General features: G+C 34.5%; 4 protein-coding genes across 4 annotated transcripts; 1 reads left to right on the top strand and 3 right to left on the bottom strand.

Annotated features, from left to right (window-relative positions):
* Positions 1-20,483: 20,483 nt before the first annotated feature.
* LOC133285633 (uncharacterized) lies at positions 20,484-26,774 on the bottom strand. The gene is made up of 3 exons (XM_061482883.1): positions 26,604-26,774; positions 26,076-26,286; positions 20,484-25,619 (listed from the first exon to the last, which is right to left on the bottom strand). Exons 1-3 carry the CDS (start codon positions 26,772-26,774, stop codon positions 20,878-20,880), a joined length of 5,124 nt encoding a protein of 1,707 aa, XP_061338867.1. The 3' UTR covers positions 20,484-20,877.
* A 7,910-nt stretch (positions 26,775-34,684) lies between these two features.
* On the bottom strand, positions 34,685-39,504 carry LOC133285632 (protein BASIC PENTACYSTEINE4-like). Its single transcript, XM_061482882.1, has 3 exons — positions 39,461-39,504; positions 35,953-36,100; positions 34,685-35,865 (listed from the first exon to the last, which is right to left on the bottom strand). Exons 2-3 carry the CDS (start codon positions 36,019-36,021, stop codon positions 35,002-35,004), a joined length of 933 nt encoding a protein of 310 aa, XP_061338866.1. The 5' UTR covers positions 36,022-36,100; positions 39,461-39,504; the 3' UTR covers positions 34,685-35,001.
* An 11,327-nt stretch (positions 39,505-50,831) lies between these two features.
* LOC133285634 (uncharacterized) lies at positions 50,832-52,730 on the bottom strand. The gene has a single exon (XM_061482884.1). The coding sequence runs from the start codon at positions 52,670-52,672 to the stop codon at positions 51,053-51,055; it is 1,620 nt and encodes a 539-aa protein (XP_061338868.1). The 5' UTR covers positions 52,673-52,730; the 3' UTR covers positions 50,832-51,052.
* A 6,348-nt stretch (positions 52,731-59,078) lies between these two features.
* LOC133285631 (uncharacterized) lies at positions 59,079-60,937 on the top strand (the record flags this gene model as incomplete). Its single annotated transcript, XM_061482880.1, has 3 exons — positions 59,079-59,094; positions 60,380-60,501; positions 60,601-60,937. Coding segments are annotated over exons 1-3 (475 nt in total), but the record flags the coding sequence as incomplete, so codon positions are not given.
* Between the last annotated feature and the right edge of the window lie 6,075 nt (positions 60,938-67,012).

Raw genomic sequence — 67,012 nt, 5'->3', positions numbered from 1 at the left:
ACAATCAAACAAAATTTATTTTCTTTTCCCATCCTTGAGTCACCTTCAACCAATGGGTTCAATGAGCACTCATTGTTATTAATGAACTTCAAACCCACCACCTAGCGCTGGCTTTTTGACCCTTATAACTCTTAATTAATAATTAATTATCAAATTGACCTTCATTATAAATTATTTCAAAAATTTAACCTCCTAAAAAACATAACACCAATCTGCTCCTATTTGACCGTTGACCACCAAGCCTACCCGGGTACACCCCTCCTTACCCGGGTATTTTTTGAAATTTTATGCCTACCCGGGTAGGAATGGGTGTACCCGGGTATATTTCTTGAGAACAGAAAAATTGCTTGAACTATTTACCCGGGTAGGGAGGGGTGTACCCGGGTAAATCTCCCACTGAATCGTTTTTTTTTCAAATTTGGCAACAGACAAAGTTGATCGCCCTGTATCCACCTCCATATATTTTCTTCTTCCGTCTGGGAACGTATCTCGTCTCCATCGCGTACCCTGTGTTGAAACCTGGCATCATTATATTGGTGAACCTATAACAGTATGCACCTGCTCTTTAATCTATCACCTTTTTTTATTTATTAAATTTTCAACAAAAATTGAATGAGGAAATAATTGGTATTTGTCATTACTTTTTGTGGATAGTGGAATTGAATGAGAAGGATGGAAGTGTCAAGTTTACATGCCTTGGATCGGATCTGAGTGATAATCATATACCGCAATACACAGTGGCTTCCAACGTCAACGTATGGTTTGGTTCATTTCCCACTAAGGATTTTAGCGTTGTATCTTCAGATGGGGCATTGGTGAGAGCTGCAGGTAGAGATGGTGAGAGTCACTACTCTCTTGTGGGATGCACTTGTGCACCTGCTTTTCAGTTCCAGGACTTTGAGCTCGCAAAACGTTCTCAACTCATTGCTCGCTTTCCCCAAATGGAGCCTCTCATCACTGTTCAACCAAATCAAGCAATTTACCCGGGTACATCCCTCCCTATCCGGGTAAATAGTTCAAGCACTTTTTTAGATCTCAAGAAATATACCCGGGTACATCCCTTCCTACCCGGATAAGCATAAAATTTCAAAAAATACTCGGGTAGGGAGGGGTGTACCCGGGTAGGCTTGGTGGTCAACGGTCAAACAGGGGCAGATCGGTGTTATGTTTTTTTGGGAGGTTAAATTTTCGAAATAGTTTATAATGAAGGTCAATTTGGTAATTAATTATTAATAAAGGATTATAAGGGTCTAAAAGTCCCTAGCGCTAACACATTTCCATCGAAAAGTTTCGACGTAAAACAATTACGTCAAAATTTTTTACGGAAAACATTTTCATCAAAAAATTTTGCAAAAATTTTCGACGAAAAATATTTCCATAAAAAATTTGTGACAAAAAACATTTCTCTAAAAATTTTGACGGCAAATTATTTTTGTCAAAATTCTTTATGGAATCTAAATTTTTTCAAAATATCTCACAAAAAAACATATTTATCGAAATTTTTGACGAAAAATATTTCCATCAACATTTTCAACAAAGCACATTTCCATCAAAAATATTTGACGAAAAAAAAAAATTCATCAAAATTCTTTAGAGAATTTAAATTTCGTCAAAAGTTTTCGACGGAAACATTTTCGTTAAACTTTTTGACAAAAAACATCTCCGTCAAAATTTTTAGCGAAACACATTTCTATTGAAAATTTTTGACGAAAAATATTTCTGTCAAAATGTTTGATAAAAAAACATTTCCACCAAAATTTTCAAAGGAACACATTTCTGTCAAAAAATTTCGACAGAAAATATTTGCGTAAAAATTTTTGACAAAAAATATTTCTATAAAAACTTTTGACCAAAAAATATTATGTCAAAACTCTTTACAAAATCTAAATTTTGTCGAAAGTTTCGAATGAACCATTTCCCTCAAAAAAATTTACAACAATTTTCCTTCGAAATTTTTATCAAAATATATTTCCATCGAAATTTTGAACGAAAAATATTTCGTCAAATTTTTGACGAAATTCTTTTTTCGTTTAAAACATTTGATGAAGGAAATCATTTTTGAGGGAAACTAAATTTCGGTATAAAATTTATTTTTCTTAAAATTTTCATCGGAGAAAAAATTACGTCGTATTTCGACGAAAAATATTCCGACGAAAAAATAATTTTGTGACTAAATTTCCGTCGTTTCTAACGTAGAAATTTCGTCCAAAAATATAGTCTTTTTTAGTATTGTGAAAAGTATATAAATAATTTGGGTTTGATGTTTGTCATTTTAAATGACATATGTTATGTCATTTTAAGAGAGAGATAGACACAAGAAATGGAAATCGTGAGAGAGAAAGTGAGTGGTTTTTTTTTTAATTTAAATTTTGAATAAAAAAATATTTTCTTGTGCCTATCTCTCTATTAAAATGACATAACTTTATGTCATTTAAAATGACAAACGTTTTTCCCAAATAATTTTGTTAGAGATTTTATATTTAATTTATTTTATAAAATGTAATAATTATGTTAATTTTTAAAAAAGGTTAAAATGGTAAAAATATGTCATTAACCCTTCACTTTTCTCCCTTACCATTTTTTTAACTCCCTAACAAGGGAAGACAATATCCTCCAATTTCCTTCCCTTCCTTCCCTTCTCTCCCTTTTGGATTATCTTCCCCTCCAAACTCCCAAACAAAGCCAGGAAGGGAAGTTGGAAGGGAAGAAAAGGAAGGGGATTCAAGGGTAAGGAAGGGAAGGTAATTGAAGGGTATTCTCTTCCCTTGTTTGAAATTTAAAAAATTGGTAAGGAAGAAATTAGAGAGTCAATGAAATATTTTTACAATTTTACCCTTTTTTAAAAATGAATATAATTATTATATTTTACAAATAAAATTAAATGTAAAATTTTTAAACAAAATTATTTATATATTTTTCACACTACTAAAAAAGATCATATTTTCGAAGAAAATTTTACGTTGCAAACGATCAAAATTCCTTCAAAATAATTTTTTTTCGACAGAATACTTTTCATCGAGAGGCAACGAAAGTTTTATCCAATGAAATTTTTTACAAAAATAAATTTTCTGTGAAAATTTACGACGAAATTTAGTTTCCATCAAAAGTTTTGACGAAAATGATTTGTTAAATATTCTCAACGATAAAAATTCCATCAAAAGTTTTGACGGAAAAAAGAATTCCGTCAAAAAATTTAATGGAATATTTTTCGTCAAATTTTTTTGATGAAAATGTGTCCCAACAAAAATTTCGATGATATTAGATTCCGTAAAAAAATTTAACAGAATATTTTTTTGTCCAAATTTTTTACAAAAATATTTTTCGTCGAATTTTTTATGAAAATATTTTCCATCGAAATTTTTTTACAGAAATGTGTTTAATTGAAAATTTTGATAGAAATATTTTTTGTTGAAAATTTTGCCAGAAATATTTTCAATGGAAATGTGTTTCGTCGAAAATTTCAGAAGAAATTTTTTCCGTAAAAAAGTATGATGAAAATATTTTCTTCGAAAAGTTTTGACAAAATTTAGAAAGAATTGTGACGATTTTTTTTCTGCCAAAAATTTGTACACAAATTTTTTTTGTGAAAACTTTTTACGAAAATTTTCAATGGAAATGTGTTTCGTTAAAAATTTTCTTCATCGAAAATTTCGACGAATATGTTTTTTTGTGAAATATTTTGATTGAAATATTTTAACGGAATTTAGATTCTGTAAAGAATTTTGACACAAAAAATTTTCTATCAGAATTTTTTACAAAAATATTTTTTGTTGAGAATTTTCACTTGAAATGTATTCCATTGAAAATTTTGATGGAAATGTTTTCTGACTAAATTTTTTATGGAATTAATTTCTGTCAAAAAATTTGGATGAAAATATTTTTGCTTGAAAAGTTTGACAGAAATATTTTCGTTGAAAGTTTCAACAGAATTTAAATTCTATCAAGAATTTTGACTGAATTGTTTCCGAAAAAAATTTGTGTCAGTGATTATGGCCAATTCTTGTTTCGTCTCTATTTTCGACGTAATGTGATTTTTGTCAAAAATTTCGTCGTCACTATGTTTGACGAAATATTTTTCGTTTGATAAATTTTGTCGGTATTTGAAACTTTTCTAATAATGTCACATTTAAAAATATTCATATTTATGTAGTTTTCACATTTTAATGCTAAGGTTAGATAAATAATTTTTAATATTTCCTCCCTTACATCTCTCAAATTGGGAGAACTTTAATTTTAAGGGTGAGAAGGGTTTTGGAGAATTTTGCAAAAATTCCCAATTTCTTTCTCCTATTTTTTTAAACTCACAAACAAAGGAAGAGCTTAATAAAATTTTCAATTTTCCTTCTTTTCCCCCCAAAAATCAACTCCCAAATAAAGCCTTTTTAAGGGTGAGAATAGAGAACAGCGGATGCAGCAAGGCTATACCATCCTGTCCCCGCTGCTCCCACAAATTAACACCTCCATTGGAGCCTCCAAAAATCATGTTATTTAAAAAGTAAGTTCAAAGTGTTCTTTAATGAAAAATTTCAATCAAATGATTAAAATAAAGAATTTAATTTTAATATATTGTCATTGTAAAATTTTGTAGGGAAATTTTTTAAAAAATCCGTTGTGATTTTTCTTATATTCATTTATCCCCTATGTTTTCTTTAATCACTTACTTTTTTTATTTAAGTCCAACCCCTAACATATTTTTTCTTTTAATAATACTTTTTTACTATTAAACTAATTTTTTTAGAAAAAAAAAAAAACAATATGCAATATATAAGATACTCGAGGTTCTCAACAAACAAGAAGCTACAGTTCAAGCTGGACTAGGAAGTAAGGACAACCATTTTTCCGGACAAAATTTTCCTTCCAATTTTCAAACGCCCTATAGCAGATCAATTTTTATTTTATTTTTTCAACTGTATACAATTTTTTTTAACTTCTAAATAAACCTGATGCCAATAATTTTTACATAACAATTGGTCTTTATTTTTTCTAAAAAATAAAAAACTTTTGAATATGATATATTATTATATCTTTTCAATTTCTATTCCATCTCAGATTCCCAATTATCTGAAATTTGAATTAAACTTTTGATACCTCACTTTTACATATTCTTTGACCTTTGTATATAAAAAAAAGAGAAAAAAAATATATTAATCTCTTTTTTAGATAAAAAAGCATAAAAATAAAAATAAAGTGTCAAGAATAATACTATTTTTTTAAAAAAAAAAATTCATAATCAATCGATTGAGAAGATGGATGGGATAAAATTCAAACAGCGCCCAAAATGTCAGGGTCTTCATGGGCGATGGTGGTGGACCTCTTTCATAGGGGATCCTCATGCGACTTTTCCTTTTATGGGGTTGTGTCAAATGTCATTACCATAATTGGCTGCCATGTCATTCATTACTATGCATGCGGAGCATTCCAAACTCCTGGGAAAAAAACAAAAAACAAAAACAAAAACAGACGGGAAATTGACCCTGAAAAAACAACATTGTATAAATATAATCTATCTTAATCCATCTGGAGTTGACCAAAACTAACAAACAGAATTTGTCCTTTCAAACACACGCACAACACACAAAATACACAAGACACGCTATTTTGATGCTAAGGAGTGAGAATCCAAAGCCGTATTTTGAGAAGATGGGTAGCTGGCACAACGCAGTTTGAGGCTCTGGATTTTCGTCACACGTCACCAAGACAACCATGAATATTCCAACATGGCAAGTTATTCCTCATCCTTAAGTTGACGGTTTCCAAGTTCCAACAACGAAAGACAGTTACAACACGACCAGATAGCCATGTTAGTTAAGTGGGTTCCTGAAATTGTGAAATACAATACAAAGCATGTTAGTTAAGTGGGGGTACCTAAAATTGTAAAATTCAATGCAAAAAAGCATGTTAGTTAAGTGGGGTAATTTTGAAGTTAAATAACCTATTATTGATATTGACAGCCAATAATAAAGGTAAACAAGGACTAGACAGGTTCCATTTGGTTGGTTATATTAAGTGCCACACAAAACCCCTTAAAAGTCTTCCATCCTCCACCTTTCTATCTTCTTCAGCTGAGCCACATCATTTTCCCACCTTCCCTCTGCATTGCACACAAATCATTGTTTGGTTGTCTGCAATGGGAAGCGGCAATTCAAGGTTAAATGCACCTGAAGGTGAGGTGGTGCCTCCCAAAATCCGTCCTATGCTTCTTCGCCGATTCGAGCAGCTCAGAAAACGGAGGAATGGAGTTGGCACCCTCTCCAAGAAGCAGCTGTTGAAGGATACTGAGGAAGAGGATGGAAATTCTCAATCTTCTCATGAAACTGAAACATATGACAAGGTTTCGCCAAAGGATATTGAACCACCCCAAGAGGAAACGGTGGTGCGAGTAATAACCACAGAAAAGCTGTCGAAAGTGGTTCCATTGCCCAACTCCGAATGTGGAACTAAGGAGGACAAAGACCACAACAAGGTTAACATAGAGGAGGTTAACAAACACATAGATCCAAACCAAGAAAAAGGAATTCATGCTGATGAGAAAGCTGAGGCAGAGGCCAAAACAGAGGAGGGAAAGACTGCAAAACCAGCCCAAGAACCAAAGCAAAAAAATGAGCAAGAAGTAGGTGCAAAAGGTGATGAAGAGGAGGATGACAACGACAATGGTGAGGATGATGATGATGATGATGAAAGTGTAGAATTTGGCAGATTTCTATGGCCTGGATCACCAAGTTTCAGAATTTATTGCGTTGAGGCCGATAAAAGAGAAGAGGATGAAGGTGAGTACTGAAAGAATTAATCTTATATGTCATTAAAGCACGCCACCACCCCACCACAAAAATAAAAATTATCTGCAAAATTTAAACAGTTTTTGATAAATGCAGGTAAGAACCCAACCATTGCCATGCACCAGAAGTCGTGCAGCGTTGACAGTGGTGAAAGAGCTGCATCCGTTAGAGGGAACACAGCAAACTTAAAGATGAACCAGGTGAGCTGCTCTCAGTATTTTTTAATTCATTTTCCCTTTCACCCTTCCTATTTGTGAGTAAATTTCTCAGCTTTAACCACTCATAGAAGAACAAGGAACAATTTATCTTAAGGTTGTAGTTCAAGGAAACGGGGGTTAAATACTAGATATCCAAAACTTTCACACAAAAATTAGAGAGTTTTTGTGACTTTGTTATCTCTTTTTGTTAGGTACTCCAATCAACAACGAAGGGGAAAGGAAATAGGATAAGGAAATTTGGGGCAATGAAGACTCTAATGAAGGTTAAATCGTGCTATCACCCAATGTGTACCTGTACTGGCGATGACAGAAGGCATCTTATTGCTGCAAAAGCAGCCAATTGATTACGACACTAGGTGTTAGAAAGAAGCGAAGACACCTTATACTCCTTTTCCTTTTTTCTTTTTGGTATTGGTCTTGGTCTTTTTTTGGCCTACATGATTTTTTTTATTCCTTCTGAATTCCCATCGGATTCCATCAATCATATATAGACCACAAACCAGCTTGTCTTTGTTCATTATGTAAAACGCCTTGTGAATTACTGCTTCTAGCTTGATGTAATTATTTTTCTCTGCTCATATATATATATATATATACATATAGGTCATTACTATGTCCACCTGATGGAGTCAAAAACAAAACTTAAGCACTTGAGTTTAAAAAACAGAAATACACTTGAGCTATATACATGCATCGCCTACATGTATCCGAATCATTGTTTGAGCCAGGATGACGTGCTAACGCCAAATAAATTGAGTTAAACAAAGGCTGACAAAATTCTACACCGGTTCATTGCAACGTATTTTTACCTCTCACAGTTAGTCTGCATGAAAATCAAACCACCTACTCAAATTCCGTGAGGTTAAGCCCAATATCATAGCATTATTAGAAACCACGAGTCAGACAGGTAGACAAATTTTAATTCTGCATTGACCATCAAATGGACTTCAAGGACCACTTCCGAGTGATATATGCTAATACCTCACTATTTATTATACTTTCTGAGCAGCTACATCCACACCAGAACAAATACAAGAAATCACACTAATCTAGCAAGGACGCAAAATAGAAGGATGTTACGGTCTAACAAATAATCAGCAAATAACAAGAAATTCAAAGGGAAACTAGATCTGAATATTTCATTGATTCAACGTTCATATCAGATATTACAGCTCAGAATGAAAATAATTCCAACTGAAAGGAAAATTACACCACTTAACAAAGAAAATGCTAAACAGAATGAAAAGATAATTTCTGAGACAATTTTAGAGGTCCCACGCTCTCCCAAAGACGTCACACTTTCTGCCTCCTTTTACCCCTTTCTTCCCACTAGATATAACCAACTTCATGCCACCTCATGCTCCATTCTGTTACGGGTCACTGTGAGAATTTCCTTTTGTCAATTTGGGCCTGGTTGTGGCTGGATCCATACTTGTCTTTTCTGATCTCTTTTATACGTCTTGGGCTGGATTGCATTAAACTCCCCCCCATTTGAAGAACCTTGTCCTCAAGGTTGTATTGAGGAAACTGCTTGTTGATGACTTCAAACTCCTCCCACGAATTTTCAAAAGCAGGCAGGTCACACCACTTGATAAGTACCTGTATTGTGTCCTGAAGAGAACGTCTCACATCAATCAACGCTTCAGGCACAACTACCAGTTCCCAATTCTCACTTAATACAGGCGGTAATGGCTGAACCGTTGTTGCTACTTTGATTGCCTTCTTAAGGAGGCTAACATGAAATACATGGTGTACACATGGTGTACTTTGCAGCCCGATGGCAAGCGCAAGCGGTAAGCCGTTTCCCCAATACGTTCCAGCACTTGATATAGGCCATAGAAGCGTGGGCTGAGCTTTTCATTCATGCGTCTGGCAATGGTTTTGAGGCGATATGGTTGTATTTTAAGGTAAACCCAATCTCCCAATGTAAATTGGACATCCCTACGGTGTTGGTCTGCAAAGTGTTCTATCCGGTCTTGGGCTTTGAGTAAATGGTGTTGTAAGTCTTGTAAAATAACATCCCTTTCTGTTAGGGACTGGGATACAACATCAACAGTAGCCACAAATGTGCCACACTTGAATAAAGTAGGAGGATCTCTACCATACAAAGCACGAAATGGGGTCGTACCTGTAACATCCTTGAATGTAGTGTTGTACCAAAATTCAGCCCATGGAACCCATTTAAGCCAGCCTTTTGGTTTAGTGCAGCAGGAACAACACAAATAAGCCTCCAGGCAGCAGTTAACCACTTCCGTTTTCCCGTTGGTTTGCGGATGATACGCAGTGCTATAATGTAATTTTGTGTCTGCACTCTTGAAGATTTCTGTCCAAAAATTGCTCAGGAATACTCTATCTCTGTCAGAAACAATGGTGGCTGGGGACCCATGTAATCTAACCTCTTCCTTTATGAATACCTCAGCAACATCTTTCGCGGTATAGGGGTGTTTGAGTGGGATGAAGTGAGAGTATTTGGTAAAGCGGTCAACTATTACCAGTATAGTATCAAACCCCATAAATTTAGGAAGACCACCAATAAAGTCTAGAGAGATGTCCTCCTAAACCTGAGTAGGAATAGGGAGTAGCTGTAGCAGCCCAGCTGGGGTCAGATTTTGAGCCTTACATTGTTGACAAATAGCACACCCAGCCACATAATTTTTTATGTCTCTCCTCATGCCCTCCCAGTATACCACACCAGCCAGTCTCTTGTAGGTTCTAAAATAACCCGAGTGACCACCCACTCCCGAATCGTGGTACTCATGTAAAAGAGAAGGGATGAAGTGAGAATTTTTGGGTAAAACTAACTTGTTATTGTAGAATAGCCTCCCCTCCTTCACTGTGAACCCCGTGTGAGCATCAGGAGCTATCAACAAGTCTTGCACAATTCCCTTAAGCTTCTCATCGTGTTGTATTTCAGATTCTAACTCGTCCAAGGCTGTCCAGTGCACATTAAATAATGCCCCAAAAATTATTTGTCATGACAGTGCATCAGCAACCTGGTTGTCTTTCCCTGGCTGGAACTGAATCTCAAAATTAAAACCCAGTAATTTAACTACCCATTTCTGCTGTTCTTTGTAACATCCCCGTCTCGAGCCAGTTCAATTTACATACATATGATACAAACAGAAATAGCGGAAGACTTAAACTTACGAAAATACAAGCTAACTTTTTTTTCCTTTTTCATTAATCTTAATTCATATGATATGTCACATTGCATACTTCTCCAAAAATGACATCTATAATAAATAGTAGCGTCCGGCCGCCCAGAACTCTATATCCTCATACTAGTACCTTTAGCCACGGGTAGTGTCCTTGTCCCGTGAGGGCTCTTCAATTAACTGTGTTCTTGAAATCATATCCCCAAACGAGGTTAGAGACGAATCTCTAGTAAGCTCCGGGTTTATGGAAAACTCTTCATACCCTGGGCTCACTTCCTGCATGACAGTCAGATACATAATATACAAAACATCATATAAGTAAATATCATAGTTGAACAAACATATACACATATCTTATCAAAGATGCACGCAGTATTTTCCAAGGGAGGACCCCAAGCGGAAATCAACGCACGTAATAAATATCATAACTAAACTGAGCATATATACATATCTTATCAGAGATGCACGCAGTATTTCCCAAAGGAGGACCACAAGTGGAAATCAACGCACAAAAATTCATTTACGAAAATCAACACAATAATCACATCAGAACAAAACATATCTTATCAGAGACGTACGCAGTCATTCCCAAGGGATGACCCCAAGCGAAAATCAATGTACGTGTTCCCAAGGGAGGACCCCAAGCGGAACCAAAACATAGCAGATGTGTACACCATCAGTCCCGAGGGATGACCCCAAGCAGACATCAGTGCACATAGGATCAATGGCCAGAGATCATCACATAACAGAGGTGTACACAGTCAATTCCAAGGGAGGACCCCAAGCGAAAATCAGTGCACATGTTCCCAAGGGAGGACCCCAAGTGGAACTCAACATATAACAGATATATACACAGTCTGTCCCAAGGGAGGACCCCAAGCGGACATCAGTGCATATAGAATCAATTGCCAGAGATCATTACAGAAATCACATCAAAACATATCAAAGTAAACACATCAAAACATATCAAATTAAACACATCAAAACATATCAAAGTAAACACATCAAATTAAACACATTAAAACATATCACATCACATCATCATATAGTTCTATATGAATGCATCTATATCATATATCTCATACATATCATACAACCCGACCACAGTCCGTACACTATGGCGGAACACAAAGTAGGAGCGAATCCCATAAACATAGAGCTTACCTCTTGGAGCTTTACAATTTGCTTACTTGAAGAACAAGCTACTTATCTTGCTCCACGAGAATCCAAACGTCCACAATCCCTAGGCACACCTAGAGAAGGAATTCGTACAAATATCAATAAAATGGTTCAAAGCCAACTAGTTAACTAGACACACCATTTATTGATTTTATCTTTTACTTATCAAATATTTCTTAACTATTCATACATACAGTATTGTTTATCTCTACAGTACTATTCATGTATACGTCACTATTCACGTATATGGTACTACTCATATACGTCACTATTCAAAAATACGGTATCTCAAATTTTCCAAATACATTTTCACCGTTAAAATCTTCATCTGAACACTTTTCTCAACATGAGCTAAGCCTCAATCAAGCTCTAACATGCTCAATCAAGCCAAACTTTAAAAATGAAAAACCTAAATCAATCTTTCTCAAAACTCAAAGAAAACTAGGATTTCTTAACATAGATTTACCTAGAATCACCTAATGAGTAGATTTCCAACCTCAAATGAGATCAAAACTCCTTCTTGGACCTTCAATCAACAAAGGGGCGCCACTTTCCCTTCCATTTTTCTCTCAATACAAGGCTTCTGGATAGATTATGGATTAGGGGTTGTGTTTGTCTCTCAATTCTAAGCAACTTTGCTTTTTATCTCACTTGATTTCATCAAGAAACGAGGAAGTTACAATTCAAGCTCTCCTTCCAATGGCCGCGGGTTTGTCGCACAGAGAAGAAGAAAGAAAGAACGCATGCGTGAGAAGAAAAGAAATGAGGATACTGTACGTTTCTAACTTAAGTATTTAAGTTGGTTTAATTGGGTAAAATCTTATCTATTTACGCACCTCCATTCACTACCAAACTTTGCACACTAGTCCAAAATATTTTTATGGTAATATTTATAATTTTACTTTTTACTTTCGGGTAACTTTATTTACTCGCATTTTTACTCCTTAACTGTCATTTTAACTCCTTTTTCACCAAAGGTGACTTTGTTTCTTTTTTTCTTTTTACTTCCTTATAATTATTCTTCAATATTAAATCCATAATAAATGTGAGGGTCATTATATTCTTCACTCAATACCAATTGGTCAGTGAGGAACTTGAGGCTTCGTTGGTCTGTTTTTGATAATGAAGTGTCGGCCCATGAGGTAGTGTCTCCATTTTCTCACTGCAAAGACTATTGCCATAAACTCTTTTTCGTACACAGACTTAGCTAAAGCCCGATTAGAAAATCCCTGACTCATGAAAGCAATAGGTTTATTATCTTGGGTCAGGACCGCACCAATTCCCTTCCGGAAGCGTCAATGACTACCGTAAACGGCTTGCTGAAATTTGGTAAGGCTAACACTGGAACAGAACTCATCATTATCTTCAAATTATGAAAACTATCTTCAGCCTCCTGGTTCCACTTGAACTCATCTTTTTTCAGTAGTTCAGTAAGGGGTTTTGCTATCTTCCCATAATCTCTCACGAACTTTCTATAATAGCCAGTCAACTCGAGGAATCCCCTGAGTCCTTTGACGTTCATGGGCGTGGGCCACGAAACCATAGCCTTAATTTTTTCTGGATCAGCCTTAACTCCCTCAGCAGATACACAATGTCCCAAATACTCAATATGAGTCTTGCCAAAGCTGCATTTCTTTTGATTGGCCACTAAGTGGTGCTGCCTCAATACTTCAAACACAGCCCTTAGATGTCCGAGGTGCTCCCCTTTGCTGTTGTTGTATACTAATATGTCATAAAAAAAAATAGTGCAAATTTCCTTAGGAAGGGTCTAAGAATTTCGTTCATAAGTGCCTGGAAAGTTGATGGGGCGTTGGTCAACCCAAAAGGCATCACTACATACTCGTAGTGCCCTTCATGCATTCGGAACGCTGTTTTGGGGATATCTTCTTCCCTCATCCTAATTTGGTGATAACCCTCTTTCAAATCCAGTTTTGAGTAAATATGAGATCCCCCTAATTCATCCAGGAGTTCATCTACCAAAGGCATTGGGAATTTATCAGGAATGGTAATTTTATTAAGCGCCCTGTAATCAACACAGATACGCCAGCTCCCATCCTTTTTCTTAACTAAAATGACTGGACTTGAGTACGGGCTGGTGCTGTGACGGATCATGCCATTGCTAAAAAGCTCAGCTACTAACATTTCAATCTCAGTTTTCTGGTAATGAGGGTACCTGAATGGGCAAATGTTTGGCACTTGGCTTCCTGGCTTGAGGTGGATGGCATGATCAATAGCACGGGCTGGTGGTAGCTCCCTGGGTTCTTTAAAAATATCACCAAAATCTGACAAGAGTTGGTTCAACTCAGCCCACTTCTCCTCATCCTCCTGGGTCTCCCCTTCTGCTGAGTCCACATAGAACCCTTGTCCCTGGTCTCTCAGAGCCTTAGAAATAGACTTGTATGAAGCTTCGGATCTGGACAAGGAGGGGTCACCCTTAATTACTATTTCTTTCCCCCTCTCCCCGTACCTGAGAGTCATTTCCTTATAGTTTTCTTTGATCTCCCTCAGATGAATGAGCCATTCCAAGCCCAAAACAACATTAGCAGTGCCTAATTCAAATAGGTAGAGGTCTTGCTTGATCTGTGTTCCCTGAATGCTTATGTCCCTCCTCTACATACCCCTTTGCATTCAATTTTGTACCCGTTACCAATTTCCACCTGGTACGACGGGGTGTCTGCGATCTGTAACCCTAGTTCCTCCACCATCTCTTTCTTTACGAAATTACTTGACGCCTCACAGTCAACCATAACCACCACATTCTGATCTTTGATTTCCCCCCATACCTTTAGGGTTTGGCTTGAAGAGAGCCCTAGCAAGCTTTGTAGAGACAGTTGTAATTGTTTGTCCGTCTCCTCCGCGTCCACCACCGGTCTTTCCCTTTCTTCTTCTCTATTCCCTTCGCCGTCCTCCACGTCGTCGTCTTCCGCCAGCAACAAGTACAGTTGACGAACCTGACATTTGTGAGTTGTGTGCCAGCATTCGTCGCACTTAAAGCACAGCCCCTTTTGCCGATGATCTCTCCATTCCGCCTATGATAATCGACGCATCTGCCCACCGTCGTTTTCTTCGGCACGAATTCCAGTGGTGTGTGTTGTGGTTTTCGCTACCCCTCCATCATTAGGGTTCTCCATACTTCTAGTTCGTGAATTTGATTGTCCCACGTTTGGGTGGCTAGAGCCTGTAGCCTGGGCCTGAATTGGAGTTAGCCCATGCTCTAATTTCATTTGGGCCTGATCCTCTCTGTTGGCCCACATGGGCACGGTTCAGCCCTGAGGTCCAGTTTCTTCCAAGCGGACCCAATCCTTCTTCCTTCCATGCTGTATTCCTTCGTTCCACCTTAATTGACAATTTCATCATTTCCGTCAAACCGAGCACCGGCGACATGAGCAGCTCCTCCCTGATGCTGTTGTGCACACCATTCAACCATGCTCCTTTGAGTAGCTCCTCGTCTTCGAAACGAAAAGCACCCACCATCTTTTCGATTTGAGCCCGATACTCCATCACGCTACCATTCTGTTTAAGCGTATATAACGCTCGATAAGGATTTTCAAGGGCTTACGATTGGAAGCGGCTGAGCAAATCTCGCCGGAAAACTCCCCAAGTGACGTTAGGGTGGCTCGCCTCCCACCAGTAGAACCAGTGAAGGGCCTCCCCTTCCAGGACGACCAACACGGTGGCCACCTTCTTCGCCTCTGTTACTCCATTCACGGCTTAGTATCGTTCCACCTTGCTCATCCATCCAAAGGCATCTTCACCGGAGAAAATTGGAACCTCCAAGCGTCGGTTGGCTGGAAAATTAAGGTTCGCCCTCCTTCCACTCCTTCTTTCTTGTGAACCGGCGTCTTCTTCCTCGTTTTCTCTGTCACGAGAAGGGGTTCACCATCTCTCTGCCATTTCTTCAAGCCTCCTAAGCATCTCGTACATTCCCCGTTCGTTCGCTCCCAACCGATTAATAATTTCTGCATTTCGAGCTTCATTCTCGTCTAACCTCAGTAACATCTCTTCATGCCTTGCGCACCCTCTACGCATTCTGTAAGAACCCACACCGTTAATTAAGGAAATTAATTATAAATTATGAGAAGGCTTAAATAAATATAGAAAGTGATTAAGAATGCTGAAAGTCGCTTTTCGGACGAAAAGTGTAGATACCGATTCTGCTACCCGGTATAAATGCGTGCCAGTGAAGTATCCCGAAAAATTATAATAAGTGCATGAATATTCTTGGAATAATATGTAGGACTAGTAAAACAAGTTTCAGGTCAAAATAATAAGAACTGATGCCAGAACTGATAATGGCTATGGAAAAGCGCCTACTGGAAAGGTGCTGCGAAAAATAAAATAAAGATATGACAAATCTTAGAAAACTGAGAAGGTTCAGAATCCTAAGTTTGGGATTAAAATGCTAAGCGTAAAAATTAACGATAATACTGTATGTTTAATTCCTAAGTGGCTATATATATGCATTTTAGCACAAAACCCTAGGCATGTATGCATTCTACGTGAGACTCCTTGGTGGATGATCAGTTGTGCACTATTCCATTGCCTCCCTTCCTCCCTCTTGTGAGCCAAAGCAATCACCTTTGGTGCAAGTTCCTTCATCTAAACACTTGAGCATTGTATGAGTGATCCTTGTGAGGGTGGGAGAGTGTTTCTTTTCTGTCTATGGCCTTTGTGTGTATGGGTTAAGGACTGAGTTTGAAGTTTGGGTTGAGGAATGTAAGAACCCGCACCGTTAATTAAGGTATTTAATTAATTAATTATGCAAAAATAGGAAATGATTCCATAATTGACCCTAATAATTATTTATGAGGCTTAATAATCATAATAAGTGATTAAGAATGCTGAAAGTCGCTTTTCGGAAGAAAACTGCAGATACCGGTTCTGCTAGTCGGTATAAATGCGTACCAAAAAAGTATCCCGGAAAATTATAGTAAGTGCATGATAATTACTAGAATAATATGTAGGACTTGTAAAACGAGTTTCAAGTCCAAATAATGAGAACTGGTGCTAGAAACCGGTACTGGCTTTGAAAAGCGCGTACCGGAAAGGTGCTCAGAAAAATATAAGAAAAATATGATAAATCTTAAAAAATTATGTAGTTTCATAATTCAAAGTTTGGGATTAAAATGCTAAGCGTAGCAATTAAATTTAATACTGCGTGTTTAAGTGACTTGTGGCTATAAATACCCATTTCTAAGGGCACAATGCCCTAGAAAACAGATTTTGAGCGTGAGAGTTGAGGGTGGCTGATCAGCTTGGCTGACTTGTGGGGTTTCTTCTCCATTTTGGGTCCAAGGCACTTCCTTTCTTGTTTTTCCTTCATTCTTCCTTTGTAAACACTTGAGAGTGAGCTTGGTGAGGGAGAAGGGTGCTTCTCTCTGAGTGCTCAGCCACTGTTGGTGAGAGTTTTGGGGATGACTTGGTTGGCTTGGTTGTGGAAGCTTGAGTTGGGCATTTTGTTGCTTAAAGAAGCAACCTTTGGGTAGAAAGGTCAAGTCTTAGTGTAGCATTTTCGTACACCATATTCCCAGTAGCTGTTGAAGCTGTTTTGGGAGCTTCATGAGCAGTTGACCCTCTGTTTTGGCCTTTGGTATGTATACCAACCTTTGATCTTGAGTTTTAAGGCTTAAAAATGGTACCTTGATGCATCTAATGACTAAAAGATGATAACTTGTTGTTGGGTAATGTTGAACACGCCTAGAATGCATGATTAGGTGTTTAAAATCGGTAAAAAGGGAACCTTTAAGGGATATCTTCACGAAAATGCAGAAACTGCATTCTGTCGTGAAATATCCGGATATTTGTCGAACAGATATCCGGATATTGGATATCCGGATATGTGGTTTTGGGATATCCGGATATTGGATATCCGGATATGTGAATCTGTATATCCGGATATTGCATATCCGGATATGGACAGTGAGATATCCGGATATTGCATATCCGGATATGGTCCCGAGGAATATCCGGATATTCTGGGATTTCACAGAACAGTAGCTGTGCTGTGTGTACAGTAGGCTATTGGGGGTTTGTGGACCCTAGTTTGATGAAGTTGAACTTTTGTATTTAATGGACTAAGCCAGAATCATGGGATTAAGGGCTTGTGGCTTTGTTAGAAGCTTTAAGACTTGAAAACGTAATGAAAAGGCGTTGTCTTTAATTTGTATGCATGTGGTACACGTTATTGATTTATATTTGGTCCATATCAGATTGTGATCTGCTGTAATTGGACTTTGAGCTTGTGGCATTGGATAGCTAGCTTAGAGGTAAGCTTTCGTGTCATCGGTTTAGCCATGTTGTGGTTCCACCATGTCCCATGGGGAGATGGTATATGTATGCTGTGTTACATGCTTTTGATGTTTTGGAAATGTTGTTGAGCTATTGTATGTTAGTGCCTTGTTGATATGCATGGAGGTGTTCCACCTATACGGTAAGCCTGAGTATGTAGAACATACAAGAGGGTGAGGCTGTGGGTGAGGTGCAAGCGGTGTTCCTTGTACTACATGTAGGGAATAGACGTATTCCTACATTTCTCTGGCCAGTAGATAGTGATTACACACATGCCATAGATATCTGTTGCACTACATAGTTTTGGAACTGATAATGATATAAATGCTTTTTGAACTTATATTGCACATGTAAGTGAGCTTGGGGTGGAAGATCCTTGAGGACCCCTTGCCTTACTGAGATTTCTAGTTTAGAGATCTCACCCCACGTTTGGGGAATGCTTATTTCAGGGTCAGGTAATGTTGAGACCTCAGGCGGCAGGAGGCCGGAGCTGAGTTAGATTGCTGTTATATTATGCTGCCATGATTGGATGCTGGATTTGCATGCTGCTTTTATGCTTATAGCTTCAGTTTATGCTTTGGAGTTTTATGTTGAGACTTGTTGTTTACTATGTTTATTTGATGAGCATGGGGATTGTCCATGACACATAGTATTATTATGTCTTGTTTATGTCTTGAGTCTTTTGGAGTTGTAATAATGTATCAGGATATTGTCCGGATTACTTGATGTAATGCCGTGATTTAGATACACACTTTATCTATATATTGAGATATTTCAGTAGATGTCTTATTGCAATTTCACATACAGGCGATATTTTATGAAATTGATTAAGTAATCAAGTTGGTAATTGATAATGACGTCATAATTGAAAAGAAAAAGAATATTCCGCATTTTTAATTAAGCACGGCTTAATACGATGTAATGTTAATATTCCGAGTATACACGGGGTGTTACAAGGGCTATCTTGTTTTTGGTGTTTTGAGCTTCAAGAAGCTATATTTGGTGAGATAGAACCAACCTTAGTCACCATCTTCGTGGATATTGGAGGCCTGAGTTTTGGAGCTGTTGTGAGAGCTCCAAGAGCATCATCCACCACTGTTTTGAGCTTGTGGTATGATCACCACCTTTGTTCTTGAGTTTTCTTTGTTAAAAATGGAACATTGATGCATGTAATGAGCTAAAGTTGATAACTTAAGGTTGGGTAATGTTAAACACACCTTAAATCGCATGTTTGAGCCTCTGTATGCATGAAAAGAACTATCTTTGATAAGGATATATCGCGAAATGCCGAAATGCATTCTGTCGCGAAATATCCGGATATGGGGTCTTGTGATATCCGAATATGGATATCCATATCCGGATATGGGGTCTTGTGATATCCGGATATGATATCCGGATATGTGATATCCGGATATGCCCCCGACATATATCCGGATATTCTGGGTTTTCGAAGAACAGTAGTTGCACTGTTCATTCAGAAGGTTATTAAGGGTTTGTGGACCCTAGTTTGAGAAAGTTGAACTTCTGTAAAAATTAACTAAGTCAGAATCTAAGTGATTAAGGGCTTGTGACTTTGTGAGAAGCCTAAAGACATGAAACGCAAAAGGAAAGGCGTTGTCTTTGTGTCTTATGCTTGTTAAGCATGATTATTGATATATTGTTGATCTGAAACAGATTGTGATTCTGCTATGTTTGGGCTTTGAGCTTGTGTGGACTCTTGGTTTGGATAGCTAGCTTACAAGGTAAGCTTTCGAGTCCTCGGCTTAGCCATTGTTGGTTCCACCATATCCCATGGGGGAATGGTTTATATGCATGCTGTGTTTTCATGCTTGATGATTTGAAATGTTGTTGAATTGTTAAGTGTAAGGGCCTTATAATATGCATGTGTTGTTCCACTTTGACAGTAAGCCTGAGTATGTAGCGTCATACAAAATGGTGAGACTGGGGTGGATGCAAGTAGCGCCTTGCACATTGTGTGGGTAATAAACGTATTCCTGCATTTTCTCTAGCCAGTAGATTATATTGACACACATGACATGGTTATCTGTGCATTACACTGACTTAGGAACTTATGTATATTGTGTAAACTGCTTTAGAACTTATATTGCACATGTAAGTGAGCTTGGGGTAAGATCCTTGAGGACCCCTTGTCTTACTGAGATTTCTTGTTTAGAGATCTCACCCCACGTTTGGGGACGCTTATTTCAGGTTCAGGTAACTCGGGGGTTGAGACCTCGGGCGGTAGGAGGCCGGAGTTGAGTTAGATTGTGTTGTTATCATGTTATTATGTTGTATGCTGACATGTTGTGGACTTGGTTGCTGTTTATGTTTTCTGTCATTTATGATTATTGAGTTGAGACTGCTGTTGGGCTTGTGCCTTATTTGGCGAGCATGGGGTTTGTCCATGCCACTTTGATTTCCGTCTTGTTTAAGCTTATCTGTGTTGTATAAACTATCAGGTTGTCCGGTCTACGTGTTGTAGTTCCGTGACTAGAGACATATTTATGATATTAATTAATGAGGTATTTCAGTTAGTTGTCTTTTGCAATATTCATACAGACGATGTTTTGGAAATGAATTAAGTAATTCAACTTGGTAAAGATAATGACGTCATAATTGAAAATAAAAAGAATATTCCGCATTTTTAATTAAGCGTGGCTTAATACGATGACATGTTAACAAACCGGGTTAACACGAGGTGTTACACATTCTCTCTTCGATCAAATCCATCTGATGCTCCATTGATCTCGTCACTACCATTCCCCAGACGGAGCTCTGATACCAATTTGTTATGGTCTAACAAATAATTAGCAAATAACAAGAAATTTAAAGGGAAACTAGATCTGAATATTCCATTGATTCAACGTTCATATAAGATATTACAGCTCAGAATGAAAATAATTCCAACGGAAAGAAAAATTACACCACTTAACAAAGAAAATGCTAAACAGAATGAAAAGATAATTTGTGAGACAATTTTAGAGGTCCCACGCTCTCCCAAAGACGTCACACTTTCTGCCTCCTTTTTCCCCCTTTCTTCCCACTAGATATAACCAACTTCATGCCACCTCATGCTCCATTCTGTTACGGGTCACTGTGGGAATTTCCTTTTGTCAATTTGGGCCTGGTTGTGGCTGGATCCATACTTGTCTGTTCTGATCTCTTTTATACATCTTGGGCTGGATTGCATCAAAGGAACATGCAGACCAGTAAAAGAGTTTAGGAAAAAGCAAAATAAAAATTGAGTTCAGCGATGCAGACCTAGTTAACTGGGAAGGCAGAACTGAGGAACTCCTCATCCTCCCAGAAAATCTGCAAATCCTTGGACTCCATCAAGAAATTAACTGCTTCCTCATCAAACTTCAGCAAGAAAGCCAATTTGATCAGCTGAGAGAGTGCAAGAACATGATCAACATTCTCACCCAATACACCAACAGAGATTGCCTCTGAGAAATATGTAGCATATTTTATCATACTAGTATTTCCATTACCCCAGTCCATCTTCTGGGTGAAAAGCTTTGAACTTTCCCTTTCCCAACGTATCATTCTGTTTGCTTTCTTAGCAATGGTGTCCCCTGATGATAGTGATAAACTATAGCTAACAGTAACTGGTTCAATCGTCTCGTGGACAGTAAGGTCAAGAAGACCTCGGACAGCTTCATGCCTCTTCTCTGCTTGCATTTTGAGGCTAGAACAAGCAAGAAAGCCAAGAATAAGTTTAACCAACCCCTTGCCAATGAAAATATTCCTTGGATCCACTTGCTTGAGTTCAACACCATCTAGTAAGGATGATTCTTCCTTAATCACAGACTCAGATATAGTGCGAACACCAATTTTCTTGTATAAGTCTAATAATTCAGATATCTGCAATGATGCCAAGCTTGGCTTAGGATACCAGATAAATAGTTTCTCTTGCTCAAAAAGATTCTTCAAATGAAGGTTATCAGCAACAAAAACATCGCGCTTCTCTAACAGTGATATTAAATGGGACCCTGATGTAGTGGGTAGTTTCATGAAGCTCTCAGCAAGGTTTTTCTCTTTCTTCTGGCTTTTATGTTGCAAAACAAAAGTCCAGAACTTACAGCATTTATCATGTGACAGCTGTTCCCCAGAACTCTCCCATTCCTTCCATAGCTCAATATAATCATCAAGTGAGGGCTTGCTTCTAACATCCATAGCTAAGGCGAAAAAAGAAAGCAACTCTCTGTCATAGTAGTTTTTCAGAACATGTAACCTTGAACCAAAAAGATCATCCTTGTCGTGATTGACACATTCTTCAGGATTGACCCACTCTCCATTATCAACTCCCTTGGGAATCCAAACCCTTTTGGTAGCTTCATTCTCTGGTTTCCAATCGTATTTGTTCAGGCACCTGTATATTTGTACTATGGTGGAAAATTCAGAATGCAAGTCAAGGTGACTGGCAATTAATGAGCACCCTTTCTTAACATCATCAGTAACTCCGATTTCGTTGAGTTCTTTACTATATTGGGCAATTTTAGATCCATAAAAGTCCTCATCGATAAAAGGTCCATCCATTGGCTTTAGGAATGAATCCCACTTAGAATCAAACAGTAAACATTTGTCTGGAGGCCTATAACCAGCATGGGTCTTCAACCAGTGTTTGGATAATCCTTTTGTGAAGTCATCTTTGAGAGGTTGATGACGGTTAAGCAATAACTGGATGCATTCCAACAGAGAAAACACATTCTCAGGAGTTATAGAGGAAGGATCTGCAGGGAACCTTAGACTGGAAGTGACAAAATTCACACCAAGTTTAAAATCAGTAATAACTCCCATACTCTCCAGCTCCTCCTTATACTCATGTACAGCCTTGCCATAACAATTGTCACTGTCATCAATGAAAGGAAGGCGAGTAATTGGAGAGAGAGATTCCCAATCTGGACCAAATAAAATGCATTTTCCTGGAGACCTATAATCACCAACCCGAGTCCTCAACCACTTGGAAGAATGTATGATTTTTGAGAAATCTGAAGGAAACTTATATTCAGTTTCTTTCAGACGTCTGAAACACGAGAGAAATGATTCAACATGCTGTTTGTTAAAGGAAGCTTGTGATGCCTTCTGCTTGAAAACATGAGCAAATGCTTTGACTGCCTCCTCAAAATCAACCACCAATCCAGTTTGCTTCAACTCATTTTTGTAAGTGAAGATCTTGTCTCCATAGAATTCATGATCAATCACCGGAAAATCATTGAATACATCAAGAATGCAACCCCATACAGGGTCAAGCAAGAAACAATCACCGGGAGTTTTGAAACCAATATTCGTCTTTAAACAGTTGGATCCTTTAAGTGCATTAACAAGTTTGTCAGGGACATCCACAAAACGTATGCATTCCAGTATCAACACAACAGCTTCAGCCGTCAAAGATTTCGAATACAGCGGTGATTTTAAGTGGTCAATAACAAGCTGGTAACTTCCGTTGAATTCAACTATCACACCTAGCAGCTTAAGTTCCTCTTTGAAATCATATATTTCCCCACCATAGTAAGCCTGGTCGATGAAAGGGATATCACTAATTTGGGATGCAGTTTGCCACTTTGAATCATGCAAAACAGAACCAACTGGAGACCTGTAACCACGTGATGTCCGTAGCCAACTTCCACCTCTGATGCTGTTGACAAATTGATCAGCTGGAAGAAGACTTTTCCTCAGATATTGAATGAACGCAAGTATCAAAAGCACATGACCTTTACTTAAAGTGAAAGAAGCTGCACGAGTCATAAGTTGTCTCCCAATAAATTCACATGCTTCTCCGTACTTGAACATCACTCCAATTGTTTTCAGTTCTTCCTCGTACTCACATATTCTGTCCCCATAGAAACTCTGATCAACCAGAGGAATGTCGACCAGAACAGATCCACTTTGCAAAATGTTTCCCAATGAAGAGCCAATTAAGAATGACTCTGAAGGCGGCCTATATCCGTTCACTGTAACTTTAAGCCAACTTCCTTCCTTTATGCATTTCAAGAACCTATCGGGTAGACTCATTCCCCTATATTTCAGGTTCCGAATCCAATCCAAGAGCAAGAAAGCATTTTCCTTAGTAAGTGGCGTATCTAAACCAGAAATCCCAGCATCAGGAGCAGATATATGAGGTATATCAGAAGCTACATCATGAGTTACAAGGAAGTCTAGGAGCTCCTCCTGGCGTGTATGTTGGCCAGCACAATGATAAGAATATACGTATTCTTTTCCCAACTCAATATAGCCTTCATCTCTCCATGGATTAGAAACAGTCAAGTCTGCCCATTTGCTCACATTAGCAGGAACAAGAACTCCAACTCTACATGCAGTCACACATCCATAATTATCAACAAGAGGCATAGAACCACATAGGCTACCAACCTCTTGAAGTGTCAAATAACCTTTTGAAAATGAGTGGTACAAGAAGTGAGCATATGTAATGGCAAGCCTACGATTATTCTGAATGGAATTGCAAAGAAGTTTAGCAAAATTGTATACATTCAAGGGAGATACATTAGCTTCATAGCCTAGCCAATCCAACAAACTATGTTTCTTTGGGAATACCCAGATCGCTTGCTGTGTGCTTTCCGGCATAAAAAAACAATTGGATGCACATCTGAATTCCTTGTTCCAACCAATCAGCCATGATATAAGATGAGACTGATTTTGATAAGCTCGAAAAACTCTCCTGGAGCCCTGGTGCTTTGTGCATTCATTAAGACAAAAATGGGACTCACTTCCATCAGAACCAACATATTTAATCAGTGGTATTTTCATCATTTTGGAATCACAAAATCTGGACCCCCAGTTAGTAGCAATAAACAGTAGAAGCTTCAAATAGACATCTTCTGATGCTCCGTCCAAAAGATTAGAGCTCTGGATGCACTTTGCATACCATTTGTTGTGGACTGGTTTGACTCCCAAGAAATTGAGTATGTGATCATACTGGGCTTTATCAAATGAAGAACTCAGGATATATCTTCCATGGGATGATAGGTTATGAAAGGATATTCCTTGCTCCCGAGCCTCGGTCAGAATATCCCAAAAAGCAGGCAATAGCCTGCCAACTTCACAAGGCTTGTAAAAGTGCTTCTGCTGCTTGTACGTCTCAATGGGAACAATGTTTTCTTGAACCAGTTTTGTTTGTATCTTCTCCCGCACAGCATTTAATTCCTCATAAGCAGAGCTTTTTACTGGTAGAAACTGGAACATCCGAGGCAAACTAGATACTGGAGCTTTATCTGTTCCTATAACAAGGGATTTGAATGCATCCATAAAAGCAGATGGAACACAGTCAAGTATCCCTTGGTTCCACTTATCATCCAAGATAATCGTCTCTCTTGATGAAGCCAGGACAAAATCTGCTTGAATTATAAAAGGAAAGTTGGTAACCATTTCCGTAGGAAGAAATGCGTAGACCCCGGGTAAACTTTTACCCCCTTGCAGCCGCTCCTGATTTGGAAAGGCTAATGTAACAACCCACTCTTCTACATCCATTCTCCTTTCCACTCTGTTTTCTTGCCTAACGGGAAACTTTTGCTTCCACATGTAGTAGCTGCATTCCTTTTCAGAGTCACAATTTTCCTCCTCAGAGAGACGGAGAGTGTAAGACTCAGCATTGATGTTTTTCCTTGTCACAAAATTAATTTCACTTGAAATAGCTACAGCACTTATTGTATTGAGCCTAGAATCCTCATTATTTTCCCTGACTGAAAGACGCTTAATTTTTGAAAGGAATAACAAAACTTCTGGATGAATGCTGGAGAGCTGCTGCTTCACTGGTTTGACTTTGTCTGGCTTCAGTGGTAAGACAAATGTAGTAGTTGGAAGGGTGTCACCAGCACGATATATTTGTTTTATGTCTTGAAGGGTTGGGTTCTCCTCAACCCATTCAGGAACTATATACCCAAGACCACAATGTGGACAAGGCTCCTCATTGAACCGTATATGATATCCATTGCTAAATATGTAAGGCCGAGCAGTGATCAGAAATACACTCTTGAAACCAATGCCTGCAGTATAATCATAAAATAAATTCTATAAGTAATCTTCAGAGTCATTAAAATAATTTGGATTAAATATACATGAAATTACATGTATATAATACACATGCAGACTGAAAAATAAAACCAATCTTAATAGACCTTCCAATAGATACAACACTGCTTGTGAAACTGAACAAGCTTAAATCAGCAAGCTACATGTGTACAATAAGCTCAACCCCAATTGCTAAAGCACAGTCAAATCAATTTTCGGTAAGTAGTTAGAACCAACTTAATGGACATATTGCCATTCCCTAAAAACTTAAGGTTCAAAAACAAATATATATTCTCAAGAGTTAAAACATGATGATTATATGTATATAACATTTATTCAAGCTTTTTACTCATCTTCATTGGAAACAAGCACACAGATAGTCCTTGTCGATATCTCTTTCAAGGACTTTCTTTCTAAGTGTGACAATTTACCTTTCTCCCCTATGTAACCACTAATCCTGTTGCCTTTCTTAGTGGACCGTCCAACACTGCATATGGATTCAATATTTCTGGGAGAAAAACCCTTTTCATTGTTGAAAATGAGTAATGTAGCTGGAGCACCGGTGGCTGTTATGTCTGTAGATGTTATTATGAAGTCAAGCGTTGGATCCATTCCTCCAAAATACTGGTTATCTTCCGCATTCTGGAGAATCAAAACGTCAATTAGGTTAGTGAACAATCCAATATAATAACAATAGGATATTATGATTGATTGCATAATTCTGCAATATAAACATCTCCAAGCCATTAAATAGGGTAAATACATTTCTTTTTCTTTGTTGATATTTTGTTATTATAAGTGAAAATCAGTTACCTATTATTGTTGAGAAATACTAGTTCGAGTTTCTATATGGTCCAATTTCACTTGCGACGATATGATTTTAACAGCATTGTTTATTTTTTTTCTAAGAAAATAAAATAAAAATCTTTAAAATGTATGCAAATTTGAAATGACATTACCTGGATGAGTTCCATGAGAAAGTGAACGTCCTTGGCATAGAGTTCGGCGGAGAGGTTCTTAACGGCTTGGTGGAGGTCCTCCGTCAATGGATTAAATGCTCCTCCGATGGAGAACTTGCTCCTTCGTATCTCTTCTACGTGTTCCTTCACTGACATGTCTTCCTTCTTCATCCGTGTGTGCTAGTGCGATGAATCAATGGATGAATGAATGACTGAATGTTTGTGAAGTGCGAAACAGAAAGATCAGGGTCTAGTGTTAGTCTTCTTCCATTCTCTGTTTACTCCAAAAGAAAAAAAAGCAAAGTAAAGCAAAACAAGAGTGAGTGAGTGGGTTATTGTTTTCCCCTGACTCCTTGGTGACGAAGTAAACGCAAAAAAGTGCAATTAATAATTGTTTTTATTCCTTGGACCCACGTTCAAATAATAATTGTGGAATTGGCATAAAGTAAAAAAAAAAACAGTGGAATTGTTTATATTATTAATTATTATTTGATTTAATTCAACTAATGCTAATTTTAAAATTAATTACAAAATAATAATACTAATTTAGTACAATTTATAAGAAGTGAGAAAATATACAATGGCGAAGCCACGTACAAGTTTGGGGTTGCCTAAGTTCGAGTTAAATTTTAACAAATTTTACTTATTATAAATAATTATATAATTATAATTTGACTCGGGTTAAATTTATAATTTAGCCTAAGTTAAAATTAATTTGATCTTATCTAAGAATTAAAATATATTTGGTGAGGAATTTTGGTAGGTTATGTGTCTATTCTCACTTGTATAAAAAAAATTAAAAACATATTTAATAAAATTAAAAAACATTTTTTGTTGTAAACAATTAAAAAGAATTTAATAAAATTATAACTCTCTCAATTTAGGGTTCTTCTTTCTGTCAGCTGCTCTGCTGTTACCTCTTGTCCTATGATTTTGATATCTTTAATTTAACCATTGACTTTCTATTACAAGAGATAGATAGAAGGTTTACTGTAACATCCCGAGCGCTGACGAGGGCGGGGAGTGATCGCCGGTGCAAAGAGGCACGGACAAAGAGCGGCTCTTGACAGGCTTCCAGCGGGGGGTTACATGCATGAATGAATCGAATCGACACCCGAAAGAGAGGGATTCCAAAGGCTGTGCAGGTATAAGGCTGCACAGTTTGGGATAGCTTATAAGAATTAATTGGTACTACATATACTAACAAGATGCATCTTCTTTTCGGTAGCCCGGAACGGAAGAACTCCACAGTTAAGCGTGCTTGACTTGGAGCAATTCTGGGATGGGTGACCTCCTGGGAAGTTTTCCCGGGAAGTGTGCGAGTGAGGAAAAAGCACACTGAAAAGTCTCGTGTTAGTATGTGGGGATAGTCGTTGATTCTTGAAGCGGCCGAGCGTTACATTTACTGAGCAAACAATGGAGCTTTTATCACTTAGCTCTATCCGAAGAATGGTTACAAAGCATTTAATATTGATGATATTTATAGTCTTGCAAATAATACTATCCTCTTGATTTTTCTAAGCAAGAGATAATTAATTTGAATTGTCAATTGAAACATTTCCACAAGGACATCCCAAAACATCCAGAATTTTAAATTTTATCTTCAATTTTTGTGTTGTGTCAGGGATTAGCTAAGACAGGAAAGTCAAATTTCTATCATTTGATTGATAGGTTAATTCATCTTATCTCAACAATACTAGTTTCAATAGCAAGTAGTAAACGTGCATTCTCAGCAATGAAAATTGTGAAAAATGAAACAAAATAGATTATAACTTTTTTGCAAATAATTTGGTTGAGTATATTGAAAGAAAGATTGTTGAAACTTTTACTACAGATTCTATTCTTGAAGATTTTGTCAATTTAAAATAGCGTTGTTTACAATTTTAGGTATAAATTTTTTATTATATTTTAAATTATTTATTAAATGTTAGTTTACATATAATTATTATATTTGTGTGTTTTCATATCTTTAGGATAATGTTTGGTTCATTACTTATTATGATGTGAGAGAAAAGTGCAATTCTTATGTTTAAAATTCTTACCGAAAATGTTGGTGCATTTTTATATATTTGCTTTGATATATAATCATTGGCAATTGTTCATTTAAATTTTTAATGTTACGTGACATTTTTAGTAAATAATTTAGATAAGATAGTAAATTTTTTTCTTAATAAAATTATGTAACTATGATAAATATTTTAATAATTTAATATGTAAAATTTTTTGGCCCGAACTAAAATTATAGCCCGGCTCCGCCACTGAAAATATAAGTGGAAAAATAAGTGTAATTTAGGATGGACAATTATAATTTTGCCGCATTGCCTAATAAGAAGCAATTAAGTTAATTCAATTTGCTACATCAACCACACAGAAGAACGTGACATAATAGGAAATTCTACCCATGTCATGGCATTTTAACATTTAGGTGGCATAGTGAAAAATTCTTTCCCTAGGATAACATTTCTATTAGGATATTTAAGTGTGATGAAGTCAACATTAATCAATAATGAGTCAAGTGAAGTCTATTTAAGTGGGAGAACCCATAAATCTATATAAGTAAAGTTCATATAAATTGGAAGACTTGTATACATAAAATATTTGAATTTTCCAAGTTTCAAGTAAGAATGTGAGATAACTGTTTGATATACAAAGATCAATGATTAAGATGAAAAATAAATTATTTTATTCTTAAATCGGATTAAAAGATTTTTCCCGAATTTCAAATATATAAGGTCGTTAGGTGGAGCACACCAACTCAACACTTGAAGGTAGGCCCCTATTATAGAAACACAAAATCGTAGAAAGAGATATAGAGAGAATAAGAAAAATACACAGAAATTTCTAACATAGAAATACTCCCATGATGTAGAGGAATAAAAAATAGTTCAAAAAATCTTTCACATTTACAACAATTATTCCCTAAGGTAATGTTTGGTATGCAGATTATTTATAAATGCCCTGGAAAGCATGGTAGGGAAAACATGAAATCAACGTTTGGTTGGCCCAAAAGTAAAAAGTTTTCGTCAAATTTTTTTCCCGAATTTGTGTATTGTGTGCAAAATGAAGTAGAGACTCCAGCTTTCAAACTCCATGGTTTATTTGGAAAAATAGCTTGCTCGGGGAAGTAAGAAATAAACAATGACCAGGTGGACGAGATTAACCCTCTGTTTTGAACGATTGGTGAAGTTGTGTTTGCAAAGATCTGGCACCAAAACTTGCAAGCTATACGGGTATCAGAGGGCAGCTTACAAGTTACCTTGGTCAACGTTGCACAGCAGCAACAGCCACCTGAGAGTGAACTTACCAGCAAACTGTGCTAGTATGTCAGCACTGCACTTCCAGCTTTGTTCTCTCTAACCAAGAGGGCAGCTTGCAGCAACACGGGTATCAGAAGCATGAAGAAGCAAAAGGACCCTGTTGCATATATTGCTTCCCTTTCTTTGCTGCAAGTTGATTATTCAAAATCGAGGGTATCGTTGTAAAATAACCCTATATTTCCCTTAATATTTCATAATTAACTAAACACAGACTCAGTAAAATTAATCAAATATTCTTGAGAAAATGTGAGCTTACCAAACAGCTTTTTAGTAACATTCCAGTAAAAATTTATTCCCCACTATATTTTCGGAATTCATAATTTTCGGATAAAAAAAAATTTATCATCTACCAAACAGTCCTAATAAGCACTAGAGGTACACTACACTAAAATTTCACCTTACAAAGATGATATACAAAAGTTCTTTTCTGGAGCAAGTAAATATTCTCAAACTTCTCTCTCACAAAGAATACACATAAAGTGTCTATCCTTACACATTTTAAGGAAAAAATATATTATAAGTATAATTTCTCTATTTTAATTGACAGGTATAATTTGCATCATATTGAAAGATTAAGAAGAAAAAAATTTAACATTGTTGAGACTTTTTTTTTTTTTGTATAACTTGGAAAGTATCATCATTCAACCTCTTCCGATCACTTGTCCTTGGAGTACGGCTGAAAAGCTCCCCCTCATTGGAACAACGGATGCATTGAACTTCGTTAACGGATAAGGATGTAACTAATCCTCCTTATAGGAGAGAGGCACGTCCTCTGTCCCCAAAGATTTTCCAAAAATTTAACATTGTTGAGACTTGAGACTAAACAAGTCCAACCAAACTTGGAATTATCACGAAAGGAAATACCCATATGCAACTTTTTTTTTTAGATTTTTTTTTTATCAATTATTCGATTAATTCGGTCGAGTAGGATAAAATCACAAATGCGATAGAGCTCTCTCAACTAAACTTTTAACATTATTGTACGTTAGGACTCAAACTCAAAATCATTGATTAAGCTGAAGCGTGATACTTTTCAACTTTAGTTTCATAGCATAGCAGTTCCCTTAACTCCTTGAAGAAATTAGAAATCAATTGCCATTGAAGTGCATTAAAACCATTAAGTTAGTGGAAAGGAACAACGAATCAACGTTTCGAAATGGAAAGCATTCTCAATTTCTCGTAGTGAATCTTAGACGTGCAGTCCAGTATCTACTTCTCATAACAAGACAGTTGCTAAAGTTGGTTCCTAGCCAAATATGTAGCGCCTGTAAAATTTTGTGTTTGTTTCTCTCTTTCTAAAAATTAAATAAGTGGTGTTTAGTTAACATTAATAAAGAGAGAAATAGATATAAAATTTTAATATGAGTATATCATGTAAATTTTAACATAAGAAGATTCAATTCCTTCTTTGTTAAGGATGTAATTTGGTTAGAACATAATTAAGCTCGAAAAGAAGACAAGAAGATGTATTTTTGGCCATGAAAATTATAGCCGGAGTTAAAATAGGAAGCAAGGTTTTAGAACGCAGGGTATTAGAGAACGTGAAAGGAGCCTTATTTATGTGTACTGCTACTTTGCATGTGTCATATATCTCTACGAGACACGCACCCTGAGTCCTAGCCCTGCATTAATTGTAATTCAAGAATATAGTGGTAGGTAAACGGCAAACCCCACTTAATTAGTTAGTCCTATCTGTTGGTATAACTTATTATATTCTTCAATGACATTTCAAGTGTGTTTTTTTTTTTCGGTTACACATTTCAAGTGTTTTGCTTTCGCCGTAATGCCTTTTCCTTGTTTAATGGGAGTTTTTGTATTAATGGCATACAAAGTTCAATGTCCAGTTGGTTTCTTGTAATTTTTGGACACTGCAATTTGCAATTCATAAGAAAATAGAAAAGGACATTGTCAACTAAGGTAGGAACTTATCTATAAGGAAAATGCCAAACCTTAAGCCTGTAACTACCAAAACGTGCCGTATCAATCTCCTACTAATGTTGAGTTTGAAATTTTTTAATAAACACAACATGAAAGCTAAGTATCCTAAATTTATTTTGAATGAAACCAAAGCAATGCATCGGAAATTGAAATTTTTACCACGATACTTGACACTATTTTGTATTTTTTTTTTTTTTTTTGGAGGGGTACAAATACTTGACACTATTAATTAGTAGATTAGCGTGGGCAAAATATATAAGCTCATACTTTTGACTTTCACATTGGTTTCTGACTCAAATCAGTGCAGCACGGATGAGAGAATAAATTGCACGCGTTATGGTTCATGAGTAGAAATTTGCAACAAGCATATAATGTGTTTCCTATTTGTTATTTTGGATGACACGGAATTAAATCATAATAAGAAAGACAACTAAATATAAATCTAAGCTACCTTTTCTCTTGCCTTTTTGTTTTATAAATACCATTCATGGTGTCACTCTTTCTATGTACCCGCTACCCTCGAGCTTGAATCTTGATCTTTTTCACTCATTATAAATCTAAAATGTTGTTCAACAGAAACATGCCCTCTCCTCAAGATTCAATGGCCAATGTTCAAGCCAAACCTCAAAAGAATTCCATTTTTCCTGCTATGCATGAACTTCAAACTGTTGATGCCAAATTTCAAGTAACCCCATTTCTGAAAACCCCCAGAATTCTTAAGGGAACACAGATTACATTGAGACTTGTAGCAATAGTTGCTACATTCACTGCAATGCTTTGTATGCTAACCAGCCACCAATCTACCATAATCATGGGCATACAATTCCATGCTAGATATAGCTACTCTTCTGTTTTCAAGTATGATCACATATTCACACCACATACTATAATTAATGCTTGTATGATATTTAATTTGTATCTCTACCTTGTAGGTTCTTTGTTTATGCAAATGCTATTGCGTGCTTCCTTATGCTCTTAGCTTTATTTCCTGCCATTTTTTTCTACCTTCGAGGTACATGCCCCTGCAGCTGCTACTACTTCTTGTTCCTGAATGACATGGTATGGTTTCTCAAGATTCCACTGCATTAGCTTCTATGCAGAACACATATTAGATTCTCTTTATTTATTTTTTATAAAAAAAAATCTTCTATTTAATACTCAAAGTGATTAATTAATGAAGAAAAATGTGATCATTGGGATGAAATAAATTTTGATTATATTGTTATAAAATATGATCACAGTCAAACATTTTAAGGAGAAAAAAATAAATAAATCTGAAACTTTCTGAGTTTTATCAAAAAATGATGAATGGGAAGAGGTTGTGGTTTTGCTTGTGATCATATAACAGATGATGTTAACGTTAGTGATTGCGGGATGTGCGGCTGCAACAGCTATTGGGGACGTGGGGCTGCATGGAAATTCCCATACGGGTTGGGCTCCTATCTGTGGCTATTTTAGGAAATTCTGTGGCAGAGTCACCATTTCGCTCACATTTTCCTATGTTTCAGTTGTTTCATTGTTGATAATTACTGTAATATCCGCGATGAACTTCAAAGAGATTCATGTTTAAGGCTTCAAAGAAGTTGCTATGGTGATTGGTGAGGGGGTTGAAAAAAGAAGTGCATGTGGAACAATATATGTAACTATCATAGTTAAACTATGTCATCTTTTTCCTCTATCATCAGCGGATTACATGTTAATGAATGGTCATGTAAATATGACTTGTGAGACTTAGCTTTTGTTTTTTTTATCATTACTATTATTCTAAATGAAGACTCGTGTCAATAGTTGTGAGTTTTATGGCACCCTTTTCGTTAATAGAACCAGATTGTCATATAAAGATCCTTCACTTCTATAAGAAAAGAAATAATAGTGCAGACTAGTTGGCTGGTTTGGCTCATGGAGTGAACCTGGGCACACCGGTTTACAAGACCTTTCAAAATGGTTGTAAACAAATCTTTTTTTTATATATATATCAATTTTAATTATCTTTTTGAGATGAGTTGATCCTAAATATTCTCACAAACTCCAATCCTTTGAGCCGGTTATGAGACTAAACCCGAATCAAGGCTTAATTATAGTTAAAGCTAAGTATTCCCACAAACTTTAACCCTTTGAACCAGTTATGAAACTAATCTCGAATTAGAATTTAGTCAGAGTTAAAGCGCTTCTCCCCTACCCAAAATATATTTGAAACTGTAACCTGATAGATGACCTCACAGGGCATTAGTTTATGTTTAATTTTGGAATTTTTGGCTTTAAAATTTAAACCTTTTTTGTTCAGAAGAGGGAGAACGAAATTAACTTGTTTGGAATAAATGCTGAGCCAATAAAGCATAAGAACTTGCGAAGCTTCAAGTTCAGAATTTTTTTTATAATTAACTGTTTAATTGACAGGCCAATAACCTACTGCTTACCAAATCTGTCTTAAAGACTACTTAAATGATGGATTGAAAACAAGATTTTGACAATGATGGGAGAGTGTGGGTTTAGCAGCATGTTGCCTATTTAGCTTAATCCTGTAATCCAAACTGCATCAATTCCATTCAACTTGATCTTGAAGTAAATTTAGCTATTACTATATGAACAATACTCTAGTCCAAATGATCTATAAAAAACAAGACAATGAGTTTCTGTGACCGTGTCTCATGAGGGATTGTTGCAATTTTTTTCTAAAGCTAAAAGCAATTAAAAGCTAAGCTGAACAGCACAAGCTCAATTCACACAAAGTTTCTCCGGGGACTTTTGATCCAGAAGGGATGTAGAAAATCCCCACATTGAATTTTATAAATATAGAAAAATAAAAGGATTTCATAAAGGGTTAAAAAAGGTGGAGAAAAGTTTCCTACACAATGGACAGACAAAGCTGAAACCATGCAGGTCCCCATGGTTCTACCTCTGGCCACCTAGAAAGCCACATGTGCATACAAAATACTTTACAGCTGTCTCAGTTTTAGGGATAAAAGTTGGGTATAGCCATACCAATAACTGAAAATAAGCAAGGGGTGTTAGCCTTCTATTGAAAAATCACCTGCGTTCATAAAATTCAAGCAAATCGTGCTTATCAAGGCATAATTTCAATTAAAGGCCGGTGAGAGGGGTCCAAAGTGGAACACAACTCCATTCTAATGAATGTCTGCAAGCTACTTGATAGTAATGTAGCGATTTGTTCCATGTCTGGCCCAGTAGTCCTTAAGATCCAATGGTATAGATAAATCATGGCCTTCTGAAGCCAACCTACTGAGCAGTCTTGTAAAGACACTTCCACTCATCTTTCGTCCTCCAATGCGCGCATGGCGCTTGTTTGGAAGCTGTGGTAGTGGATACATTGACAATGTGGTGGTACAACAAGATGACTGCCATCCACCATTACCCCATTTGTAGCACTGCCGTGGTACTCCAGTGCATGTGCAAACTGGGACTGGCATTATAGTTTCATCAAATGCAACCAAATTCAAGCCAACATCCTGCCTATCCCATTCAGATTTGATCTTTGTCCCTTCAGAAGAAGCCTGCCTATTTAAATCCTCACCCATTTTCTTTACTTTGTTAGGTGGCTTTGATGCCTTAGAATTAATTACCTTGTTCTCCTTCGTTCTCTTAGTTTGATGAGATTTGACAGCTTCAGAAGCTATAACAGTCACTGAGGAGGCATCCCTTATTGTCATATCCTTTGTGCTGTATGCAGTTTCTGTCATGTTAGATTGATGATTTGAAGAATGGTGCATCCGTTTTGATCCACTCTGAATTCCACCATCGAACCGATTTTGAAGGGCTGCAAGGGCATTGTCCCGTTCCAATAGGGCATTGTCCCTCTGAGCAAGTGCTTCATCCCTCTGCCGAAGGGCTGCATCTCGAGCAGCCAAGGCTTCATTCTTTTCAGATATAGCAGCCTCTAGTTCAAGTTCTAGAATGGCAGCCTGCCTTTCAGCCATAATGGACCTAATTTTCTTATTCATAACTAGTGCATTTGGCTGCTCCACTTGATGCTGGGGATCTGTATTCCACTGCACATTTAAAATTCAATCCAATTAATACATCCAGTAATGCAAGCTAAAAAAAAAACACATACAAAACTTATGCATTCTATTTACCAGAGAATGTGCTCCTCTGTAGTATTCCATCTTATGCCTACTGTTCTCATGTTGGCGGCCATCATCCATCTTGCATCTAGAGGACTTGCAACAGATGCAGTTGTTGGTATTAAGAAATCTTTAGGTTTAATCAATCAACAATTTCCAGCTGAAAGGCAAACATTGTTAACAAATGAGAAATGCTTTGAGAGAGCGCAGAGGGGTGGGGGGGAAATATTGAGAGAAAATTTTTAGAAGGAACAAACAAGCAAACTAAACTAATCAGCATGAAATAATCCCAAACATCATTCTAATACAATTTTTAAAGAATCTAACAAATTTTATATGGCTATATGGGTAGTTCTATATTTTGTATGTACTACAGATGAAAGCAGACCATCATTTATTGGAAAAAAAAGTGTTAGATTGAGATTCTGCAAGACTCCAACAATGAATTACGCTAAACCATTTCAAATTCCATTTTATACAGTGAAATTTAAGAAGATGGACAGTGCTAAACTTTATTTGTGTTGCTAGTCAGTAAAATTCACTTAAGCTACATATTTTAATAAGACAATTTTGAGATAAACGACACATTCCAATGTACACTATAAACCTAAGACAATACAACATTGAGAACATAATAGGAAGGACTTCATACATTTTGATAAACAGACTGCATACATTTTGTGGTCAAGACAGAGGGCACGTGATTTAATATATAGAAACCCACCATACATGTATCTTTTATTTTCCAAAATCTTTTATACCCTCATATCCATGACATTCCAGATATGACAACCCTATCTGTACTAGTGTCTAGTGCTAGTGACTACTATGTTTGAAATTATTCAGAATAGCATTAAAAAGCATGCGCATTCCATAAAATTTACATGCAATTCAGCCTTCCTTCTCAAATATAAGATAGAAATTTGAGGATTAAGTTAATTTCTCATCTTATTTTTTTGTACAGTAACTTATTCACTTTTTTAAAATTAAACAGATAAAACAATATAATAATAATGAAGCCCTGCAGATTTGACAGACCATTAATTTCCAGCCAAAAGCACCAAAGGTATTAATGACCATCAATAATCATCTTAATTGACAGTCTTAAAACACTGGTAAAAAATACCGCCGTTAGGCAAAAGGAAAATTTGCAGTCTCACAACATCCATTAAGACATTTTTTAAAATTTTACACAACATCAAGTTGTACAATGAGAGGAAAGAAAAGATTTATAAGCAGGTATTACTGCATTGGTAAAGCTACCCTAGATGAAGAAGCAACTTTCCTCTTTACAGTACAATCAAGACCAGAAACTTCGGACTTTTAAACTTCCACAAGATTTTAGTATATATCCTTTTAAATAGTTGAAAAACAGTTATGTTAGCTGCTGATTTGAGTCAATGGTAAATGGTCAAAATAATATTCTTTTTCTTGAGATATTAGTTATATCTTTATTGCACTTAAAAATGATCGAATATAAACAAGAACAACCAATCAGAAAGGTACAGCAAGGCTAATATTTCAAACATAATGTATGTGTACTTACTAAAAATTCAACCATATTTATGAAAATTATCCAGTAGGAGTACCCCTGGCTGCATACAGGTATGTACCCACCATTTCTTTCAACTTTAGTTTCATTACATGCAACACACTTATTTCTTTGTTAGTGTTGTTCGGAAACATGTTGGACATATGAGGGTTTTCAATATATAGAAATAACGATTTAATGTTAAATCACAAATATGGAATAAATATCTTGTACTTGCTCAGGGGAAATAAAGGCAAAAACAAATAAGGAAAGGCCTGTTTGTTTTACAAACTTGAGGTGAGAAAACAGGCATTTTCTCACCTCAAATGCCTGAAACAAACAGGCCATAAAATTGCAACTCAAATAAAGCTAATGAATGATCTTGTCCACCAGGCTTAACAAAGTAATCATATTGTCAAAAGCACATTGTCCTCATCATATGTCCCCAATTACTCACAGACACAGAATACGCAGGTTAATAATTGATAACATAGGCATCTTAGTAACACCATCTTACATAGGTTATCATTATACGAAGAACATGGCTATTATTCTAACCTTCTACCAAAAAAATATGATTATTCTAACCTTCTACCAAAAAAATACGATCACAATCATCTAAGGATAAATACCATACCATAAACACTTAAAGAGCAAGATGATCACTAAATAATAATCCCTCAGCAATTTGATGTTTCATTGTCACAAACAAATCCTTCCCACTAGTTCCTTAAGATGAATCGTACAATGTACTTAAAGGAAGCAGACAGTGGCAAGAAAAGCAAGAAAACTTTCAATTCAACACAGCCAAACCTTAGCTAATGGCCTATCTTAATTTCTCATAGTTAGAGACAGACATGAGGGACACAGAGCAAATACAGCACAAATTGGTTTGTCAACTACTGACTGATCCCAATGACATAATATGGCAAAAAAGAGGCTTCTATAGCCTAATAAAAAGAACTTAAATTCAAAAGTGAGAGAGGGGGGGAGAGAGAGAGAATAGAAGGAAAATTTTTAATAAAAATGCAGGAGAAACCACCAAAAAATATATTTGATCAAGATTACTATAGCTAGAAAACCACTCCCCATGAAATCCCAACTTACAAGAGTAGGGGCAAGGGAAACCTTTATATGGAGCCTTACTCTCGTAATTTTAATATTTTATAAAGAGGTTATTTTCTGAATTTGAACGCATGACTAATCACACAAGAGCAGTTTTAACACTGGCCTCTTCAAGATTATTATAGCTATCTTTAAGTGAAAAAGTAATTCTCCCACTTAAAGAAGAATCAAGACCACGGATAGAACTCATAACTTGTTGCTCAGATAAAAGAGAAAGTGAAAGCAAAGCAAATTGGCTACACTACAGGTTGAACATTTAAATACAAGAAAAAAAGAAAACTATTGAATGGCACTCACTAACCAAAAACATTCTACACTTAAGAAAAGGACATTAAGGAACTTTTTTTCTCTCCTTTTTAAGTTTATCTAATCTGAGGGCGAGCTAAGATTGCGTATAACCTTCCTATCCTTCGGGGAGCCTTACCCCTTTCAAATTGTGATCACATCATTGTGCTCTAAAGTAGACATAAAGCTATAACACGAAATTTTGAAGCCAATCTCTAAGACCTTCTTTCATTTTGAGCAGTACTATTCCACACCACTCTACCCATGCAATAATGCAAGGACATGAATCAGAGGGAAAAGGTGCGGGTGCGGGCAAATCAACTGAATATCGCGAAATTGCAGTATACAATGAATCTTGTAGTGAATTTGGATGGGGGGGGGGGGGGGGGGGTTATTTTAGGGGGTAGCAAGTAACTAGAGCGAGAAAAGAGTAGAAAGTTGCAGTGAAAGGTTATACATTACCTAGAAAGCTTTACAAATTGATAATGATATATATAGAGAGAGAGAGAAAGAAAGACGGAGAGAGAGAGAGAGAGAGAGAGAGAGAGAGAGAAATGTGCAATGAGAGAGAAAACTTACAGCTACTCCAATGGAATCGAAGAAGAGAGAGAGTAGTGAAATTGATGTCAGGCAAAGGAATTAGAATAAGAACGGTACCTACAACGACACCGTCGTTCAACTCTGCTCTGAGAGAGTTTCACTCACCTTAACCCCTCCTTGTCTCATGTTTCCATTCAATGCTCTCATCACTGATCTCATGCCAAAAACAACGCCGTTTTTAATTTTCTCCTTCTTTTAAATGTTTTGTTGGCATGAATAATAACTTATTATAGGCTAGGATACTCTACCTAAATTTTTTTTTGTACAAGATATATTTATATCAAAAAAATTTATCATTGTTACAATTAATCTAATCACCGTTGATTTTCGTTAATCTAACGGTTATAATTTATTGGAAATTAATAATTAATTAATAAATACGACCCGATAATTTTCAATAAATTATTAACCATTAGATTGACGGAAATTAACGGTGATTAAGTTGGTTGAGAAGGTTGTAAACTTTTTGGTGATAAGTATATCCTTCCTTTTTTTTATGTTTACCTTATTTTTATTTATCTTCAATATCATTAGGTTAGAATCTTAACTAACTTTTATTCTTTTTCTCTCCTAATAAATTTCTGATTTAATAGTACTAGATATAAATAAATTGAGTAGGCAACTAGGCATAAAAAAAAGGTATACATAACATATTATCATATTTCAATTATTATTCATGATTATAAATAAAATTATATTTATAATATGAGTTTATTTTTTCTGCAGGTGACGAGTAGATAAGTTTAGGATATAGGATTTATTTAAAATTATTTAGAGTTTATTTTTTACATTGAGCCCAAAACGACGTCGTTTTGGATAGTAATCAAGATATTTTTATAACTATAATTTATTTCGGGATTATAATAGTCTTTCTCATTATAATTTTTAAATTTTTCAAACTTAAAATAATATCATTTTGGGAGTGAATAAATATAAGTTATCTACATTCACTATAGAAATATTAAAGTCTTATAATATTTTTTAAATGTTTGAAATATAAAATAATAATTTTTATTTGATAATATTTTTAATTCATTTCCTGTATCCTAAAAGCATATGTTAATTACAAAATTTTAAAATGATTTGTTTGAAAGATTGTCGTCTTTTTCATAGGGAGGGTCGAAATATGCAAATCAATTTAGATTTATTGATCATGTAATTTTGTTTTTTTTACATAAAGAATGAATTATTTGGTGCAATTCAAATTATTTTAGAGATAATTGAAAAAAATTATTGAAGGAACAATATTTCATTTAGTAATGTGGCATTTTTTGTTATTGACTGAGTAGAAAATTTTATAGGTAATATTTATTGGAAAATATTATATTTACCAACTTTTTGTTTACAAACTCTTATAAACTACACTAAGTATGATCGGTCATACTTCAATCAAGAGTGTATGACTGGTTATACTTAGTGTAATTTGTAAAAAAAATTGTAAACGAATCTTTCTCCATATTTATTTATGGGTTTGGTGTTTGTCATTTTAAATTACCTAAGTTATGTCATTATAAGAGAGAGATAGACAAAAAAAAATAGAAATCATGAGAGAGAGAAAGTGAGTAGTTTTTTTTAATTTAAATTTTAAATAAAAAATATTTTGTGTCTAGCTCTCTCTTAAAATAACATAACTTTATGTCATTTAAAATGATAAACATTTTTTCCTTTATTTATATTATTAAATGAACACATTTGTATGATTTTAGCGACTTACTCTTAAATGAACGATTAAAGTTTAAATTTAGTGAAATATAGTAAGAATGTTGATTAGTCTATACTAATTTTTAGTTTTAAAATGATTTTAAGTGAAGATATTTGATGTTAAAATATATGTTTAAATCCGATATTTGTAAATCAATTTTTAAAAAAATAAATAAAGAGAAATTACATGAATACATGAAAACTTTTGACTGTCAGTTTTTCTTTGTCCATTTTGCAACAACAATCAACTGAATCAAGACGCTAGGCCATCTATATATCTTGTAAATAAACTCTGAATCAAAGCATCGCCAACATTTAAGGCTAAACTAAAACAATGATTTTTACCTACCAAAAAAAAAAGTTTTCCAATTAGTTATTAAATTTATTGGGTTACATGCATTGATTCTTTTTAAATAAAGTAATAATAAAACGCCAAGAGGGTGTCTTGCATGCAGTCACTAGCTTAAAAACTCATGTTCAATAAAGAAAGTAAACATCTTCTTTGAGTGAACGTTAAATGAGTAAAATATTAGTAGGAAACAACGAGGTATGAGCATATACCATTTTTTTTTTCAGGAACACACTAAATTTATTTACGTACAATATTTAACTATTACAAGTGCTTGTTTCGCTATGATACATATTCATAACTAGCTTTCAACACCCGATTGCCAAAAAATAAAATAAAAATTCAACAACTGAGTTTTGAGGTCAGGAAACAATATTTAATTATGAATACAAAGTTCTAACTATTGTACTTTGAAATACTCAATATAAAGTAATCAGGATATAGAAAATATATAGTATTTAATTTTTATTAGTGATTTTTTGGTAAGTAATCCTGAATATCTTCAGTGTGTATGCACCCCAAGTTAGATTGCAACCAATTGATAAAAGTTAATTTTGGGAAGACTTGGAGGAGATTTTGAGGGGAATACCTCGAGAGGAGAAGATTTTCTTAAGAGGAGATCTAAATGGTCATGTTGGTAAAAGTAATGGAGGTTTTGATAGAATTCATGGAGGTTTTGGCAATGGGACGAGAAACGAGATTGAAGAAGATATCTTGAATGTTGCACTAGCCTATGATTTGATGCTAGCGAACATCTTTTTTCGAAAAAGGGAGTCACATCTAATCACATATCATAGTGGCCAAAATCGTAGTCAGATTGATTTCTTTCTAGCTAGAAGAGAAGATAGAACTTCTTGTGTCGACTGTAAGGTCTACTCTGGAGAGAGTGTCGCTACGCAACATAAGCTGGTAGTCCTGGAGGTTCGGTTCAACAAAGTACTTACAATGAGGAAGAGGGCTCAGAACCCGAGGATAAGGTGGTGGAAGCGTAAGGAGGGAAAAAAGAGAGAGTTCAATGAAAGAATGTTGCACGAAGGACCTTGGGAGTTTGATGGATGAGCAAATGCAATATGGAATGAGATGACTAAGTGTATTCAAAATATGGGAAGGAGGGTGTTGGGAGAAAGCAAAGGAAATGAATTTCATACAAAGGAAATGAATTTCATACAAAGGAAACATGGTGGTGGAATGAAGAGGTGCAATAGGAAATTAAACACAAGAAGGAGTGATTTAGATCTTTGCATAAAAGTCCCAGTGAAGATAACTTGCAAAAGTTTAGATTGGCGAGAAAAAATGCAAAGAAAGCAGTGCGAGAAGCTAGGGGTAAGATTTTCGACGAGTTGTATAAAAATCTTGGGAGCAAGGATGGTGAAAGAGGTATTTATAAACTTGCAAAGATAAGGGATAAGAAAAGTAAAGACCTCACCCAAGTTAGATGCATCAAGGATGAAAATCAAAAACTTTTGGTGAGAGATGAAGATGTAAAGATGGATGAACTACTTCAACAAGCTGTTTAATGGGGATGGAGATATAAGCGAGGTGGACTTGGAGGACGCTTATGATGATTTGAATAGAAGATTTGTGTGCAGAATTAATACACATGAAGTTAAGGAGGCTTTAAAGAGGATGAAGACTAATAAAGCCCTGGGACCTGATGGGGTCCCTATTGAAGTGTGGAGAGGCCTGGGAGATGTGGCAATAAAATAGCTGACCAATCTTTTCAATAAGATTCTCCAGACAAATAAGATGCCTGATGCATGGAGGAAAAGTATGATTGTGTCTATCTACAAAAACAAGGGAGATATACAGAATTGTTCAAACTATATAGGCATTAAGCTAATGAGTCATACTATGAAGTTGTGGGAGAGGGTTATTGAGCATCACTTGAGAAGAGATACCAATGTTTCTGTAAATCAATTTGGATTTATGCCAGGAAGATGTACCATGGAAGCCATTTTCTTGATGCGACAACTAATGGAAAGATATCAAGAAAAGAAGAAGGACTTACATATGGTGTTCATAGACCTTGAGAAAGCATAGGATAAGGTTCCAAGGAAAGTTTTATGGTGGGTTCTGAGAAGAAAAAGGTACCGTCAAAGTATGTAAAGGCAATCAAGGATATGTATGATGGGGTTACTACATGTGTGAAAGCTTGTAACGAAACATCAAGTTATTTCCCTATCACGGTATGTGTACACCAAGGGTTAGCTTTAAGTCCTTATCTCTTTGCCTTAGTTATGGATGAACTAACAAAATATATTCAAGAGGAAGTGTCATGGTGTATGCTTTTTGCAGATGATATTGTGCTTATTGATGAGAGCAAGGATGGTGTTAATAGAAAACTTGAATTGTGGAGAAGCACGTTGGAATCTTGTTGTGCCATTGTGTACCCCTTTATCAATCACACATCACGCAAGTGCACGTGTCAACAAGTAATAAAGTGGATGTGTGAGTCCAGATATCGTTCCCACGAAGAAAACTATAAAGTTGGAATCAATGTGAAGCAATCAAGGTAACAAAGATAAGTTGGAAGAGGTTAATGACTAATTAAACAATAAAACTAATAATTAACTAAAAGAATGCAGTAATAAAATAGGTTTTCCAAGTATTAAAGATAGATTGGGATCAATTTTCCCATTATTGCAATATCACCAGAATGCAGTAGCAATGCTATAGCAATTATCCAAACAGTAATCAAAACACTAATGCATGCAAGGGCTCTCACCAACTCTACATGTATACTAAGTCTCACATCTCTATGGCCAACATAGTTATGAATCATTAAGTGCAAGTTCCATTTGATTTTGTGGTGTGAATGATCTCTCTACCCACAATTAACTAATTAAATTAGTTAAACCACAATGCATAATAACTTAACTTTCTGAGTTCACCTATATCTCTATAGCCCAAACCCTAATTATCTTGCAGCTCTCTCTCGATAAGTCAACAAGAATAAAAATAAGCACTTTATTAAGCAACTGAAAGGAAAATCATGTAACAAAGTTAAAGCAATACTGACTACATTACAATAAGGGTGTTCTATCACCCAATCTTAACAATTTAGCTTATACTTGGGTGGGAAGAAACAACAAAGAAAGAATAATATTCCATTAAACTAAAGTAAAGAAAACAGGGACGTTGTTGTAGCACTTCTCTTGCAGCTACCGTAGGCTCCACCACCATCATCCTTGCTTCAGCCGCCAGAATAGTGCAGGGATCCACCGGATTTGATGATCTCTATACCAAACCCTAGCCCCACCCTTTGATTCCTTGGATTTCTCTCAACGAACCCTCAAATTCTCTCTATGTGTTTCCCCTACTTTCTCTCTAGGATCAGATTGAATGTCTAAAGCATGTGTAGCGTTTCTAGCATCTCTTCTGTATGTAGGGTTCGTTCCTTTATATACTTGATATTCTGGGCCTCAAACAGCTCTTCAGGTCCATGTAAATCTTCATTCAAATCTGTCGTGTGAGTGATTGAGATTGGCACTCTGTTTTGCTGTTAAGCTGACAACATGTGCTATGGCATATCTCACAGGATTCTTTCCATATTTACAATTCAGATTTGAATCCGATCTGTAATCATTGATTTGATAAGGATAATCTTGTGATTTCTTGATGATGTTGAGCGCGTCTTCAAATCAGATCTTTTCGTACACGTTCAGAAGCTTCATCAACCAAATTGGGCTTGGATCCATGGTTTGCTGGTGCTGATGTCAACAGTATGTACTGTTGACCTCATCTCCATTGCTACAGCACTGCTTCCTGATGCTAAAGCATCGACCTGCAGTAAAATAACAAGTGCATTTAAAGTTTCTAAAACCCTAATTTATGCCCAAATTCTCATAATTAACATAATTCTCCATTAAATCATGAAATCATAGAATTCATGCATTAATCATATAAAATCAAGAGAATTATATGCAATCATGGTACCAAAATATCACAATTAAGCCATAAAATAACTCTCTTTCGGAGAGTTATCAAATCTAAAGGATTCACATTAAGTCGAAGCAAGACTGAGTATCTGAAGTGTGAGTTTTCTTTGGTAAGAGATGTAGACCAAGATCTCGTGCATCTAAGTGATCAAGAGGTACCCAAGAAAGACGCTTTTAAATACCTGGGCTCCATTTTGCAAAAAGGTGGAGAGATTGATGAGGATGTAAATCGTAGAATCAGAGCAGGGTGGATGAAATGGCGCAGTGTATCTGGATTTTTGTTTGACCGCAAAATCCCCCTTAAGTTAAAAGACAAATTCTATAAAACAGCAGTAAGACCTGCAATGCTATATGGAGCTGAATGTTGGCCAGCACATAGGCAACATGAGCATAAAATGGGAGTAGGTGAGATGAGGATGTTGAGGTGGATGTGTGGTTATACGAGGATGGATAAGATAAGAAATGAAGATATTCGACAAAGGTAGGAGTACTACCGGTGGCTGAGAAGATGAGAGAACATATATTGAGGTGGTTTGGGCACGTAATGAGAAGGCCCCTTGATGCTCCCGTAAGAACAAAAATTTGTTACCAAGAGCTCAACACAAAAAGAGGTAGAGGTAGACCAGAACTTACTTGGGGGAAGGTAGTAAAATAAGATTTAATGGAGTGGGATACAGATTGGCAGACGGTATGCCTTAGAACGGAATGAAGAAAAGCTTTAAGCATGGTGGAGGGTTAGACCCGTTGCTATTCCTATGTTCCAGATAGTCCCTTTTTAGTCCTTTTCCCCTTCGTTTCCCCTATTCTTCTTTTCCCTTTCTTTTTTACTTTTATATTTATATATATATATATATTATTACTATTCTATTTATTTATTTTTATTTTTACTTTTATGTTTCTTTTTTCAATCTTTTTGTATCTTTCATTTGGGTTCATCTACCACCGACCTCAATTAATTTGAGATAATGGTGTTGTTGATGTTGATTTTTTGGTAAGTCCTCCGTATTAATAAATATGATTTTTTTGCTAAGATTTATAACATGTTCTAATGTTAGAGTCAGATAAAACAAAATTCCTAAACTTGTTATTAGATGCTTTAAAGGCAGTGGCGTAGCCACGTTATACTTATGTAGTAGGACCTGGGTCCCAGCTACATTTTAACAAATTTTATTTATTATATATAATTATATAAATAATTAAAGGCCTGGGCTCCAGCTACATTTTAACAAATTTTATTTATTATATATAATTATATAAATAATTAAAATTGACCATAGCTAAAATTGTGAGTTGGCCCTAGCTAAAATTATAACAGTGGTAACAGATGAAGATATGGAGTTGCTTTGCGTGTGTGACCAACTAACAGATTGCTTTTTTCTTAATTTCTTCTTCTTTTTCTTTCATCCTTTTCCAATTAGGATTTTCTTCTAACTTTTTTTTTCTTATTCGCACTCACCACCCGGAACTCAGCTATTATGCGATAAGGTACGATGTTTCGTTCTTTTCTCAAGATTTTATGGATACAAGTTCTTGGAATGTGCATTGGTAATTATATTGTCCGTTGGGGGGAGAAATTGATTTAAATTTTTGAACCTTGTAAAAGAGAAAATTTTTGTCTTTGCTGACCATAATTGTTTATTGGGTGTTTCTAATATGAGTGAAATTCATGCCCTTTTTTTGTGTGGTTGTATTTATTGATTTTATTTCTTTTGAAAAAATGGAGTGCTACTTCATGTTTGCATTTTATTTTTTTTTAAATTTTTTTTTTTTGGTAAATAAAAAAATTATTTTAATGTAGAGCTACAGTATCTATTGATAATGGAATTGAATTGTTTTTTTGGTGTTATTTGTATTTGATTTCACAACAGGGATGAGAATTTTGGCGATTAATCAGTGAAAACTGTTAAAGAGAAAAATCAATGAAGATATATATATGTGTGTGTGTGGAGCATGAAAATTTCTTGTACAAATTCATTAACAACTTCTTTGTTTTTTTGTATTTTTAATTTTTTTTAAATATCTAAACATTGATTAAATGATTTGTGTGGATCCAATGTCATTTAAATGATTTTAGACATTTGTCGTTGATTGTTCAATATTTCTTCTTAATTGTGAAGTTTGTTGTCCCTCTACGTTGATGTTCTTCACAGGTCACGGCTAAGGGTATAATAGGCCAAGTTAGGCCAAACTTTGGCTTTGATAGCTTAAGCCTACGTAAAATATTTAGAGTCTATACTGGCCTATTAGTCTATCAAAAGATTGATTTATAGATTTGGCCTGACCTATTATAAAAAATTAAGGGCCTGTTTGGAGCACCTGATAAAGAAGATATGATAGGATAACTTATCATATCCTACTTTTATCTCTTGTTTGGTGGGTCAATAAGATATGATTAGCTTATCCTATTATCTCATTTTATCATATCCAATACATGATTTCTTATCCTACAGGGGGAGTTGGGTTATGATTCAATGAGATAAGATACCAATATTGGATACCCAATATATCTCCACGCTACCCAATATATTTTCACGCTACCCAATATATTTGTATTTATTGCATTATTTTTTATTTTTCCTTTCTCCTTCTACGTAATCTTATCAGATTGCTAATCAGGTGCTCATCAAACACAGGACATGATATAGACTTATCAGCCCTATATCATATCATACCCTTATCTTATACTGTCCACCAAACGAGCCTTAAAAAATCTAATACGACCTGTAAGACCACCAAGTTGCAAACTAAAGTTTATAGGCCCAAAACAAATTAAAAAATAAAAGATAAAAAATTTATTCACAAAGATCACATGAAATAAATTTTCATTAACATCACATGAAACAAATTTTCATTAACATCACATGAAATAATGTTCATAAAGATCACATGAAAATGTTCATAAAAATCACATGAAAATTTTCATGTATGTATATATACATATAATTTGCACTTTGTTTATTAATTTAGCTTTCTATTATATTTTTAATTTTAAATAAATTATTATTATTTGTTAAAATAACATCAATTCTATTTCTTTGAAAATTTTAAGTACATTTTTTTCTTAATAGATTTGTCAAAAAATTTGGCTCCAGCTAAAATTAAATCTTAACTTCGCCATTGTTTGAAGGAACTTGACCAAAATATTTATGAAGTATGAAATTTAAGAAGATAAAAAAAAGTGAATTCTTGATTGTAATTAAATTGAGAGTCGCATTGGCTGGCAAATTTTCCTTTTATAAATGTTAATTCTGATGATTTTTGTGTTTTTAATTCCCCTCCCCTTGGCATTGGTCTGCTGTTTGATGTAGATTTAGCTTCTATTTGTAAAACTCGTCGTATTTCAGTTATTTAATTTGTGATGTGGTGTGTTTTAACCAGCTTACCAAAAAAAAAAAAATTGACAGTCACGTGTAGCAAGAAATTCCTAGGATACGGACAGGACGATGGATCTCTGTCCATTTTGGATATGAAACATGCCTTAAAACAAAAAATAGCTGACTTCCTTGTGTTCTATGACAAAAAAAAAAAAAAAACAGGTGAATGCTTGCTACATGTTATTGACTAATTCAAAACCAATTAGAACGCAAAAGCTTAAAGAGTATTTTACAAGTAAAATATTATAATACGAATCAGCTTGTGTGCTTGTCCTCGAGCATATAGAATTTGAGTTTGTAGTTAAAGATTCCCGCTTGTAAGATAGATATAAAAAAAAATTAAAAGTGAGACAAATTATAATTATATTAAAGAAAATAATATAGATATAAGATAATATTTGTATGACCACAGTAAATAGCTTTGCTCTTTTTAAGTTTCTTGCTTTTCAGTACCCATAGGAATGCATATATACGTGCTCTTGTACCATGAAACCACTGGCAAGGTCGACAGAACAATCAATCGATTTAAGCATGATGGGCCCGTTAGTAGCAGCTGCCATATGGGTAAGGTTTGGCAATACGAGTGCTATCAAAATGGAAATGGTTTAGACGAATAATTACATACAGATGTGCCCACTCTCAATATGAGAAATAATATTTCAACTTATTTTTTTTTTGTTAAATATATTTTAATGTTTCACCATTCTGTAAAGATATATTTTCTAGGAATTATGAATTTATTTAACATTAAATTTTATTTTCTTGGTTAAGTTATATGGTATTAATATAAGTCAAAAGCACCGGTGCTCTCGGTTCATGATTCCAATGTGTTCTCTGTAACTATTTGCTAGTTAGTACGAATATAATTAACTCATAATCATAATTTTACTGAAAAATTGCCACTTTATCAAATAAAACAACCACTTGTTAACTTACACATAATTGTTTCTCACTCAAGTTGTATAACTCACCGCCATCATAATTGTTTATATGAATTTGATGTAGCTTTGCTTTGCTTATCTTCATGCAAAGTCAAGAACATGATCCAACAGCGAGAAAGAGTAAAAGAAAGAAACAATAGGTAGCAACATGTATCACTCGATTGTGTTGGGTCCAGTGGGATCAACAGTAATCTTGTGAACTCACCAAAAAACTAAAGCTTCGCTCTTGCAGACATGTTTCTTTCAAGGGAGGGCAAACAAGAGAGCAATTATCTGCTTGCCACATGATTTCACTTGTTTTGCGACCTGGAAAGTAGAATCCACCTTTATGAGATCTCCTTTCTATTATATCTGTGTAAAGAAAATTATGTATGAAACCATGAATATTATGTTATTATTCCTCCTCCTCTTTTAGATTTTGGGTTTTCCAACTTTCCTGGTCAAGGTATGTGGGCATGGAATGCGATTTCGGCTCATACGCGTTACAGCAAATTTCCCTCATTTCCCACCTTTGACCTTTCTTCCTTGTTAAGCTTTCGTTAATTAAAAAGTCCATTTCGTTTCAAAAGCTGCATGTTCAGCTGAGAAATAACTTTATATTAAGAAACAGTTCAACAAATTTTAAAGACTCCCCCGCGTAGTGCTGTCATCGTAGACTCAACACAGTATATTAATTTCGATTAGTTAGAACTTAGTATGGAGATGACAACGCAGCAAAGCAAAGCTGTTTCATCTATTCAGGTTTGGCTAGGGATTTCAGCACATAATTCTTTGTAGACTATAAGAACCACTAGCCAAGGGATTAAGGTAGGTCCTTATTTTTGCTAAGAGTACAATTCGGCCAGCATAGACCATGGCACATGGTGGAGAACTATTGCACATGGTGCTCACAAACTCTTATAATAATAATCAAATCAAATTGCAAGAAACAACGCCAGAGAAATAGCCTCTAGAGAAGATCTTATTGAATATATATAGCAATATTTTATCAGATTCAGTGACGATGGAGTATACATAAAATGAACTCAAATTCGGTTAGATCATCTTTATTACCACAAGCTATCACAGAAATCAACTAGACAAAACCTATCTTCTGCAGGATAAATAAACATCAATTATAGACATCTCAAAATGAAATAAAAATTAAAAAGGACAAAAACTGAAGGAAAAAAAAAAACCTATCGTACATACAGATCAATGAATCAACGCCTGTTCCTATACCAAGATTTGAAAAAGTCGAAAAATGAGTTGATTTTTTCATTTCATTTTTAGGGTCTTGCAAAAATACCCCAAATCTTACCACGACCAAGGCTTTCCAAGAGTTTCTTGGACCCCTCAACATCCATGTCAACAAGTTTCTGCGCATATAGACAAGCACCCGCAGCAACCATTTGCTTCCTACACTTCTTGGAATGAACGAGCGAGGCCAACAACGAAACAGGGTATTTCTTATCCAAATTCTGCAACAAAGGATTCAAGAGCTGAACAGCACTCACTATGCCCCTCTCATCCTTACGGAAAACCCTTCTATTCCCTGCATGCAACATCAACATCGATAAGGCTTTCGCAGCTGATTCTTTCTCTTCCACACCCTTACCATCCAACATGTTAATCAAAGGGGTAACACACCCACATTCACCCATCTCTTTCCTCGCCTTTGTGCTGCTGAACCCCAAAGCATAAACAGCCCTAGCCGCAGAAATTCTCAACGCCATCACCCCACAATTCAACACCCCAACAACGCGGGGCACAAACCCATAAGAAACGAGAACCTCAGCAACCTTCGAATTCGAAGCCAAGTTCATCAGAAACTCAACCGCAACCTCGAGACTCCCACCCGAGTCCCAGAAATTCTTCAAACACTCGACCCCACCTTCCTTAACGACCAAAAGCTTCAAACTTTCTTCCTCCGACACCAAATTGGACAAACACCCAATTGCATTCTCTTGCGCCGATGCGGTTCCCGAAGAAGCGACCCCCAAAAGAACAAGAACCGCGTTTTCCTCGATGAAGTTCTCCTTGATTTCTTCAAAAGCCGCGAGATTTCTGAGAACCCCAGCTGCGAATGCTTGCGAACAGGGCGTGCCAGCCTGGCAAATCTCCAACAGAGACGAGATTCCACCCCTTGACCCGATCGCCATGGCGTTCTCCTTCGAGAAACTCAGTGCTTGAAGCGCAACGCAAGCCTTCTCTTTCGCGAACCCACTTCCCGAGTCAAGAACTCGGAGCAAGTGATTCAATAGCAACAAACCCTCCGTGATGAGAACGTGCTTGGTGCTATCCACGACTGAAACTCTTGAAATGGCTGAAACGGCCTTTTCCTTAATCTCGGAAGAGGAGGATGAATCAAGCAAGCGCAGGAGCACGGGAACCACACCCTGCGCCACGGTGATCATGACACTCTTATCGTCCTCATGGAGCAAACCCAGCAAGGAGTCCATGGCGGAATTTCTGGAGTCGAGTGACCCGATTTGCAAGCGGGTAATGAGGTTGTTGGTGGGTTCGGGTCCGGTACGGAAGAGAATGTCGCAGTCGGTGACGTGGCGGTGGAGGGTGGAGAGGAGGGAGTCGAGGTCGCTCTGCGTCTTGAGCTTGCCCTGGGAGGGGTTGGGGGAGTGGCACTCTATGGCGAGGGAAACGGCGTCGTGAAGGGTTAGGGAGAGGGAGCGGAGAAGGTGGAGGGAGAGAGGGTTGGAGGAGCAGTTAGAGAAGAAATCGGGATTAATGAGTTGGGTTTGGAGATGGGTGAGTTTGGCTGAGATGAGGGACCACTTTCCTTTGAAGCTTTGGATTTTGGGGATTTCATGAAGAACAGAGGAGAGGAGCTCAATCGAGACATTCAAGTGATGATGGGTTTCGTTTTCGGTTTCGGTCTCGGGTAGTGTCATGATTGTTGCCTTGTGTTGAAGATATTTCCCAGATACAGATGCAGATAGTGGTCTAATGGGGTTGTTGCTTCGTTTGCTAGGGGGGGTAGGGTTTAGAAAGAGAAGAAAACAGAGGAAGGGAGTAAGTAACTGACCAAAAAGTTTATGGCTTCCAACAATTGACGTAAGCGTTTGGAGCGTGTCTCACACGTGCTATATTATATATAGAGTTACGAATTACGAATCAGAGTCGTTGATTTTTTTTTTACCTAATGACTATCAGATGAACTGTCAACAGCCATTTTAATTAAAGTTATCTATATCTACTAAAAACTACGTCATTTTCATTAATGAATAGTATTTTTATAATTTTAGGTGAATCAATAAAGGGTGTTTCCGTAATTCTGTAATTATATTTATATTTAACTGTTTTAATTTATTAAAGGGTTTAATAAGAGTTATGTTGTAGGAAAAGTGACTGTGTTATGTTATAAAGATTCGTTTTGCGTGCCAATTTTTTTTTTTTTTTGCTGCGGGCTCCACAAAATGTTGTGTGTGTAAGAAATTTTTTGTGATGATGTTAAATAATGAATGCAAATCCCTTTATTAAATATATATAACATTTTATCAATAACAAAAACATCATGATTATTAGATTACAAAGTTTAATACTTCATCTGCGCCATCAAATTTTATTAATTAAATAGTTATAATTTATTCAGTTGTATTTAATAATTAATTATTAGTTTTGGATAAATTATAATCATCATATTAATAAAAATTAATGATTTAGATGAAAAATAATTTTTAATTTGATACGGATATTAAATGATCCATATATAAAGAGAATATTGTTTAAAAATTGAAAGTTAATCGAGTAAACCTGTTAAACATTGCTCTTGTATAAATTTGTTGTTTTGTGGGAGAATGAATATACTTTGATTTTGGGTAGTGTCATGAATTTAAAAAATATAAGCGTCGGGCCTTTTTCTTTATTTTCCCTGTGTCGTAAAATTGACACAATGGCATGGTTGGCTAGTGGCAACATTTTAATTTCACCGGTATTGTGAAAATTTAATTAAATAAAAAATAAGCAGGTACACTTGTTAAAATACTTTGGTGCTTATTTCTGATGTCAACAGTTAAACTTACGAAATGAAACAATTTTTTTACATGCATATTTAAGAGGGGTTAAATGCGGATATTTTATCAAAGTCAGTTTATCCCCCCAACCTATTTAAAAACCATCGAAATCCTCACATTTTGCAAGAATTAAAACCAAATATTTCCAGTTTATCAAAAAAAAAAAAAAAACCAAATATTCCCTACCAAAAAAAAAAGCAAATATAATTTTGTTTACGATGATAATTCAGGTTGATCCAATACCACATAAATTTTTTATAAGAATATATATTTAACACAAATTTTAAAATAAGAAAAAAAATTACACAAATATAATTTGCTTATCTATGGCTTGGTACGACACAACACAAATAATGTGTAATCTCAAAATGTGTCGATTATTATACTGGTTAACACGACGCTATATGATATTGATATAACATGACATTAATAACCTATAAGAAAGTTAATATAAATCGATTTCGTATTTACGGATTAACACTCAATGTCTCACCTATCTTCTCGCTTCAATTTTTACCCATATAAATATAAGAAAATCATTGTCTCACTTTACATGAGATAACTATTTCATGTTTTTCTTACATAAAAAGTTGTGTCACACTTTTTTCTTTTTTTAATGGATGATGGGCCCCACCAAATTATGTATCTATGGTAGAAGATACTTATCTCCAACAACATGAGAAAAATAGAACCCATAAATATAATTCAATTTTTACCCATATAAATATAGGAAAATCATTGTCTCATTTTACATGAGATAACTATTTCATGTTTCTCTTATATAAAAAAGTTGTGTCATCACTTTTTTCTTTTTTCTTTTTTTTTAATGGATGATGAATCTCACCACATTATGTGTCTATGGTAGAAGATACTTATCTTCAACATGAAAAAAATAAAACCCATAAATATAATACAAATTTGAAAACGGATGAATAAAACACAAAATTTTTATGTTCTATTTGTTTGGTTTTAGTGAGTAAAAAATCGTCACCCATCTCAGCCGTTAATGAACAGAAATCAACGATTGTCATTTATAGTGTAATTAATAATTAATTAATTAATATAATTTCGTAAACTATAACCGTTGGATGAACGAAAATCAACAGAAAAAATAATGAGTAAGACTTATAAGTCTGCTTACCAAAAAAAAAAGACTTATAAATCTTACTCTAAAATCAAATGATCTCTCCTGTACAAGAGAGAGATAAAGTAGTGCTATATGAGAGTGTGGCGAGTAGACGCAGGCCAACATGAGAGTGGTGGAAGGCAAAAGTGTTAAAGAATAGGGGAGGAAAGAGCATAGGTTACATTAAAAACATTTATGATTTTACTATAAAAAAAAACATTTATGAGGAGAGTGAGCAGTGGGTCCGGGGTCCAGCCTTTTCAATAATACCCGACTTTATGAAGTTCGCGACAGGTAACCCCAGCATCGCATTCACACTCTTTTTTTCCCCATTCCATTCTTATTGTTTATGTTATTTTATTATTTGAAAAAATATTTGTCTTTTTAAATAATACAATATTATTTTACTCTCATAAATATATGAGATCTACATTGTTTTTTGTCTGTTCTCATTTTTTTATGATTTATCTTTTTCTTTCATTTAAAATGATACAATTTTATTTCCTTTAAAATGATAAACACTTTTTCTTTTATTATTTGTATATTTTCTTATCAGTTATGTTAATTATTAATGTTTGCCTGAATCCAAATTCAATCTCTTGTATTTAAGTTCTTAATCATGAAAATAAAATTTAAAACTAGATAATTTGCTTTGTAATCAAATAGTGTAGGACGCGTGTAATTCAAGAGCAAGAGCAAATTACACGGATTAATCATTAATTTCCGATTGACTGAATGGTTCCATACATTTTTAGCTAATTGTCAGTTATATTCAACATTACCAATTGATCAGATATTTTTATGTGCTCTAATAGCTAGTTTGGATGAATTTTTTTTTCAAAAGTTATTTTTTAAAAAAAAAATATTTCTCAAAAAAAGTGTTTGTATACCTGCTTTTAAAAAAAGTAGAAATTATTAAAAAAAGTTAAAAAAAAATTGAAGTTAAAAATTTTAACTTTTTAAAAAAGCAGAAGTTAAAAGTTAAATATTTTTTTTAAAAATCTAAATAACAATAATTTTTATAGAAAATACTTTTAAATTATAAAAAGACTTTTTTAATAAGTAAATACAAACGGGCTATGTGATTAAGAATGCCTTTTGCAGTATTGTATACCAGCTGAACATGTATGGGATTGAACTAATTGGGTCCTCCAACCAATTTCGATAACTTGCTACTTCAGTCATGCAATAAATTTTAATAAAATGTTTGAGGATGAAGAATTTCAACGAGTTCACTATTTATTGCCTCTTAAAAAGCGAAGAGAAGCCAACCAACTCTTGAAATTGTAATAAATTTTTATTCTCGCATAATAAATCTCAGATAGAAACCCATGCAAAGCACAAGCTAGACAATCTTTCTTACCAAATTAACTTATACCAACTAAATAACCTTAAAAATACAAACCACAGATACACGAAGAATATATAGTGTAACTAGTAGAATAGAATATTGCAATATAAAAAAATATATCGACCCATTTCTTCTTATATCGACCACCTCTCTTTTTTTTTTTTTTTGGAGTTACCCAACCCTAATTATCTCTTTGAGACGAGTTGGCTCCCTCCGGTATCCCCACGAGCATCGACTCTTTGAGCCGGCTATGGGACTAATCCGGAGTGCGGGGGAACAGTGATGGCTAAAGGTTCAGCCCCCTCCCCAAGAATGCATTCAGCGGGAATCGAACACATATCCAATCCCACTAACTCAGCGCCAAGTTATATCGACCACCTCTCTCTAATTGGTCTTTTCCAATGTCTATAGAAATCAATTCGTTCAGTAATTTCAAATTGACCATTTTCCAAAAAATGAAAAAGGCAAGTAAATTTCATTTAGCCTTTTTTAGAAAAAAAAAATCCCTAATTGATATGATTCCTAACTCATTAATTTAGCCTTTTTTTATACAAGTAAATAAAAAAGGAACGTATTCTCTCATATTTTAATTGATATGATTAGACTATGACCATGTAAAACTATTGATCGTTCAATCTTTAGCTTTCAAATTTCTATATTGTCTATTTTCTTTCTATTTTATTTTCTATATGAAAAGTAGTCCATCACAGCAATGCTTAATCTCTCTTCTCTTTATATAAAGAAGGTTGTTGCGACTTTGGCAAGTGCACCGATCGTACAAGTAATAAAGTGGTAAAATAAAGTTGTCGATCCCACAAGGACTAATGAGTAATGACCAATCACTAATTTACCTATTCAATTAAAGTTGGATCGATCGTGAAAGGAGTTTCTTGAGAATATTTTAATTAAATTAAAATAGAATTTTAACTACTTATATTTAGTTTTCAATATTCAAGAAATTAAATTTATAATTTATAATGCTAGAAAATTGGTTTTAAATTTTTATGAAAGACGTAGCTAGGATTCAACTCCCCCAATAGTTTCCCAACGAATCTACCTATTCTTATGATTACATTCAAGATCAAGTTATTAACAGTTCTTTCTATATTCGATTAAATCTCAATCCCTTGGTAATTCAATCCTTTACTCCACTCAAAAGCCTAATCCCTTAGTACTTTTTCATAAAATAAGCATTAACGCAAGAAGTTACAGTTATAGAATTCACAAGTCTATCCTAGATCATATAAATTCCAGCAATCAATCAATCGGAATTGATACACCAACATCCCTATTGTCATGCATAACTCATATGTTTATCTACGAGTGATCAATTCATAAATAAAGCTAATAATAAATAACAGATTAATTGCATAACTTTAAATCAAGAACGTAAATCATAAGATAGGCAAACAGCGTTTAAGAACCCATTGTTTCCGTCTCGCCCTAACTACTTAAAGAAATTTAGCTACGCATAGTCATAAAAACAAAATTAAAAGCTACTCTAAAAGAAAGAAGGTTCATGGTAAAACTTGTTCAATGGTGATGATCAATGATGCAGATTTAATCTTTTTTTTCTCCTCTGCACCGCTCCAGTATTCCTCCTCCGCTACTGCCTTCGACTTTGTCTCTGAGTTCTTCTTTTTCTTTGTGTCTCCGAATTTCGAATCTTTTTCAAAGGCTTCGTCTCGTTGTATTTAAAGAGTTAAATTGGGCCTTTATTTCTGGGCCAGCTTGCTGAGGATTAATTTTGATTAATTCTTTATTTTTCTTGATCTTTATCCTTTGCAACTAATCCCAACTGTCTTTTCCATCAGATTAGTGATTTGTTACATTGAACCTGAAACAAAATGAAACGATATGAAAAGAGATTATAATCTTTTCTAGTTGTTGGTATCAATGTTATTAAACCCGGACCGGTGATCGACCGGTCGGGGTACCGGGTCAGTGGGTCACTGGTTCAACCGCATGAACCGGATATGTATATAAATTTATATTTTATACTTAATTATATAATAAATATTTTAAATGGTGTAAGTGAACCAAGAACCAAATGTAGCTTAGTGGTAAATACTAAAATTTAAATCTTCACAACAAGGGTTCGATTCCCACTAGATGCAATTTTTAAATAATTCTATTAAATGATATGATATATATATTAAATTGTGCATATTAACCAACAAACAAACTCAGCCCAGTGGTAAGTTATTGTTTGGCATACTCAGGAGACTCGAGTTCAAATCTCAGCGGCTGCAACTTTGAAATTATTTTTTCCAAAACCATTTTGACGGTTAATACCGGTTGAACCGCGGTTCACGACCGATTCACCGGGTCAATACCGGTTCAATAACATATACGTTCCGTTGCAAGAATCGGACTGGTTGATGGGCCGATTTTCGGGCCAACCGGCCGGGTCGGGCCGGTTTTCTCAACACTGGTTGGTATTTTAATATCTTTTAGATTTATTAATTAACACTATAATAATAATCATATTAATCATTCTATATATTGGCTAATGAGGACGATTGGAATCTCTAGCTTATAATATCACACGACCACCATTTCTCAAGGCCTGTTTGGATGAACTTTTGAAAAAAAGTACTTTTTATGCATTGATTTTTTTAAAAGAACTTTTTTTAAAAGGTAAAGTTATTTTAAAGGTAAAGTTATTTTGAGTTTGGATGTATGATCTGAAAATCACTTTTATATAAAAAAGTTATTTGTATGTTAAAATAAAAAAACAATTATTTTATATAAAATTACAAAAAGGATCTATAAAAAAAATTAACAAATTTTTGGGATTTACGCAAATGAAATTTGGAGAATGTGATTATAATATCAGAAAAGACGTTCGACAAACTGCTCCAATTTTATAGAAAGATGTTTGATTAAAAGTGATAGGTTGTTGAAAGACCTAATTAAAAAAAGCAGCATGAAATAGTGAGATAAGGAGAGATAAAATATGTATGATAGGATGAGGTTAAAATTGTATTTTAAAAATTTATATTATCTTTTAGTTTGTACTTTTTTAAAAATTAACCAACTACTGGTTAACAAAACAGCATTTTAACTTTTATTTTAAATTTTGATTTTTTAAAAAGTTGTTATCCAAACATTTAAAAATTCTCAAAAGAACATTTTTTTACAATAAAAAGCAATTTTTTTAAGAATAAAAGCGTATCCAAGACTAACTGTTTGATTTCTATTTCGTAAAATATTTTTCTTGTTTTAAGAATAAAAAAAAAATTGTTTATTGATCAATGTTTTGTAAAAGTAATTCTAAAAACAACATCTAATTTGTAATTTTTAAAACTAAATTTATAGAACGCCCTTATCATGTTTTGGTTTTATTACTCCCAAAATAACAAAAATACGGAGAACAAGATTTTCATTAATGGCATGATGGTAATAATCTGAAAATAAAAAAGTAAAAGTTAATATTGTGCCACCTCAGTGGCGATATGTTCTTTTACTTTTTGGTCTTTTGATAATTTTTTCAGTTTTTCTACTTTAAAACCACATTTTGGAAACAAATTTACCAAACAATTTTTTTGTTTTTTAACTTTTAAACTGTTTTCAGAATAATGTTATCAAATAAATTTTTTTTCATTTTTTATTCTACAAAATAGTTTTTAAAATTTATTATACAAAATAATTTTAAGAACAAAAAAACTCAAAACACAATCAAACAAAATTTATTTTCTTTTCCCATCCTTGAGTCACCTTCAACCAATGGGTTCAATGAGCACTCATTGTTATTAATGAACTTCAAACCCACCACCTAGCGCTGGCTTTTTGACCCTTATAACTCTTAATTAATAATTAATTATCAAATTGACCTTCATTATAAACTATTTCGAAAATTTAACCTCCCAAAAAACATAACACCAATCTGCTCCTATTTGACCGTTTGACCACCAAGCCTACCGGGTACACCCCTCCTTACCCGGGTATTTTTTGAAATTTTATGCCTACCCGGGTAGGAAGGGGTGTACCCGGGTATATTTCTTGAGAACAGAAAAATTGCTTGGACTATTTACCCTGGTAGGGAGGGGTGTACCCGGGTAAATCTCCCACTGAATCGTTTTTTTTTTCTCAAATTTGGCAACAGACAAAGTTGATCGCCCTGTATCCACCTCCATATATTTTCTTCTTCCTTCTGGGAACGTATCTCGTCTCCATCGCATACCCTGTGTTGAAACCTGGCATCATTATATTGGTGAACCTATCACAGTATGCACCTGCTCTTTAATCTATCACCTTTTTTTATTTATTAAATTTTCAACAAAATTGAATGAGGAAATAATTGGTATTTGTCATTAATTTTTGTAGATAGTGGAATTGAATAAGAAGGATGGAAGTGTCAAGTTTACATGCCTTGGATCGGATCTGAGTGATAATCAGATACCGCAATACACAGTGGCTTCCAACGTCAACGTATGGTTTGGTTCATTTCCCACTAAGGATTTTAGCGTTGTATCTTCAGATGGGGCATTGGTGAGAGCTGCAGCTAGAGATGGTGAGAGTCACTACTCTCTTGTGGGATGCACTTGTGCACCTGCTTTTCAGTTCCAGGACTTTGAGCTCGCAAAACGTTCTCAACTCATTGCTCGCTTTCCCCAAATGGAGCCTCTCATTACTGTTCAACCAAATCAAGCAATTTACCCCGGTACATCCCTTCCTACCCGGGTAAATAGTTCAAGCAATTTTCCAGATCTCAAGAAATATACCCGGGTACATCCCTTCCTACCCGGGTAAGCATAAAATTTCAAAAAATACCCGGGTAGGGAGGGGTGTACCCGGGTAGGCTTGGTGGTCAACGGTCAAACATGGGCAGATTGGTGTTATGTTTTTTTGGGAGGTTAAATTTTCGAAATAGTTTATAATGAAGGTCAATTTGGTAATTAATTATTAATAAAGGGTTATAAGGGTCAAAAAGTCCCTAGCGCTAGCTGTAATAGTATCAATCTCTATTCTATTTTTTCTGACATGGCAGGTTTCTTTAAACAAGGTTTTAAGAGGGGAAAGAAAAGAAACAGAGGGTTTTAGTAAGTCCTTCCCTTGTTTGGGAGTTAAAAAAAAAGAGGGGAAGGAATTGAAGATTTTTACTAAACCCTTCAAATCCCTCCTTCTTCTTAAAATTAAAGTTCCCCCAATTTGGGGGGTTTGAGGGGGGAAATATTAAAAATTACTTATCTACCCTTACCATTAAAATGTGAAAACTACATAAATGTGAATCATTTTTAAATGTAAAATTATTAAAATGTGAATCATTTCGTCAAAAAATAGTGATGAAATTTTTGATGAAAATCATATACGTCAAAAATTTTCCGTCAAAACTAAAGACGAAGTTAGAGACGGAACAAGATTTTGCCATAATCACTGACATAAATTTTTTACGGAAAAAAAAATTCATTCAAATTTATTAATAGAATCTAAATTCCGTCAAAACTTTCAACGAAAATATTTTCGTCCAAAATTTTGACGAAACACATTTCCATCGAAAAGTTTCGACGTAAAACAATTACGTCAAAATTTTTTACGGAAAACATTTTCATCAAAAAATTTTGCAAAAATTTTCGACGAAAAATATTTCCATCAAAAATTTGTGACAAAAAACATTTCTCTAAAAAATTTTGACGGAAAATTATTTTTGTCAAAATTCTTTACGGAATCTAAATTTTGTCAAAATATCTCACAAAAAAACATATTTATTGAAATTTTTGACGCAAAATATTTCCATCAACATTTTCAACGCAGCACATTTCCATCAAAAATCTTTGACGAAAAAAAATTTTCATCAAAATTCTTTAGAGAGTTTAAATTTCGTCCAAAGTTTTCGACGAAAATATTTTCGTTAAACTTTTTGACAAAAAAAATCTCCGTCGAAATTTTTAACGAAACACATTTCTATTGAAAATTTTCAACGAAAAATATTTCTGTCAAAATGTTTGATAAAAAAACATTTCCACCAAAATTTTCAAAGGAACACATCTCTGTCAAAAACTTTCGACAGAAAATATTTTTGTAAAAATTTTTGACAAAAAATATTTCTATAAAAACTTTTGACCGAAAAATATTGTGTCAAAATTCTTTACAAAATCTAAATTTTGTCGAAAGTTTCAAAATATATTTCCATCAAAATTTTGAACGGAAAATATTTTGTCAAAATTTTTGACGAAAGTCTTTTTTCGTTTAAAACATTTGATGAAAGAAATCATTTATTACAAAACTTTTGACGGAAACTAAATTGCGTCGAAAATTTTGGTAGGAAATTTATTTTTGTTAAAATTTTCATTGGAGAAAAAATTCCGTCGTATTTCGACGAAAAGTATTCGGACGAAAAAATAATTTTGTGACGAAATTTCCGTCGTTTGTAACGTAGAAATTTCGTCCAAAAATATAGTCTTTTTTAGTCTTTTTTAACTCCCAAACAATGGAAGGCAATACCCTCCAATTTCCTTCCCTTCCTTCCCTTTTGGATTCCCTTCCCCTCCAAACTCCCAAACAAAGCCTTAAGCAAGAGGAAGGGAAGAAAAGGAAGGAGATTCAAGGGGAAGGGAAGGGAATGAAGGGAAGGTAATTGAAGGTTATTCTCTTCTCTTGTTTAAAATTTAAAAAAATGGTAAGGAAGAAATTAGAGAGTCAATGAAATATTTTTACAATTTTACCCTTTTATAAAAATTAATATAATTATTTATTTTACAAATAAAATTAAATGTAAAATTTTTAAAAAAATTATATATATATTTTTCACACTACTAAAAAAGATCATATTTTCGAAGAATATATTACGTTGCAAGCGATGAAAATTTCGTCAAAATAATTTTTTTTCGACAGAATACTTTTCATCGAGAGGCGACGGAAGTTCTATCCAATGAAATTTTTTACAAAAATAAATTTTCTGTGAAAATTTACGACGGAATTTAGTTTCCATCAAAAGTTTTGACGAAAATGATTTGTTAAATATTTTCAACGATCAAAATTCCATCAAAAGTTTTGACGAAAAAAAGAATTCCGTCAAATAATTTAATGGAATATTTTTCGTCAATTTTTTTTCATGAGAATGTGTCCCAACGAAAATTTCGATGAAATTAGATTCCGTAAAGAAATTTAATAGAATATTTTTTTGTCGAAATTTTTTACACAAATATTTTTCGTCGAATTTTTTACGAAAATATTTTCCATCGAATTTTTTTTACAGAAATGTGTTTATTTGAAATTTTTGATAGAAATATTTTTTGTTGAAAGTTTTGCCGGAAATATTTTCAATGGAAATGTGTTTTGTCGAAAATTTTAGAAATTTTTTTTTTTGTAAAAAAGTATGATGAAAATATTTTCGTCGAAAACTTTTGACAAAATTTAGAAAGAATTGTGACGATTTTTTTTTTCTGCCAAAAATTTGTACACAAATCTTTTTTGTCAAAACTTTTTACGAAAATTTTCAATGGAAATGTGTTTCATTAAAAATTTCGAGGGAAATTTTCTTCATCGAAAATTTCGACGAATATGTTTTTTTGTGAAATATTTTGATTAAAATATTTTAACGGAATTTAGATTCTGTACAGAATTTTGACACAATTTTGTATCATAATTTTTTACAAAAATACTTTTTCGTCACAAATTTTTACAAAAATATTTTTTGTTGAAAATTTTCACTGGAAATGTGTTCCATTGAAAATTTTGATGGAAATGTTTTCTGACAAAATTTTTTATGGAATTAATTTTTGTCAAAAAATTTGGATGAAAATATTTTTGCTTGAAAAGTTTGACAGAAATATTTCCGTTGAAAGTTTCAAAAGAATTTATATTCTATAAAGAATTTTGACTGAATTTTTTTCCGAAATAAATTTGTGTTAGTGATTATGGCCAATTCTTGTTTCGTCTCTATTTTCGACGTAATGTGATTTTTGTCAAAAATTTCGTCGTCACTATGTTTGACGAAATATTTTTCGTTTGATAAATTTTCTCGGTATTTGAGACTTTTCTAATAATGTCACATTTAAAAATGATTCATATTTATGTAGTTTTCACATTTTAATGCTAAGGTTAGATAAATAATTTTTAATATTTCCTCCCTTAAATCTCTCAAATTGAGAGAACTTTAATTTTAAGGGTGAGAAAGATTTTGCAAAAATTTCCAATTTCCTTCCCCTATTTTTTTAAACTCACAAACAAAGAAGAGCTTAATAAAACTTTCAATTTTCCTTCTTTTTCCCCCAAAAATCAACTCCCAAATAAAGCCTTTTTAAGGGTGAGAATAGAGAACAGCGGATGCAGCAAGGCTATACCATCCTGTCCCCGCTGCTCCCACAAATTAACACCTCCATTGGAGCCTCCAAAAACCATGTTATTTAAAAAGTAAATTCAAAGTGTTCTTTAATGAAAAATTTCAATCAAATGATTAAAATAAAGAATTTAATTTTAATATATTGTCATTGTAAAATTTTGTAGGGAAATTTTTTAAAAAATCCCTTGTGATTTTTCTTATATTCATTTATCCCCTTGTGATTAGAGTACTATCTTATGTCAAATGAGAAAATAATTTTTCATTCACTTATTGGGTTATAAATTCAAAAACATCTGCCTTAATCAAATTTATGACTCATTAAACATGACTGACATTTTCAAGGAAGTTATCATAAAAAATCTAATCTTAACTAAATTTATGATTCATTAAACATCCTGACGAACGTTTTAGAGGAAGTTGTCATATTTGGAGAGCTGAAATTTGTGATTGCTTGAAACTTGATTGATTTATGTTTTTTTAATTTATATTGTTGGATTATTTCTCCTTAATTAGATACAAGTTTCAATGCATGGAATAATGAAAAGGCTTCATGGGAAAATGAAAGGACTTCATTGGAGAACGAAAAGTTGTATTGAAATCCTCCCCATTAAATGAAGAAGACTCTAGGTGAAGAGATGAGATTAACAAATTGAGGGGAAGAAATCCTCCATGAGAGAAAGAATCCGAGTGAATACCTCTAAGGAGAAGTTTGAGTGAGACCTCTCTATCTAGGAAAGTTTGAGATTACCACCATTACAAGTGATGCTTGATTATTTGAGAATACTTCTAAAGAGATGTTTGAGTGTTAGACCTCTTTAGGGACGTTTAATGTTACCACCATATTTGGTGAAGCTTGATTGTACCTCTAGTAAAAGACTAGGAAAATTTGACTGTTATAACTCATTATTCTTATAGTGAAAGTTTGATTCTGAACTAGTGTCTCGTGGGTTTTTACTTCTTCACATTGGAGAAAGTTTTCCTACGTTAAACAAATTGACCGTGTTCTTCTCCATCTCTCTCCTCACACACACACATACATATAACTCTCTTGTAATTATTGAAGGTAAATTATTTTTATTTGTTTCCTTATTTTAGACATGTTTAATGATCATTTATTTGTAATATACTCATCTTTATTTTTTAAAAAAAGTATTTATAAATAATGTTTAATATTAATTGAATAGAAATAAATTATATTTAAGTTTTTAGATGTATTTAAAGTTATTAAATATTTTATTACTTTGGTAATTATAATTAGGAATAAAAATTTCTTTTAATAGATCCAATTTTTTAGTCATTTTTGCTCTGTGTTAGTATCAATACTGTTACTTGAATCCATCAAATAATTCAGTGAAACATGTCATGGCAATTTTAATTGTTTTTTTTTTATTCTTAGTATTGGTAAGCGCTACTTCAATCCAAAACCTTAAAGTATTAGGAGACGATATATTAATCATTTTGTATTTTTTCTAATACACCATAATGCAAGAGCCCTTTAAATTTGAAATGTAGTTATGACACAGACACATTTTTTGGTCTACCTTGTGCTGTATAGATCTATTTTTGGTTTACATTGTGTTTTTCTTAATTCCACCTAAAAGTGAGGTGGTAAGGATCAAACTCATAACACTTGATCACTTCAGCTTTGAATCTTTGATACCATGATAAACTTATAAGAATATGGCTGGTTTTTTTGTTGTGCCAATATGACTCTTAAATACAAAGAGAACAACACAGGAAATATTTACAATTTGAATTTATGCTGATAGCTAATTCTATTTATAAAACTATGTATACATTAAATGCAAAATATTAACATATTAGCTAATCACATTACTTTTACCTTACGTATACATTAAATGTAAAATATTTCCAAAACAGTGTTTGCTGCTAATTCTATTTCTACAATTACATATATATTAAATGCATAAAATTTCTAAAATAGTGTTTGTTCCTCCAATAATTATTATTAAAAATTATTTCATTAACCATTTTAATGATATGAAAAAAAATTATTCAATAATAATTTATAAAATAGCATTGCATTTTTTTCTTATCATGTTGAAAACTTGAAGACAACAAGATAAAAAATGTGAGAATAAAATATAACACTGATTATTATTTTTTTATAATAACTCCACTTACGCTTAAAGTTACAAATATTCTCTCCAAAAAAAATTGAAAAAAATATATATAAAATACTTCTTTTTATTAAATAAAAAAATTTACAGAATCACATATTACCAATTCCAAGGGTTCTCGATTCTGTCACTGTCATCCAACGGCTATGAGAAAAGTAACCAAAAATATATTTTGTTGCGCTTTGCAAGAATATTTATAGCAATTTATTGTTAGTTTTATTTCCATTTTAACCTTAAATTGCTGGAACCCACAATACCAGAGAACATAGTAAAAACGTGGAAGGATTGCACGTGACAATTAAGTTTTTTTTTT

This window comes from Gastrolobium bilobum, unplaced genomic scaffold (genome assembly GCF_033153095.1).
Source record: "Gastrolobium bilobum isolate Gb01-03AN ecotype WA unplaced genomic scaffold, APGP_CSIRO_Gbil_v1 utg33431, whole genome shotgun sequence".
In the NCBI taxonomy this organism is placed as follows: Eukaryota; Viridiplantae; Streptophyta; class Magnoliopsida; order Fabales; family Fabaceae; genus Gastrolobium; species Gastrolobium bilobum.
The sequence above is the reverse complement of the archived record's forward strand: the minus strand, read 5'-3'. Positions and strand labels throughout refer to the sequence as shown.

Excerpts from the sequence above, each read along its gene's own strand:
- LOC133285633 (XM_061482883.1), bottom strand. The coding sequence starts at position 26,774 with ATGAAGAAGGAAGACATGTCAGTGAAGGAACACGTAGAAGAGATACGA. Across the intron at positions 26,287-26,603 it reads TTCTCATGGAACTCATCCAG|AATGCGGAAGATAACCAGTA; the intron begins GTAATGTCATTT and ends TTGATTCTCCAG. Across the intron at positions 25,620-26,075 it reads TGGTTACATAGGGGAGAAAG|GCATTGGTTTCAAGAGTGTA; the intron begins GTAAATTGTCAC and ends ATTATACTGCAG.
- LOC133285632 (XM_061482882.1), bottom strand. The coding sequence starts at position 36,021 with ATGGATGATGGCCGCCAACATGAGAACAGTAGGCATAAGATGGAATAC. Across the intron at positions 35,866-35,952 it reads ACAGAGGAGCACATTCTCTG|TGGAATACAGATCCCCAGCA; the intron begins GTAAATAGAATG and ends TTAAATGTGCAG.
- LOC133285634 (XM_061482884.1), bottom strand. The coding sequence starts at position 52,672 with ATGACACTACCCGAGACCGAAACCGAAAACGAAACCCATCATCACTTG.